Source organism: Lacerta agilis, chromosome 9 (genome assembly GCF_009819535.1).
Source record: "Lacerta agilis isolate rLacAgi1 chromosome 9, rLacAgi1.pri, whole genome shotgun sequence".
In the NCBI taxonomy this organism is placed as follows: Eukaryota; Metazoa; Chordata; class Lepidosauria; order Squamata; family Lacertidae; genus Lacerta; species Lacerta agilis.
This window is the reverse complement of record NC_046320.1, coordinates 51,892,676-51,964,764: the sequence shown is the minus strand read 5'-3', so window position 1 is coordinate 51,964,764 and position 72,089 is coordinate 51,892,676. Positions and strand designations below refer to the sequence as shown.

The following is a 72,089-nucleotide window of genomic DNA, read 5'->3' as shown; positions in this document are numbered from 1 at the left end:
GGGAATGCCCCTGGATGCTCAAATGAATTGCAGCTGATAGGAACATAAGGAACAGGATCATAAGGAACATACTCCATTAGACTTCCCAACCTCCTTCTCCCCTCCTTCTGCATGCATCCCCCCCATATGCTCTGGAGAGTGGGAGAACCCCTCAAAGTAGATTTGTGGAGGGTGCATGCAGGAAAGAGAGGGAGGGACATTCTGTGGCACAAGTAGACATCATGCCATGAGTGCAATGATTTTGTTGGCTTCAACCATTGGACCCCCCCCCCTTTTGCCAAGGAGTTCCCTGACTGTAGCTCTCCATGGTTTCCCCCCATTTTTATAACTTTGAACTTGAGATGCCAAGGACTGAAACTGTGCATGTTCTCTGTCCCTGAGCTGTAGCCTCTCTCCAGGACTGCTCATCTCCGTTTAATACACTTCAGGCATGTTCAATAGAAGACACCAATGGTGTCCTTCCAACTGCTGGGTAACACTAGGATTACTGGTCTGCCTTTGCTGTAGGTACATTCATTCTGTGTGCTCTCTCCCCATAACTGTAGAAGGTGTGCAGGATGCAGATGCTAAACAACTTTTTCATACCTGTGGGAAGATTTGCAATTTTTTTAAGAGAGTGCCATGGGTTCACCCCTTCTAGCCACCTCTAGTAGAATAAGTCCAAACCTGGAAAAGTACATAGAGCTGAAAGAAGAAGTGGGAAAGTGGCACTCTTCTAACTTCTTCCTTCAGCTCTATGTACTGTTCAAGGGAGAAGAAATCAGCAGCACACACCATCTCATGGCCAAGGAGGCATTAGGGGGATCAGAGGTTTTATGGGCACCAAGGGAAGACCTCAAGGGCACCATTTTGACAATCCCTGTGTTAAGCTGTCAGGTACAGCACACCTGCTCTGCAGTCACAGTCCCCAAGGTAATTGCAGGTGAATTCCTGCCCATGGAGAGCAGTGTGGATGATTCAGTTGTTGCTGATAGAACAACCTCTCCATGGAAGGAGCAGAAATATGGAAGGAGCAAGTCTATAGACTAGCTGACTGCAGCTTGTAAGCATTAACAACACATCACACATTGCTACCAGGGGTGGTGCCAGATTCAAAAGGGGAGAGAGGGAGAGAAATATTCAGCACAGAGCAGCAATTTGAACACTGAAATGCTATATAAATGATAAGCATTATTATGATGGATGTGGTCAATTTCTTTCCCTTCCTGCAGTAGTCTCTTGCATGTGTTTTAGGGGGGATCTGTGCACAGAAGCCTATTTCCGGGCACTGATCTCTTCTCTCTGGACCAGGGCCAATGCGTTTAGGCCTGGGAATGTTAGAAGTTTGGGCCAAACTGTCTGTATTCAGTAATCCAAGAATGCATCTAGCAAACACTGCTCTCTTGCCCCCCCTTTTTTTGTTTCAGTGACTTTGATTCAGCTCTTGCAGGTTTCTTGGTCAGACAGATTGGGTTGCAGTCCTGCCGTGGCTAGGAGTGTCTCATGAAACCATAAACCAGAAAGGGGAACCTGAACTGGGACTGAGAAAATGTTGATTAGATTTGAAGCACTGGATGGATGCCTCTTATTTGTGTTGCTTTCCTGACATGTACAATTATGATGGTGGCATTTGAACTGTCCAGTCCAGGAGTTCAGAAAACACAAGGTTAGCTATATATGAACTTAGATTTCAAGCCCCTGCAAAGAAGAATGAAAGGGCTTACTGAATGCAAGATTATTATTATTTTTTCAAATGACTCCAAGTCAGCTTCCATTTTGTACAGGGGAGATACAGAAGATTACATTGCACACGGTTGCCTTTGCTCTGACTGAAGCTCTTGCCCCGAGTTCCCCTTTGCACTCTGGACTTCCCTTAATTTTAGCCCAATGCAAATTTCTAGGTCACAATCTTAGGAAAAATGATAGGAAGTGTTAGATGTAGTGCTGGACTTGAGTAATGATAGGATCAGATAAACTAATGGGGAGAGAGGTTCTGGAGGTTGCCAGAAAACCAATAACACAGGTTTCTGGCTTTCAGTTTTGGCCACAAACTCCACAGTATCATTTCAGATCTTTGTCTAACTGACAGATATCCTGTGATTTTTGCAGCCAGCTGTTCACATAGTACTAGAGGCAATTTGAAGTGTTTTTATTTGACTTCTACTAAGTTATTCTACCCATTGCTTAAAGGTAGCCAACAGATGAACCATAGCACTATCTATTGGTACAGTGGTAAATGAGTTAAAGTAAAGCTGTATGTGATGTGAACTATGTAAATATAATTGTCATGAGTAATGAGAAGTTCCCCTTGGTGCCAAAAGAAGCTTCCCTTGAGATAGAAGTAGCTGGTCCAGAGAGGAGATTGTTGTCAGGACTGTAGCAGAGAGAGAAAGAGTTAAACTCCCCCTCGCTACCTCCCATGATATCGAAGCTGCCTGGGCTTCCTCATGGTTGTTAATAACAAAAAATTGCAATAACATCATGTCTTGCTTGGAGCTAAAACAAAAGCCCCAGGGTTTATCTGCATATCAGTCAATGTGTAGGTCTGTTTGTAGAATCAGTGACTTTCACCAGTGAGCTCCCAGAAGTTGATAAACTCAACTATTTAATCAAAGTGCTTGAGCACAACCTTCTGCACAAGAGATGGGATACTTAGAGCTGATTCCTACTTTTGGGGCTGCCCTGGGTACCTTGGTGTTAGTGAAGGAGAATCATAGCTGTCAACTTTTCCCTTTTCCTGCAAGGAATCCTATTCGGAATAATGGAATTTCCCTTTAAAAAAATGGAAAAGTTGACAGTTATGAGGAGAATGTGTGAAGAATATGTTTAGGTATCCAAACAGGAGTGGGTGTGCAGCAGGAATGTGCAGCCAATCTCAGCTGCCAATACATGAGCAGGGAACAGAGCCATGCTAAGCAGCCACACCTTTGATGTCACTAGCCTCAACCCCTGGCATCTGCACACACAGCTGCACACAGTGCAAACATCTACAGGCAGGGAGACTTCACACAAACAATTGCATGTGTGAAGGCTTGCATGTGATCTGGAACCCCAGTTGCTCGGGGATTCAAATTGTGTGGAAGCCTCTGTAAACATGAAAGCTCTCTCCCTGCTGATGTGTGGACCGAATGAATAAACTTTGGGGGATGTGACTAGTCAGCACAATGACATTACAGGTGCATGTTTCCAAGCACAATTCAAAGTGTTGGTGCTGACCTTTAAAGCTCTAAACGGCCTCGGCCCAGTATACCTGAAGGAGCATCTCCACCCCCATCGTTCTGCCTGGATACTGAGGTCCACCTCTGAGGACCTTCTGGTGGTTCCCTCACTGCGAGAAGTGAGGTTGCAGGGAACCAGAGGGTCTTATCAGCAGTGGTGCCCTTGCTGTGGAACACTCTCCCATCAGATGTCAAGGAAATAAACAACTATCTGACTTTTAGAAGACATCTGAAGGCAGTCCTGTTTTGGGAAGATTTTAATGTTTAACATCTTATTATGTTTTTATATGTTTGGAAGCCACCCAGAGTGGCTGGGGAAACCCAGCCAGATGGGTGGGGTATAAATAATGAAGTTGTTGTTGTTGTTGTTGTTGTTGTTGTTGTTGTTATACTTGGCACAACACAGGAGTAAATCACCTGTGTAGAACCAAATCAGGGAAGAGAAACCTGTAGTCTTCCAGATGTTGCTACTCTCCCAACTCCCAGTAGCCCAAGCCATCATAGTCCATGGTCAGGGATTATGGCAGTTGTTGTCCAGAAACATCTGGAGGGCCACAGATTCTCCGTCCCTGGACTCAGCCATTTCATATGAATCCTTCTAAGATTCATCTTCAGTTTGAAAATTTTTATCTTTGTATCTGACTGGAAATACTATGAAGAGGCAGAGTTCCCTGAGCTGTTTTGGCACACCTACAGCTTTGGCTCAAACTGGAAAGTCCAGAGGTGCAGTGAAATGAAAACAATGTGGTAAAGAATATATCATAACTGTCAGTGCTAGGCATTCAATGGCCCATCAATACTTCATGTTAGCAGCAGGACAGGATGAAGGCTTCCCTGGTCTGTTCTGTAAAATGACAGGTCCATTTCTGAAGAGAAACCACTGATCATTAATGCATGCACGCATACCAACAGAAAAATACATATGTTTCAGCAATTTATAGAAAATGAAGCTTTAGGAGATCGGGAGACAATGTTCATTGGGACCATGAAGCAGGAGGCAGGGCTTCCCTTTGGGTGCTATTTAAGAAATTAAACCCATACATAAACACACGTAGAATATAATCACACAGTTCACATATCATCTGGAACAGTGATAGGGAACCTGTGGCCTTCTGGGTATTAACTCCCACCTTACTAGCTAACATGGCCTGTAGTCAGGGATAATGGAAGTTGCAGTCGAGTGAATTCTCCCTCTGGCCTTTTGTGAAGAGGTCTGGAGCTGCTCTCAGAGCTTCTCTGAGACCCTTTGGTAAGCTGAACTTTGTTTTGGGAGTCTTAGCCCATCAAGGATGGGGCATGAAGCTTACTTGTCAAATCAATGGGGAAATGAGCTTTGAAGCTGACTATACCAGGTATGGGTATTGATTGCTAAAGTCATCTAGGCTAAAAGGAAGATCTCTCCCTATAAGAGATGGTTAATATTCACTTAACCAGTCCAGGCTCAGATGCTTATTGTTTTTGGAAAAATTGTGGATGTGAGAGAGTTATGTTGATATGATTACCATAAGTCCAGCGCTTGAGCTTCTGGCACCGTGGGATCTGTTTTAATCTTCAGATAACTGATGTATAGAAATTAAGGGTGTGCATCTGTATCAGAATCCAAAATCAGAAGCCAAAGTGGGACACTTGGGTACGAATCAGTGCTAGTTCAAGCCAAAGCAGGATCTTTCTGAAGTGCCCTGAACTGAATCATTGAACACTGCATCAATTCAGGGGTGGCAGCAGCAGGTTCCATGAAGACTCCCAAGGAGAGCAGGGTGAGGGAACTCTCCACAAGGGAGACTGTACTCAAAACGTGAGGGGCTACCAGCTCTGTGGGCAAGGTGTTACATAACTGAGCTCCTGAGCAACACAGGGCTTCCACAGAAAGAATGTACTGTACTTGGTCAAGGGAGCTGTAGACCAGGGGTAGGCAACCTAAGGCCCATGGGCTGGATGCGGCCCAATCTCCTTCTCAATCCGGCCCGCGGATAGTCTGGGAATCAGCACGTTTTTACCTGAGTAGAATGTGTCCTCTTATTTAAAATCCATCTCTGGGTTATTTGTGAGGCCTGCCTAGTGTTTTTACATGAGTAGAATGTGTGCTTTTATTTAAAATGCATCTCTGGGTTATTTGTGGGGGGCATAGGAATTTGTTCATTTTTTTCTCAAAATGACTGGAGAAATTAAAATGCTTGCAATCCCCCCCTCCCAAAATTTCATCCAATTTTGTCAAACACAGAAAAAGTAGCCATTAAAAAAATTCCCCATGACAGTGAATGCAGAGTCATGACACTTGGAATTTTCTGAATTGTGATTTGGATTTGGATCTGAACCAAATCACTCATCTTCTGAACTGGCCTGACCCAAATCAAGCTGTTTTCCAAAGCACCAAATTGGGTTCCAAACCAAATCTTGTGGTTTGCGCACAGCCCTGTTATAAATCTTTTAAAAAGGGGAACTATCCATCAGAACAGTTCATGCCCTCCTTGACAATAAAAATTTAAAGCTCAGCTGTGGTATTTTATATTGTGCTGCAAGCCAGTGTAAATTCACATGTTGCTATTATGATGCTGCAAAAATGTAGCAATAAAGTTGCCTTCTCTAGCGGTTCCAGCAAATACCCATTTTCTCTGGCAACATCATTGTTTCGTAACATTTTTAAGATCAATAGGAAATATGAAGAGCTGTCCAGAAAAGAGTAGATGAACTTTTAAAAACTACTGTTTATTTTCCTGTTTCCTACTATTACTTTTCCTGTCAATTTTTTTTAATCCATGTGGGTCCTCCTCTCTTTATTTAAAATGTAGTCTCTCTGATTCAAGATCATATTCTCTTTCAGGAGAAACTGTATGCAACAGTCAATTCTCCACAACTAATAGTGGGCTTATATTTGGTGACACAAACATCTATTTCTAGGAGGGTTTTGCAAGTAATTAATTGACACTCATGCAACAGTGACAAACTCCAAATAACTGAAACTTCCAGAACAGAGGGAATAAACTCTAATTTATCAATAATGAGAATATGCACTCTCCACATGCTCAGAGGAACTTTTTCTCACATACTCCAGGACTCAGTACTGGAAACAGATTCCACATTTTATCCCTGGGTAGCCCTAACACAAAGGAAGCCATGGTGGTGGCATTGCCCAACCCCTCCACAGTTTGGTTTTCTTTCTTTTTGTTCTTAGGAAGTGTGTGTGTGTGTGCATGTGAGTCCCTTGGTTTGTAACTTAAAGGAAATGATGACTGAATGGCACCTTTCTCCTGCGTGAAGGCCCAACCACATGAAACATGGAATATCTCCTGCTTTTTATACCTTAAAAATAGCCGTGCAACAGGGATGGAACGTAAAGGCTGAATTGGTAAAAGTTTGTGTTGCCAGAGGAGATTTGTTTATTTTTTTTCCTGTTCTGATATTTTCCCAATCAGCCCCACTGCCCTGCTAAGATTCTGTATTTCCCCCTCATTTTATTTATAATTTGGTCCCGAGTTTCTATGCCAGCTGGTTTAACCTGAGAAGCAAGGCTGGTGGAACTTTCTTTGTTGATAGCCACGTTCCTTTTGGGGCAATCTGTCAGGGGCATAGCTGGCCACCACTCTTACATTCTTTTTCAGGCAGATATGAGGGCTTGGCCACTGGCCAGGAACACAAAAGATTCCACCTGTACTTCATATACCTGAGATTTCTGCTCCCCCACCCCACAACAATGCCCTGAGCCTCGAATCATATATCACAAAAGAAATTACTCCTGGGTTTCAAAAGTGGTTGGGTGGTTAAGGAGAAGAAGGAACAGCTGCAGAAACTAGGGTTGTCATATTTCAAACAGAAGCAAAATAAACAGACATGGTGTGCAGGCAAACGCAGTAATTTTGCAACCTGTTCCTCAGGCAGTCAGGGCTGCTGCCCCCTCCACCAATGCCCCCATATCTGCCTCTGGGGAACCATGTGGTTTGCTGCATACGTGCGACATGGTCAAACCCAGGGGTGGTTAGCAACAGGAGTGTGACTGTGTGAGGGTGCGATACTGCCAGCAAAGGAGACAGGTTTAAAGCTACATTTCCTGCTCTTATCAAATTTCCTGCTTGGCCATTCCTCTGTACAGTGGTACCTCTGGTTAAGAACTTAATCCGTTCTGGAGGTCCGGTCTTAACCTGAAACTGCTCTTAACCTGAGGTACCACTTTAGCTAATGGGACCTCCCACTGCCGCTGTCCGATTTCTGTTCTCATCCTGAAGCAAAGTTCTTAACCCAAGGTACTAGTTCTGGGTTAGCGGAGTCTGTAACCTGAAGCGTCTGTAACCTGAAGCGTCTGTAACCTGAAGCGTCTGTAACCTGAAGCGTCTGTAACCTGAGGTACCACTGTATTGCTTCTTGTATTCTGTTTCCTGATTGCAGTAGAAAGTGGTAGGATTTTGGGTTCTTTGGACTAAACGTTGAGAAGTAGCTTTTTATAGCAGGAATGGGGAATGTGTGGCCCCTCAGATATCATTGGGCATTAGCCATGCTGACTGGGGCTGATGGGAACAGGCCATAATTTATTCAACCTTTTATAAAGAATCCACTGGCTACTTATGCCTAGGAACAAAGGACAACTGCAAGTTCATGGCTGTTTCAGAAGTCATTTGGTATTAAATGTTAGCAATTTCCTATCATCATATTTAGCTCCGATTGTTTCAAAGATATGTGTCAGCATGGCGTATAAAAATGCATATCAATTTCATGTCAATTTCATGCCATTTTCTTAGCCTTCTCCAGAGATCAAGCCACAGGAAATGGATACGCAACATTCCAAGGTGATAAAAGCAACAGAATGGGGCTGTGTGGTCCAATCCTTTTCATGCTTAGCCAAAGTTATTATTATTTGCATTATTTGGAACTTACACCACAATAAGTAAGCACATAATTGCAGCCTTACAGTGCAGTGCTGCACATGTCTACTCAGAATTAACCCCACTGAATTCATTGAGGCTTGTTGTTGTTGTTGTTCAGTCATGTCCGACTCTTCGTGACCCCATGGACCAGAGCACGCCAGGCACTCCTATCCTTCACTGCCTCCCGCAGTTTGGCCAAACTCATGCCAGTCGCTTCGAGAACACTGTCCAACCATCTCATCCTCTGTCGTCCCCTTCTCCTTGTGCCCTCCATCTTTCCCAACATCAGGGTCTTTTCCAGGGAGTCTTCTCTTCTCATGAGGTGGCCAAAGTACTGGAGCCTCAACTTCAGGATCTGCCCTTCCAGTGAGCACTCAGGGCTGATTTCTTTAAGAATAGATAGGTTTGATCTTCTTGCAGTCCATGGGACTCTCAAGAGTCTCCTCCAGCACCATAATTCAAAAGCATCAATTCTTCGGCGATCAGCCTTCTTTATGGTCCAGCTCTCACTTCCGTACATTACTACTGGGAAAACCATAGCTTTAACTATACGGACCTTTGTCAGCAAGGTGATGTCTTTGCTTTTTAAGATACTGTCTAGGTTAAGATGCTGCTTTTTAAGATGCTGTCTCATTGAGGCTTACTCCCAACCAACTAAGTGTTTATAGATTTGCAGCCTAAGCCACAATTTTAGAACTGTTTTTGTAATGCTGTTCTTAAGTTTAGCCCTGTTGACCATAGTAGGACCCCAGAGTAAATATGCATATAATCTGGTTGTAATGTAGATTATAGAACACAAGATTGGTTGCTTTAAGCATTAAAACAAGGACAGCGGCTTGGGGTTCAGTTCATACAGTGCAAAAATCAGAAATCCCCACATATATATCATCAGGTTTTACACATTTATAAAGCGATGTGTGTCCATGTAGTAATTTACATGACTGTCACATTTGATGATTTACATATGGTAGTTGTGAAATGTCCTACACAAAACTGACTTTTCACATAAGATTTTCATAATGTGTGGGGCAATTATTGTTCACAAAGCACTTAGTGTTCGGACAGAAAAATATATTAACCACTTGAGGGCTAACAGTCTGTTGTAATGATTAAAGGAACCCAAGGCTTCTGTTTTCTCTGCAATAGGGTTGTAAGTTCAAATGTTCAAGTCAAAATATTTTCTTTTTAAATGTGTTCTATAGGTTGCATTTCAGGACCAGAACCACGATATCGGGGATGGGGGGTGCTTGCTGTCTTCTAAATCTTCCATGCAATTGATAATCATTTGAACTGCTTAAAAAAACGGTGACAAAATTGGAATCCCGCCTCCCACCCCCCCACCCCAGCCACTGAGCTGAAAACGAGCAGAGACATATTGCTGGAAACATATTTATTTATGAAAATATTTATATTTTCAGCCCCATTCCAACATGGCTCACAAAAGCCAGTTAAAACAGCATACAATTGGTAAAGCGATTAAAACAAAGAACCCAGATGAAAACCAACAACCAGATGTTAAGATTGCAGAAGGGGGGAAAAAATCTGAATGAGTCAACACAGCAAAATGCCAGTAAATAATGAGTCGGTTGGGCTTCTTGCGGAACATAATTCTGCAATTATGGGTGCCAAAACTGAATAGGTCCTGTCCCATTTTCCAGCCATCTGAGAAATGGCAATAGAACAAAGAGCACTGCCTCTGATAATGATTATACTTTTTGAGCAAACTTACATGGGAGAAGGCAATTCTTCCAAGTTGCCCACTCCCAGAGTTTATGACTTTATATAGCTTAAGGACTCAATTCACTGAATTGTGATTGGAAATGCCAGTGCAGTTTGAACAATGTCAGAGTTACACCCTCTGAAAAACAGGGCCCAGACAAAACATATCTGCATTTAGTATTATAAATTTGATGTATATTGTTTGCACAGTCTATTGCTCTGCTCACCATACAACTGTCTTGTAATATTTCCTTTCTTCTCATCTCCATCACTTAGTTATTGCATAAAGCAAAATCAGTCCTTGTTGGGGATTATCTTTTGGAATTTCTTTAAGGTAAACACAGCTTTTATGAAACTGGGGGGGGGGGTTCAGTTTGAGGGAGGGAGGGTGATGCCTGACGTAGACAGAAGATAAGTCTCAATTATCTGATTGTGAGTTTATTGAAGTGTGCAGCCTGCGGGCTATATCCTGATGGGCCTTGCTCTTGTGGGTTCAAGTCAGAAAGAAACAAGGCCTGTTTGCTTCAGAATCAGATGCATTCCATATGGCAATACTGGGAGGTGCAAAGATAAGCGTGGCTGTTTGTACAAATATTTTGCACAAATATTTCCCTGGTCTTGATGTTAAAACATGCTTAAAATCTGAGCCCAGGGGTACACTTAAAAAGATGGTAAACAATATATGATGTTTGCTTATTTGCAGTGCAACTGGGGTTATCTGAAGGAAGTCCGTGTTTGTTTGAGAATGAACAACAGCAGTAGGAAGAGTATTACTCCTGTCCACAGTACTCTAATGGCAAGAGTAATTTCACAAGCAACGAAAGCTTCAGCCTTCCAGCTCAGACTTCCTATTTAGATGGGGAGGCCACATTTCTAGGTGGGGCATTTGAGGGAGGGAGGTGGAAAGGATTTGAGGGCTAGATCAGGGAAAGGAAAAGGAAGTGACCCCTTGCCCTCACTCCTCCTCCTCCTCCATGCAGAGAGTATGTTAAAAGTCTGCAGACGACTGGCATAATTTGCTCCTCAGTGGGAGAGAAGTTGGATTAAAACAAAATAAAACCAGAAAAGGACAGAGGAGAGGAAGGCTGTTTCTTTCGTTTCATATCCACCCTGCCAAAACCAGCTCAGTAAGTCAATGGATTTGTCCACTTTCGGTTCTTCCTCCCCAACCGGCAACCCCATTTTAGGATGACAGCTCAAGTGATCTTTGTTTTTTAATTATTTCAGCAGTGGAAGAGGACTCTGTGGGTACAGGGAGGGCCTCGGGTGATTCATTGGCAATGCCCCGAATGTGAGGAAATGAGCAAAGAATACAAAGACAAATGTGGGCAAAGGGACATTTTAATATATTTAATCTTTTTATACATTTCTTTCTAAATTACAAAGTCGACAAGTTGCAAGTATAGTTTGCTGCAAAAAAAAGCTTTCTGTACGAAATATCTTCTATAAGAAAATACATCTCATTAAACATTTCCTGTAAATAAATTACTTCAAATGCTAGTTCTTGCAGGAGAATTATGGGAAGGGCATGCAGAAGCCATCAGATAACGCTTAAATGAGTGGGAGCTTTACTTTGGCTGCGCTGAGGGACACAGACTCCTTCCTGTAGTCTCACAGAGGCAAAAGGATTTCAGATACGCACTTCCATCCCTTAAGGGCGGTCAGAAATGAAAATGTCTTATTGAAACTGTACATTTTTCCAGCCTTGGTCTTGTTTTCATTGCAGTAGAGCCATGGCGGAAACCTATAGTTCTCCATGTGATGCAGTGGGGAGGAAACTGGGCCTTCCCCCCCCCCCCAGGCAGCACAGAGACAATGGTAAGAGAGGTGGAAGAGGTTTCCCACCTCTCCACTAAAGTAAGCCAATTACAGTTTCCTGTACTCAGTCCTTAAAATAAGTCCCAGTAAGATACAGAATTAAGCCTTTGCTTTTTGGAGTTTACATAGTCCTTTGTAAATAATAATATTATTTAGAAAAATATAACCATGGACATAATCCCTCTGGCCTAATCTTAATTAGATTGCTTCTGTTCTTAACTACTGATATGTTGCTATCAACAGGCAAACTACATGTTGTACACAAATGCTAGAAATGAAGACCTAGATGTTCTTCAATGAAAAACAGAACCAGAAGGCTGAATTTTCGAATGAAGTTGTGCATGGAAAGAGAGAGGTCAGTCTGCCATCTTCCCACCACTGTTTTCTCGCTCAATATGCTCCCCAAGCCACTGGTCCTCCAAATGTTGCTGGACTTCAACACTCATCAGCCCCAGACAGCATGGACAAGGGACAAGGAGGATGGCTGTTGGTAGTCCAGTAGCATTAGGCAGGCCACAGGTTCCTTGCCTTTACCTGAGACAGTGTACAATATCCTGAATATTGTGCTTAGGTGTTGATACTAAGCCCTGGGGTCAAAGGGCTGGACCCAGGATATATATATGCACTCTGCTCTTAAAACTATTTCATTGTCATGGCTTTCTTTGAAGTCCATCAAAGTGGAATCTTAAAATAATTTTCAGCACTCTCCTTAAAGGACAGTTAGTGAAGAAGCCATGGCAGATGGACTGGTTCAAATCCAGCTTCTATTTGTAGTGTAGACACATGCTCCTAGATAATTTTAGGTACCTTCCAACCCTGTGGTTTGATAATGACGTGATAAATCATTCTCCTTATTCACAAATATATGAGAGTTACTTTTTTTAAAAAAAAATAGAAATAAAGAAAATGTAGCATAAGGCTTGCATTTACTGAGGAATTTCGATACTGGTTACAAATAGACCATACATTAGTTTTCATGGCACATTGTCATAAGGTGGCTATGGGAAGCCAGGAAAATATGGCTTGTGGAAAGTGAGATAGCCAGGGAACCCCTTTTTCGTTAGACTGCTTCAGACGCTTCACTTTCACATAGATACGATCACACTGCTGTTGCAAATGGCACATGGTAGCAGGAAAAACTCAGTCTTACACACACAGACACACACACACATCCCGCCTCTGAGTAGCATTTAAAAAAGGAATACCATTCTCTTCTCCAATCAACAATATTTCCTGGAGAGTGATCCTACCCCTTTTCAAGGCTCCAATGCTTACACAAATAACACATTTGAAAAATAAGTGAGTATAGTAAAAGAAAACGCAAGCGTGTTAGAAGGGTGGAGGTGGAATGATTGAACCATTCATCTTTGTCAGTCCATTAATACTTTGGCGGTGATAGTGAACACTGTTATCCACTGCAATCAATGGGAATCCAGTAGCAAGTGATACTATGCACATTCCAAATATTTGCAAGTCTGAGTTGTTATATTTTATCATGTGATGTCATTTGCTGATCACACTTTGTGCATCCATGTCCATCTTGTTTTCTTTTCGTTTCCCCCCTGTTGCTGCTGGCATAGGATGCTTCCATTTTAATGTCTCCAAACCACAGAAGATCTGTACTGAAAGCTCTGTTGATGCTGTTATTTAGTAGTACACACAGTCAATGGACACTGGATGCCTCCGCCAGAGGCAAAGCTGAAAAACAGTTCACAATACAACCCACAATTCCCCACTATTTACAGCTAGCAGCTCAGCATACAATTCTGCTCAGAATGCATTCATGGACACTTTGCCTTTTTTTCTCTGTTAGCCTCCTGTGTGCTAGCAGTAAACTGAGACAAACAGAAGCCATTGGCTATGAAGATGAAATTATTTTGGTGTTGTGGTCCAAATGCTTAACAGTATGCAAATCTAAAACATCATCCCTGCTTTATTACCTCTGTTCAAGGCAGATTTTGCCAGGCACATGTGTGTGTGTGTGTGTGTGTGTGTGTGTGTGAAATGAGTGAGATTTTTCCATTTGCACTGCAGTCTTCCAGATGTAGCCCTTGTTTGGCAGGAGAATATTTCTCATTCAAGTGACAGCCTTGGGTTGTTCATGGGTAATGTTAACAGATAAAGACATGTATGGTAGTTTTTTCCCTTGGCCTCTGATAGCTTCAGTTTACTAAGATGGTTTTTTGTTCAGTACCCAAGAAGGTGCCGATAGAAAAGTCATTTGGCAAAGCACTGCTTTGTGTTGTAAATATGTCATATAGCAATATTTTACAATCATAATGGGGGGGGGGGAACCTAACCACAACCAATGTGGAGAATTCACAAAGCCATACGTCAAACATGAGTTAAATGTCAAATGTCATTGGCATGGTGCTTTTCCACAAATGTCTGGCAGCATTGGCAGAGAGGCACCACTTCACAAATGAAAGGCCAGCTGCCACCGTATTCACCTCCAGGGCAGAAATATAATTCAGTTTGGGATGTTGTTTCTTCCCACGGCAATGGACACTTTGGCCATTTGGTTCTTATTTACAATCCTTGCATTCTACGGTGCTGCGATGTGTACATTTTGCCAGTTCTTCACGGGCCTGTGAATGACAGTCTCCCAGTCCACCATCAGATCTTCTGGCACACGTGAAGCCTCGCTTTTGAAGAGTAAGTGGCGTCTTTCCAGATTTTGCATGACAGCCCTTTGGCACAGTCACATCGCTGGAAAATCTCCAAGCCGTGGGACCCCTTCTTGCGTTGCTTGGTGCACACTTCCCCCTGGTGCAAGACGGGTTTGCAAATTTTGGTCCAGAAATGGCGAGCACAACAAAAGCCCTCAGTGCAGTCGGAAGACCTTAAGCAGGAGTCTCCTTCGTGGCCTAAAGAAAACAACTGCATAGTTAATATACAGGGAATAAGAGCACAGAAAGGAATCAAACATGGGCTTTCTAAAAAAAAAAAAAACTCACAACACAATACAATTTAGGGAGAAACTATGCCAGAAGTGGGACCTGCAATGAAATTTTGTGCTGTAGGCTTACCCACCAACGGGAAGGCTCCAATTTGGATGACTTTAAAGAGGATTAGACAAATTCATGGCTCCTGGCCATGATGGTTATGGTGAGAGAGTGCTCTTGTGCTCAGGTCCTGCTTGCAGGTTTCCCACAGGCATCTGTTCGACCACTGTAAGAACAGGATACTGGACTAGATAGGCCACTGACCTGATCCAGCAGCCTGTTTTATGTTCTTTAGCACCTTTTCCAGGCAGGTTTACTCAAAGGTGACACAGAATTTAATGCTAGTAAGTCTGTCTAAGACTGCAACCTACTAGTCCAGTCCTATGCATGTAGGTTACTACTACTACTACTACTACTAATAATAATAATGATAATGTTAATGATAATAATAATAATTTATTATGTATACCCTGCCCATCTGGCTGGGTTTCACCAGCCACTCTGGGCGGCTCCCAACAGAATATTAAAAATAGAACCAAACATTAAAAACTTCCCTAAACCTTCAGATGTCTTCTAAAAGTCAGATAGTTGTTTATTCCATTGACATCTGGTGGGAGGGCGTTCCACAGGGCGGGCGCCACTACCAAGAAGGCCCTCAGCCTGGTTCCCTGTAACCTCACTTCTCGCAGTGAGGGAACCGCCAGAAGGCCCTCGGCGCTGGACCTCAGTGTCTGGGCTAAACGATGGAGGTGGAGATGCTCCTTCAGGTATACTGGGCCAAGGCCATTTAGAGCCTTAAAGGTCAGCACCAACACTTTGAATTGTGCCCGGAAACGTACTGGGAGCCAATGTAGGTCTTTTCAAGACTGGTGTTATGTGGTCTCGGCATCCACTCCCAGTCACCAGTCTAGCTGCTGCATTCTGGATTAGTTGCAGTTTCCGGGTCACCTTCAAAGGTAACTCCAAGTGGGAGATAACCAGAGCATGCACCACTCTAGCAAGACCGTCCATGGGCAGGTAGGGTTTCAGACTGCGTACCAGATGGAGCTGGTCGACAGCTGCCCTGGACACAGAATTGACCTGCTCCTCCATGGACAGCTGTGAGTCCAAAATTCCTCCCAGGCTGCACACCTGGTCCTTCAGGGGCACAGTTACCCTATTCAGGACCAGGGAGTCCTCCACACCCACCCGCCTCCTGTCCCCCAAAACAGTACTTCTGTCTTGTCAGGATTCAACTTCAATCTGTTATCCGCCATCCATCCTTCAACCGCCTCCAGACATTCACACAGGACATTCATTGCCTTCACTGGTTCTGATTTGAAAGAGAGGTGGAACTTTCTTCAGTGGGGCCTATCCAGGTAAGTGTGCTTAGGATTGCAGCTTTGATCAATTAAAAAAGACCTCATTCTTTCCAGTCATATTTATGAAAGAAATTCATTGTTGAATGTATGTATGTATGTATGTATTGCTATCGCTGTATATGAGCATCTGATTAATTCAGTATGCTAGAATGGAGTAGTTCTGCATCCTGTGAAACTAAAGATTACGAAATGCACATTGCAAAACACATGGCATTTCGGGGGTTTATAACCCACCCCGAACATTGTTTTTGCCATGGAAGGATGGGATATAAAGAGTTGTAGCCAAAGTTAGTCCTACTGAGAGATGACGCATTGAAACTACTAGACGTGACTGAGGTTCACTAATTTCAATGAATCTTCTTGGAATTGGATTACCGTTGGATGCAACACAAATACTCATAAAGAAACAAACAAGCTTCCATTGCCAAGGCATGGGACTCCATAAATGTGGGGAGAATTCTTCTTTCAAATCAGGTGGCCACACACAGTTAAGATATGTCTCTGCAGCGTCACTCCTTGGGCTGTTCCAAGTCATCGCTCTCTTGCTTGGTGTGGGTGTCTTGTTTATGTACCAAAGAGGTGCATTGCAAATGTGTCATTTGATCCTTTCAAGCAATGTGCTGCACGACTTTTCCACAGTAAATACGTTTACTGAAAAGGGGGGAGTGGGAGCATGCTGTTTTAATTCTTAAAAGTACACAGAGGAACAGAACGAAAACATGGGGAAATGGGAAGGGGGGGGGAGAGAGAGAAATCCTAGCCTAAACAAAAGGCTGCAAATAGATACATAGGTGGCTATAACTGTAATCATATGCTCACTTTTCAGGGTATAAGCCCCGTAGGATGCAGCAGGGCTTTCTTCTGAGTAAATGCACTTGCATTGCTGGACTGCACTTTTAGGTCATTGTGGACACATTTCCAATCGCCCAAATTCTGTGGTGTGCTCACACCCTTCCTTGGATCCTCTTAGACACTAACCAGTTTATTACAGTATGAGCTTTCATACTCAAAAGTTGCATGCTTAAGAGGGTTCGCATCAGTACAACACAAGCTGTTACTAAGGATTTGAGCCCCCGCTGTCTCTTTTTGGCTTGGCTAACCCCTGAAAAGTAGTTCACCATTGTTCCTGTTCTTCCAATGGCATTTTTTTATCCCCTTCTTTAAATTGATTTGATTCTGACCTGTTTTTGGTCTTACCGTGCAAAATAGTTTTTACTAATCTTTGAATTATTGCTTGTCATTGCATTCGTTGTCTTTAATAAATTCGTAAGCAGCTAGATTTTTTTTTGATAAATGATAGAAATGCTTCAAATAATTAAATAGAATATATGAGCAAGTGCCCAAGACCATTCATGGAGTTTGATTTGAACTCAAAGCTACACTGGTTCACCTGCTCAAGGGAACCCATTGCCAACGGATGTCATGCCCTCACCCTGATGCTCCTACTCCATGTTTACTTGTTTGTTTACCTGCTGTCTCTGAGTGAGTAAACAGTGACAGGAGAAAGGTAGAAGAGGGGGAGCCAATGTTTGCCTTCCCTTTCTCCTTTCAGAGGAAGAGGCTGCAGCTCAGTGGTAGAGCTGGAAAAGGCTGAGGTTGGAAATCTTGCAGACCCCCTACTAGACAGGACAACACTGAGCTCAGTGGGCCAATGATCTGACTTGGTATCAGTCCCAGAGGAAGAGGGCAAACAAAATGGGAAGCTAGGTACGGCCACAGGATCAGACTGTGATTCACTAGACACCATATTGCACACACTCTCTCTAATGACAATGTTAAACATTTCACAGCAAAAGTCTTTTCAGAAGACCATCTCCTCAAGGCAGTTTATGGACAACATGGCCTTACCTTTTGTGTGTGTCAGTTTGGTCTGCCCTTTCCCGAGATTCTGCCATCCCAAGTCCTTAGTGGGATAATGATTATTTTTCTTGTTGCGAGGTACTTCCAAGGCTGGGATGTGGGGAGTAAGAATGCTCTCAGTTACTGGTATACAAATACCTAGAAAGATGAATAGAATGAGTTACAATGGAAGGGCTATTGGGGGAAGAAGATGTCAGAGGGCAATTTTCACAGAATGACACAGAGAAGAGCCTCTTTGCTGAAAGAAAGTACATTTATTATTTATTTATTTATTTATGTGCTTGCTTGCTTATTTGTTTGTTTGTTTGTTTGTAGTATAGGAATCATAAAATATCACCATTAAAACCCTACAGATAACCATTAAAACCCACCATTAAAACCCTACAGCATTAAAACCCTACAGATAACCATTAAAACCCTACAGATAAACATTAAAGTGGCTGGCTGGCTGGCTGGCTAAATAAATAAATAGCTGCAAAGGCATAAAAAAGTCCTCAAGAGACACCTGAAAGTCAAAAGTGAGGATGCCCGTTGAATCTCTGCTGGAAAAGTATTCCACAGCATGAGACGGGTGGCACTAAATCCCCAACTTAAGTCCAGTTTAAGTTAAGTCCAGTCAGGTCTCTTTAACATGGCAGACAGCTTAGCATTATGTCGTATTAATGTTGTCTGAAACACCTGGAGGGCACCACGTTGACTACCCTTGGTATGGTAGATCATTTTGTATTCGGTATCTCTGCAGTGCTTCACCCAGTCTTGTAAATGCTGGCCAGTATTAAATTTTCCCATCTGGCAGTTGGGGAATTGAGAGGCTTGCCTAAGACAACCTCATGAGTTTGTGACTGAGCTGAGATTTTAATTGTTAATAATAATAATAATTCATTTAAATGCTGCTCATCTGACTGGGTTTCCCCAGCCACTCTGGGAGGCTTCTAACAATTATAGAACTACAGCAAAGCATCAAACATTAGGTCTACAGCAGGCACGTCCAACAGGTAGATCATTATCTACTGGTAGAACACTGGACGTCTGTGGTAGATCACTGGTACATCATTGGCTCCCCCCAAAGAAGTTGAACAATTGTGGCTCCCCTTAAAAAAAAGCTCAACAACTTTGACCTGAAACCCCCCCCCCCAAAAAAGGGAGTAGATCACTGCCAGTTTTTAACTCTGTGAGTAGATCGCAGTCTCTTGGGAGTTGGCCACCCCTGGTCTACAGGATCTGTCTATTGATTCATCTAACAATCAATACATAGGTGCTTATATTTGGTATTTCAAATTTGACAAGCTAACCTTTTTTAATTTTTTAAAAAATGGTTAATTTTACTTTGTTTTACCATTGGCAAATCAACAGGGTTCGTCCCTTCACTAAGTCTGACTCCAGTTTGAGAGAACATGCTTTCATGCCTCCTTGACGCTGAGAACCCAGTCTTAACAGGGTTTCTAATACGGAGGAGATTAGCCAAATACACTTACAAGTCCTTTTCAGACCTTCATGTTAAATAAGCGAAGGTCAGGGATGAAGGAGACTCACCTGTCAGTATTGGGGGCAGGGCTGATGCATTCACCCTATCCCCTATCCACTTTAGCCCTCACATGTGCAGGTTGAGCCCCTGAAGAGGGCTTATATCTACAATTGTTAGATGAATCCACAGACAGATCCTGTAGACATGTGTATTTCAAGTACACTTAATTAGTATATTGATTGTAAAACCCCATATTGATCATTTTTATTGTTTATGTAGAGAGTTTTTTAATATAACTTTTATTAAATTTGCTTTGTAACTTAACATTATTTTATATATTCAATGGAACAAAGAATACAAAACAAATTCATTCATACTACAATGCATAACTACATAACACTAATATATATGGTTTCGGGGGGGGGAGCTTCCATTAAAAAATCAGCTCAAAGTACCATCCGGTTTACCATCTCCCCCCCCCTCTCCCCTCCAACCTCCCCCCTTGTCAGGCCTTCCTTCTTCAAAACTTTATCCATGTACACAGTCTATTCATTCTAGCTTATATGTTTGGGTTGGCTTCCCCGCCCCTTTCTATCCAATACCTGTAAAATGCCTATTTATTTGTGATTCTTTGACATTTATTTTCCCATCTACCCCCTGCCCCGTGTTTATGTAGAGAGTTATGCAGAAATTCTGGTTTAATATGCTGGCTGTTTGCCATAATAAACACTGACTGCCCGATCGATCCTGTAGACATCAGTTTTTGTGGTTCTAGCCTTCCCTACTTATTGACTGCAGTTCTAGAGTATGTGGGCTGAGTGTTGACGGAGAGTTAATACATCGAGCCATTCATGTTGTTAAAAGGGCACAAAAGTGGTACATATAGTAGATACCATTGTTGCAGCGGTTCCCAGGGCAGCACATGCCATCTCTGTGACAGCGCTTCTTTTTCCTCCTACAAATCATGCAGGCAGACGTCGCTTGATGGGGACTGTGGCAGTATTTCCCAACTTCACACTCCTTGTCATTGGTGCAAGGGTAAGCCTGGGTGGTAGGAAGAAGAGAATGCAATGCTTCATTAATAATACCTTGCCAAATATAAAATGGAACAAATGAAGAAACAAGTTAGAGCACAGCCCAGGGTAATTCCAGATGTTAAACTTGAATGGCATTCAAACTGTAAAAGTTTAATGACACTCCAAGTCCTCGATTTATGACCCTGTAATCTTTGTTGGTCATAACTGATGGCACAAAAACTTGCAGTCCAAAAGTGTTCCATGTATCAGAAGAATATCAGAGATACGGGAGTTGCATTGGATCAGAAAGCCATTCAGGGCCAGATGGGTTGCTGTTTTACTGAAAATATGTACCCACAAAGATTTTTGGTGTCCCTTTGTGTTTCTCCAACAAATGGAAGGGAAGGCAGACATCTTGGGCTGAAAGCATCTTGTCAGGGGCGTCGCTGGGGAGGGGCGGTGGGGGCGGTACGCCCCCAGTGACAGGGTGTCAAGCGGCGGGTGGGGGTAACAAGCGGCAGCCCCTCCCGCCACTCCCGTCACCCTGGGAGAAAGGAAGCAGAGCAGGCGCACTCAAGTGCCTGTTCTGCTTCTCTTTTTCCCCTTTCCGCCGCTTTTTTTCGGCGGGGGGGGTCGACCAGCGAGGGGGTGTGTCACGCTTGCCACTCCCTCCTCGCTGGCCACCCCCCCGCCGAAAAAAACCGCGGGGGGGGCGGGGAAAGGAAGCAGAGCAGGCGCATTCAAGCGTCTGTTCTGCTTCTCTTTTTCCCCTTTCCGCCGCTTTTTTTTGGGGGGGGGGTCGACCAGCGAGGGGGTGTGTCACGCTTGTCACTCCCTCCTCGCTGGCCACCCCCCCCCGCCGAAAAAAAGCCTCGGAAAGGGGGGAATTCCCCCTTTCTGCATACACGTGCGTCGTGACGTCACGATGACGTCACGACGCACGCGTCGTGCCCCTCCCCCAGGGGGGTGCCTCTGCGCTGCCGCCGCCCCCAGCAGCACAGAGGCTAGCTACGCCACTGCATCTTGTAAAGTGGCAAGACTCATTTGCTCTCAAAATTATTCATCAGTTAATAAATCCATATAAACTAGAACATGGCAGCAGGGAATTCAGAGTCCTGTCCTTAAAAACACCCCCCCCCACACACACACACCCCATGCTCTTAAAATGGAATAAATAGTGCAAATTTCACACGTTTCTAACTATTTGATTCAAACTCAAATCTCATGGCTTGCTTTGATAATTTGTACATGGAGGGTAAACAGAAAGTGTCAAGTGGATTTCAGAGGAAAAGATATATAAGGGGGGGAAATCATTCCTGGTTACATACGTGGACAGGTGTTGCAAATGTAAGTTGTATTGGTCATTTCATATTCCTTATACTTTAAAGATAAAACACCACCAGTATGTACAGTACATTTGGACAGATTTCTTTGTATGCGTGAAGGCATGGGATGCACGTGTAATACACAGCAGGAATAAAGTGATTCCCACTATTTTGGCCCGAAAGGCAGGAACAGAGAAAGTTAATTGTACAGGTCCCACTGAAACTTAGTTGTGGTGACAAGGGACTTTAGAATGATATGCCACACTTTCCTAGCAAATATGAAGCCTTATACTGTAGGCTATGTAGTCCTCAGAAGCAAGTCCTAATGCATTCAACCAGGATTACGCCAAGGAAAGTGTCTGTGAATTTTAATAATAGTACCTTTATTGTCATTGTACAACCAGTGTACAATGAAATTAAACAAGCCTCCCTCCCTCCCCCCAAAACACTCAATATCTTATCAAACACCACACAAGTCAATTTCACTATGTTATTTTTCGTTCAACAGCCTAACAGCCCACTGATAGAAGCTATTTTTTAGCCTGTTGGTACGGCTGATTATACTTCTATATCTCCTGCCTGAGGGTAGAAGATTAAAGAGGTGATGGCCGGGGTGTGAGTCATCCCTGAGAATTTTTCTTGCTCTCCTAAGGCAAGGATCCCTTGCGATGTCATCTAGCGGACTCAAGGGACAGCCCATGGTATCATGATACCACCACCCTCTGTAGAGACTTTCTGTCCATGGCTGTCAGGCCAGCATACCACACTGTGATACAATATGAAAGGACACTTAGTTACATCTAAAGTATAAACTCTTTCAGTATAGCCGGCTGATCTTCATCCTATCCTAGCCTAACCACCACTATCCTGGCCCCACACCCCTTTTCTTCCCTGTCTCCACACACACCCTCCCTCTTCTCAACGGCCAAAATGGCCGTTCCCTCCTTTTAAACTGGGGATCGCCCCACCCCCAAAGGATGAACTGTCTGTCAAGACGAAGGTGGCTCAACTCTTTCTGCACTGGGATGTCATACCTCCTCCACCCTAGGGCGAATCCGTCACAACCGGTAAAAGGAGTTCATCAGTTATTGTTTAACATTATTCTTTCACAACACCCTGAGGAAATGTTGGGCCTTTCTGACCACCTGAGTTATGATGATTTTCCAAGTGAGGTCCTCACTAAGGTAAACTCCCAGGAATTTAAAGGAGGAGACTCTCTCCACACAGCCCCCCCCCCCCGGTATACAACAGGGCAGGTTCCTCTCTTCCTCTGAAAGTCCAACACCATCTCCTTTGTCTTACTAATATTTAGGTGTAAGTTATTCTCTAAGCACCATGTAGATACTTTTTGAACCTCCCCCCCCCCCCCCGTACGCTGTTTCATCTCCGCTTGCAATTAGGCCCATTATGGTAGTATCATCTGCGAACTTAATAATTTTCAGCCTTTGTTCAGCTTGTAGAGCATTTGCCTTCCAGCAATAATTTTATCCTAAAGACTCCTGGCCCCTTATGCTGCCTAGCTTTCCAGGAGCAAAGTAGGACCCAGGAGAACCTCAGGATTTGAACCTGCTGTGACAGAGGGAGCACCTCCAGTTGGGCGCCTGGGGTGGCATGCGTCCAGGGGTGGGGCCAGCCACCCACAGGGTGGGGCGAGCTGGGGCAGGACACTCCATGGGGCCTCCGAGGAGTCTGCCTGCCTCCTCCCACTCAACTACCCTACAGCTGGGAGGGAGGCAGCGGGCAGACCATTTGGGGCAGAGCGGAGTCTGCGGGCACCGAAGCCATGCTCCGAGGAGAGACATGTGGCTCGGGCGTGCTGCAGGCCCCACTATGAGTGACGCCGGACATTTTGTCACACACACCCCCAGTGGTGACACCCGGGGCAACCCGCTCCCACCACACCCCCTTCCTCCGCCCCTGAGCACCCCACACTGTGCAAGCATAACAATACATTCACAGGCTTTAGAATTTCCCATCCGCTTCATTTGTGTCTTCATTCAGCTTCAGATCATTTAGCCTCATCTATTCACAATCATTTTCAGACAGAAGACTAAGATAACAATACCTGGGTATTTAGACAAAGCAATACAGAGCAGAGTGTTAACTGGTGACTAAACTATTTTATGGCAATGTCCGCACGCATGGAATGTGACATTTACTATTTATTTGCCAGCAGGAAGTTAGCAAGAAGCCAACTTACAGTTTTTCCACAAATCTTTAATATCTGGATAAATTAACAGAGCTCCCATTATACAGCATGCCTATCATTTAAAAGACCATAATTAAGCACATTTCCCTTTTTTGTATTTGACATGGTTGATCCTAGCTGGCCCTGATCCACATTTAGAAACAAATGACAAACCACAAAAGCTTTGTATTCATAGATAAGTACTCAAAAGCTATTAAGGTTGCATAGAAAATGTTATTAATAAGTTAAGTTCCCGCGTTTTACCCTCTTCGGTTTCTGTACATGGAAATTCCTCCTAATATTCTCACATAAATCTTCTCCTCTACCAACGAGCCCCATTTTGGCAAAACATTATAAAGCTGAAACACTTATCTGAATTTATTACAGTGTCTTTGATCTAGAAAATTTGGCAACGAGAACCAGTGGGCTTGTGAGAATCCCAGCAGGGTGCTTCTTAATTTGAAGAGAACAGGAAACACTATGAGGAGAGTGTAAGAGACACTCAGAAGATTCATTTTTTAAAAAAATATTAAAAATAGAGTGTTTTTAAAAGATAGTCTAATCACCATAGCTTCTTGAGTTGTTGGCAAGGCCTTGTCATTAACTCAAGAAGCTGAAACAACTAGATGGATAGATTTTTTAAAAAGTGTGTGTGAATGAAAGAAAACTATCAGGGAGGGAGCCTTAACTTTCCATTACAGATTTCATTGGTTTGTGTCACTTTATGACCCCTCTCTTAACAGGGTGGAGTTTGATCTATATTCCAACAATCTGCCTGTAGATGCTGGATTTAAGAGAACCAGCTGTTCTTTGGTGGTGTCTCAAACTACTGGGAATATATTAATTTCTCATGAAGCATCTTGATATTCTCATGCAGCAAAAGAAACCAGTCCATATACAAGAGCTCAGCCATCAAAAGCTATAAATCATGAAAAAGCCTGTCCGTCTGTCCACCCCCCAATAACCATAAATTAGCAAGTGCTGCCCTGTTATTGTCTGCTGGGTTCACACAACTAACTTTATGGCTGGAAATGTACCAAGGAGAAAGCCCCACTGAAATCAAGAGGATTTTCTTCTTACTAGGATTGCACTGCAAGTTGTGTGGCCATATTGGGAAAGGGCTCTCTGTGATTATATAAACTTAATCCTATCGAATATTTAGCACCATCCTGTTGCTTTTGTTTTTGTGTTTGTTGTGCTCTTTATTCCTGTATTACTCACATGTCTTGCTGGAGCAAGACAGAACTTTCAGCCCTGTCCCCAATATAGAAACTTCTTTCTGCCAGTGGAGTGTGCTTGTCTGCTGAGAAATGCCAACACATGAGCACCCACCTGCTCCTAGGTAGGCGCTCCACACAAACAAGACACCCATGCCATACCTTTCAACACAGGTGTCAGTGAGGTGACAAACCAGGGCACTGTCTTCCGGGACTGTGCTCCCATGTGAGCCACATGACCTGGGTGAGATTGGGGGGGGGGGCCTGAGCAGCCATGGAGGAAGATGCTCGGGTGCCTGGGTGCCATAGATGCTCGGGTGCCATAGGGGCAGGGCGCACCATGGGGCCTCCGAGAAGTCTGCCTGCTTCCTCCCACTCAGCCACCTTACAGCTGGGGGGGCAGCGGGCAGACCGTTTGGGCAGCGGGGAACCTGCGCACGCCCAAGGCACCGTGTCTGTTCCAGGAGAGACGTGTGGCTCGGGTACACTGCAGGCTCCGCGGTGAGTGCCGCCCAGCATTTTGTCTCCCCCCTCTGTGTTGACACCTGGGGCGACCCACACCCACCACACCCCCTTCCTCCGCCCCTGCCCCTGAGATGGAAGGAAGATAAAGTCCCTCCCAGAGAAGAATGGCAAATTAAATTGTTGGACTATGCTGAAATGGCAAAACTGACCGGAAAGCCCAGGAACAAGGAAGACCAAAACTTTAATAAGAAATGGGGGGGGGGAATATAATTTATCTTGGAGACCACTGTGAGCAGTTGAAAGCACTAGCAGTATTGCAATAACACTTGTACTGTAATGAGAGATATGAATATGCAGGTAAAGGAGTATGGATTATTGAAAAAAGATGCAGTAGAAAAGGTTTAGCAACAGAAACCATGGAGGGGAAGGTGGGAAGTCCAGAGATTCGGACGGATCTTTTAATTGTGGATGTGTTGTGGTATTATTACAGTGCTACCTCAGGTTACATACGCTTCGGGTTACATACTCTGCTAACCCAGAAATAACGCTTCAGGTTAAGAACTTTGCTTCAGGATAAGAACAGAAATTGTCCTCTGGTGCCATGCTCTCATGTGAAAAAGAGAGAGGATGTCCTGGTTTTCCTAGGAAAGTTGAGCAGTATGCCATGCAACCAGATAAGACCATAAGAAGGGCCATGCTACACTGTCTTGCACCTTCCTTGAATGTTTCTGCCTAGCTGGATGAAATCTGATCACATCACTTGATTGCCTGAATGGAGCACAGAGACAGGATGTTAAGTGTGGATAAAAACCAGCCTTCTGTACAAGGGTAAAATTCACATTTATTTCTCCACCCATTTTTTGCCCTTGCCCACCACTGTCATGTGGACCCCAGAAGGTTACCCAGAAGGGTACATGGCCCTCAGGTGGAAAGAGGTTTCCTTCCACTGCTGTGTAGTCAGAATTTGAAAGATCAGAAAGATGGCAGGCCTGTTCTTGACATGGCAAGAATATTCCCTGTGGCAGACTTTCCCCACTAAGGTCACTTGACATAAACCTTCTGAAAATATCTATGGAAAGATAAAGGCACCAGGTGGAAAGAGAAATATTTGTGAGGGTGATGTGTTAGGAAACCAGCTCTCTAAGAGTGGTGGGTTACAAGTTCTTCTAGTGGGAACACATAAGCTTTTGAGCTTCACGGAGATCTTTTCCAACAAATCCAACTGTTGTTCTTGCTAGTATTTGGAAATGGAAAATAGATTGGTTCATTTTACCACCGACTGGCTGCTGCTTGCATCCAGGACTTCTGGCTTTGCCTTATGACTTTATAATTTCCCCTGGGTATCCTTATGGCTCATTCAAAACCCTTGATATTACAAGCACAACTTAAGATGCTACTGCTAGAGGCCCCTTCTTCATTTCATGTCTAGGTCTCTTCATGACTTGGCTGGCACACAATATTCCTCGAGGAATGATCCAAAAAGTACATGCCATGGCACAGAATGAGAGAAAAACTCCCCATAGACTCCCTGGAAAGCTTTTACTTCATATCTGTATTTTAAAACAATCAGATGTTGGAGTCTTGTCTCCCTTGCTTGTACATGAGGAGTGTTTGCGACATACTTCAACTATAAAGAGCTTGCAGTGAAAGAAAGCATATTTGCAAGAACAGTGAATTCAGGGTCACAGAGCTCCCCACCCACCCATTCGCCATAATCCAGCCAGAAAGTCAGAATCATGTGAGTTGTGTAAAGGCTTCCTCATGGATTAGATTACAAGTTGTCCCCACAGGGGCAGACTTTGGTGTTTCAAAATTTCAGCGGCGCCCTGTGTGAGGCCAAAATTTGATGCCCCCTGCCTCTTGCCTTCTCTTCTGCTCAATCCACCACATCATAGTTGCAATGGCCAGTGGTCAGTGCATCTCAACATAGTGGAGAAGGTAGTGTCAACATGACCAAGTTCCCCTCTCAGTCTGGACAGCTTCAGTCACAGAGGGCTCACCCAGTGGGGTGGAGCTGTAACAATAGCCTCACTGTTGTTTACTGGAGGGAGGAGCAGGCTGAGAACCAGGTCAGGGTATATGGGTGTACCAATGGAAGTGATATATTGGCTCTGCTGGTGTGCCTGTACAGCCATAACTTCATTGCTGCCTCACCTCTCCCCCTCCTGGTAAGTGGAAACAATGCCCCCGATATTGCTGCAGATCCACACCACCACTCCTGATCTTGAGGCCTTATGGTTCTTTGTCTTCCAGCTGGACCAGAATTGGGCAGGCCTTCAAGCAGAAAACTTCTTCAAAGAGAGGACTGTTCCTAAAATCAAGGATTGCTCCTGTAAAGTAGGACACATCACCTCTCCTGTGTATAAGATTGTACTGTTGATCAGGAGAATATGTAGAAGCCAGAAGAAGCAGGATGGACAGTGGTGGTTGCAAGGTCTTTCTCCATGAAGCAGAATTATATAAGTGTGTGTGTGTGTGTGTGTGAATGTGCTTTAATTGCATAATTCAACTGGCGGAATTCAAGCTCAAAAAGCCTCCAAGGATGACTACTGTACTGCTATGTTCCCATGGACTACAAGAAGATCAAACCTCTCCATTCTGAAAGAAATCAGCCCTGAGTGCTCACTAGAATTACAGATCCTGAAGTTGAGGCTCCAGTACTTTGGCCACCTCATGAGAAGAGAAGACTCCCTAGAAAAGACCCTGATGTTGGGGAAGATGGAGGGCACAAGGAGAAGGGGACGACAGAGGATGAGATGGTTGGACAGTGTTCTCGAAGCTACTAACATGAGTTTGGCCAAACTGCGAGAGGCAGTGAAGGATAGGCGTGCCTGGCGTGCTCTGGTCCATGGGGTCACGAAGAGTCGGACACGACTGAACGACTGAACAAATGTTCACGTGGTTCAAACGGAAAACCTTTGGCAGGCTCCAGGAGTCACAGTTAGTTTGTATTCCAAAGCCTATCCTTTTTTATTTTTGCCTCTCTTTAGTAGAGTGTAAATAGCATTGTGTTAGTCGCAGCTCATACCCTCCAACATTTCTCAGATAAAAATAGGGACGTCCCATTCCATAATAATAATTTTGCTATTTATACCCCCACACATCTTACTGGGTTGCCCCAGCCACTTTGAAAAGCTTCCAACATATATGAAAACATAATAAAACAATATACAGGATTGCCTTCAGACACCTCGGGGGTCAGATAACTCCATACCCTCCAACATTTCTCCATTGAAAATAGGGATATCCTAAGGGAAAGTGGGACATTCAGGGATCAAATCAGAAACCGGGATGGTTTCTCTAAATCAGGGACGTCTCTGGAAAATAGGGACACTTGGAGGGCCTGGCAGCTTATTAATCAGTTTTCTTAAAGGAATACAGTCATACCTCTGGTTGCGTTCGCTTCATGTTGTGGATTTTCGGGTTGTGAATGCCGCAAACCTGGAAGTGTATACTTCCGGGTTTCGCCATGCGCTTCGCACATGTGCAGAAGCACTCTATCGCGCTTTGTGCACATGCAGTAGCGGCACTCTACTTACGGACTTTTCGGGGTGCAAACGGATCGTGTTCGTAAGTAGAGGTACCACTGTATAAATTAATAATGAATTTGCCTCTTATTATAGGAAAAAGTAGGTAGTGTGCTTAATGGTTTCTGGAGACTGGAGGTGACATGTTGACAAAGTACCAAGTGAAAATGAGTCTGATGATCTCAGTTTTGCCTGTGGTGGACATTTATTTCTCTCACAAGACCACATTGCTTCTGATAAAGTGCAGCTATTTCCTGGTTTTTGTACAGGGAAATAACATGGTTACTGAGCCACAAAAGAACTGACTGGAAACCACTGTGGTTTGTCTAACTCTTATTAGCGGTATGTGATAATTACTTGAATGTCCATGTCTATTACTATAACTTATTTCCAAAGGATAATCAGGACAACAATCAAGAGAGGGATCCTCTTGCAGTGGGTTGCCTAAATAAATCCTCCCAGGAGGTAATTCCTGACCAGGAGAAAAAACAAGAAAAAGCAAACAGGAGCGAAATTATGTGTCCCTTAGATTCTGCAGAGCTGATCACAATTTTGGGGGTGCGTTTTCAGAGTATGTCTGTACAACGCATGTTGTTAGAAGCATCAGTTACTACCACCGACAGTAACATAATGCTCTAGAAGTCATGGGGGGGGGGGGGGGTTTAATACCCACTGTGACAAGAAGACTTTATCACTTAATTTTATGTCATGTCTGAGTGCTTCACCAAAGAGTCACTGAAAGATGAAGCTTGTCTGTGCACTTTGTTCCCCATCCAGGTTTTGTTTGTTTTAATAATCTTGCTGGTCTTTCATCTCTGCTTTTTTCCTCTCCCACCCACCCACCCCCATCTGCTAGTTAGCTTTTTAGTTTAATCTCTGAGTGGTTATTTATCATCTGGCCTAGAGTTAGATCTGGCATTTTGAACAGTCAGCATGCTGCTTTGGGAGGATATAAGAAGGAAAGGACAGCTCTGCTGGATCAAACCAAAGGCCTACCTAGTTCAGCATTCTGTTCCCCACAGTGTCAGCCAGATGCCTCTGGGGAACCCATAAGCAGGGCTCAAAGTCAGTAGCCCTGGTGTTGTTCCCCAGCAACTAGCATTGGGCAACTAGCATAGTCACGGAGCAGTAGAACTCAGCCCCCAAATATCAGGTCAAACCATCAAGTCAGCGTCAGTTCCAGGTTTTGCAGAATACTTAGGCAGGATGCTCTCAATGGGGCTCAAGCCCTGAGTACCCCCATCCATTTGTCCTTATAATGAAAGCTGGGACAGCTCAGTTGGTAGAGCATGAGATTCCTGCTTTGCAGAGCATTGGCCCTTGCTGTCCGTTCCAACTCTACAATTCTACGATTCTATGTTTGACATAATTTGTTATTTGGTTACTTTGTCCAGTTCTGAGTGCCTCACTTTAAAAAGGATATAGCAATGTGGAATGGATCCTGAAAATGGCGATGAGGAGGATAGCAGAATTGAAAACAAATCCTATAAGTTTTTTGTTGTTTTTTGTTTTAAAAGGAACAGGGTGTTCTTAGCCTGGAAAGGAGAAGCTAGAGAAAGGATATGATAGCACAAAGACCTGTCCTCATTTACCCCCAGAGGGTAATACTCAATGTTTGCTGTTGAGCTCAGGTCCTGCTTGCAGGCTTCTCATTAGTAAAAAAAAACCCAGCATTTTAAATGCTTTATAAACATGAAACAGCAGATGGTGATGTAGAGCAGAAAACTTTTCGATGCAGTTTTACATAGGTTTTTTTTTTCTTTTGTTATAATGATTTAATTTATGGCATATCTATAAGTCCATCCCCCATGTGTACATCTGCCCTGGGTAGCCACTATGAGTACAGAATGCTGGACAAGATGGGCCACTGGCCTCATCAAGCAGGCTCTTCCTTTGCTCTTAACGTTACACAAAGGTAGATTTCAGCTGAATGTTAGGAGAAATGGCTTGACAATAAGAGAGGATGGAACCTATTACCTAAAGGGGCGATGGGCTCGCCATTGCACAAGGCTCTCAAGCAGAGGCAAGACCACAGTCTGCTGGGGATGCTTTAGTTCAGCATTTCCTGCAATGAGCAGACTGCTGCAGTGGTGGCTGGCACCCATTGAGACTGGTGGGGTGGAGGGCAAGGAGAGCAACACAAATTCAGTTTTTTCCACCATCCACCCTGCTGAATTCTACAAGGAGCAACACTGAGACTTAGGGAAGGAAGCTGGTAGGCATGGCCACACACCCCCACACACACCTTGACTGATTGTAGGAAGGCAGGAAAGTAAGGACTGGCCGAGGGCAAGCTGAAGTTGGGAGGGCAGTGCCCCATTTCCCCACATGGGCTAGCCTCTACTGGACACTTGGACAAGATTGCCTAAAAGACCTTGGACAGCTCAAAGGTTCTATAATGTGAAATCTTTTTCAGCCTGGGGCCCAGATTTCTCTCTAGACAACATCACAGGGTTGCATGGTAGTGGTGGGTGGGACCAGAGGCAAGAGCAGGTGGAACAGCAAATGTGGATTTTTCTTTTGTGCAGTAGGTAGTATCATACATGCATGCACACGCCCATCTCCATCCTCCATCCAGACAAGCAAAGGGCATATTCCAGTCAGGCAAACACCCTTTGGGTGCAAACCAGCACCAATGAGAGGTGTGGCCTGGGGAGATTCCATGCCCTCCAACATCCCACTGATCAAAATTGGGATGCTCGTTTTTTTGTGTTCCTTAGCTCTTGTAGGAGCACACAAGACCAAAAAACAACCATCTTTTGGTCCAATGCTCTGGTGTGAGCCAGCTGATTCACACAAAAGTGTGAGACAAAGAAATGAGCATTGTTTGGTCCGGCGCTCTGGTGCGAGCCAGCTGACTTGTGACAGAACAGCGGACCAAAAATAGGACAATCTGGGATCCAATCAGAAGCCAGGTGGCTTCTGTAATTCTGGGATGTCCCACTCAAATCAGGGAGGTTGAGGGGTATGAGATTTCCGAAGGGCAGCTAGAAAGACTTAGTGGGCCACACTCAACCCCTGGCCTGAGGTTCCCTAGCCCCCCTAAACCCTTTTAATGAAGAGGTGAAGCTCAACAATCTTCTACAGCAAAACGAAGAATAGCAAGATCACAATGTTGATGTTACACCATACTGGCACTGCTTATGCTCTTCCACTCTGTAGTTTGCAGCGCTGCATTTCACTTTTCAACACTACAAAATCTTTCCTCAGACACCTTTATTTAGCTAGGCATAGATAGATGGAAGAAACAGAAATCTAAATGAAACCACAACGGCCTTTGTCCCTGCTTCTCAACAAGAGGAACTCACAAAATGCATTCCAGGCTAGTTGTACACATGGGAGATTGTTGTCACATAATCAAGTCTGGTGGTGAAGCTTTTTGGCAAGGTAATGAAGGTGGAACGGGAACATGAGAATGTAGTTTGGAGAAATCACAGCTAGATAAGTGGAACTCTAAAATTAAAGAGCAGAAAAACCGACACACATATGTTTATCGGTGCTCAGTGCAGCATACCACACAATTCTACCCATTGATTCCTATTGCAGCCCTGCTAGGCTGGGAGATGGTGACTGGCACATGGTTGTCCACTGTGCTTCATGTCTGAGAGTTGGACACTAGACCAGGGATAGGAAACCTTTTTCACCCCAAGGGCCACATTCCCTTCTGAGCAACATACCAGGGGGCAGTGCTGGATGGGGCCTGTTAAGTCGTGGGTGCAGTGTCTATATGATTTCAGCTCTTCGTGTAATCAGCTCTGGGTAGTTACAGAACTAGCAGTGAAACTCATGTATGCATACTAAACCAATACATAACAGGGCCAGAGACAGAAGTGAATGGAGCAATAAATATATATTTTACCTCTGTACAAGTTAGAATACTGGTCTATCTACCTCAGTTTCTTTATTAGAAGTGGCTTATCTAGGGTTTCAGAAATGAGTTTTTCAAAGCTGCAATTGCAGAGGCTGGGGACATTCTGCCTGCAGAACATGTGCTCTGCTGCTGAGCTACAGCCATTCTTTGCCCAAGGTAGTCCACACTGGGATATAAATGCAATAATTAAAAGCAGGTCGTTTTAATTTTATGTAAATAATGCAAATTATAATAATTATTTTTGCATTTCAATTGCCATGGTTTTATTAGATATTGTCTTGGTTTTTTTAATTAGTGTTTTTATGTGCAAAATTTTACTGGGTTGCTTTAAGTATTACTGCCTGTCCTTAGGCGCCAGGGTGTTTCAAATACATTCAATGAATTGAAATGTGGAAATACTGTCTGATGTCGCATTCTCATCTTGACTGCAGTGGCTCTTTCTTCAGTACACTTCAGCTTCTGCTCTTTTACAATAGCCTTTTGATCTGCTTCAGCATTCTGGCTTTCTCAAAACAATATTCCTTGAAAGTTCTGTTTGGGAACCTCATCTTCCCTCTTGGATGTCTTTGAAACCAGTCAACGTTCAGTCATTTCTTCTTTAAAAAGCACAAAATCCTCTGGGTTTGGCACAACATCAGACCAAGGGTTGTTCCTTTGTAGAATAAATATCCGTTGTTGTTTTTTGTTTTCACACTGGTCACTCTTATTGTCCGCTGGGTGGCCCAATTGTCCATTCATCCTTTTGTGCTTATTTACCACCCCTCAGACAACGCTGCCTGAAAGAACTCAACTTGCTGCATTTTTCAAAACCAAGGAAGGGTTATTGTGATGCAATTTCATTCAAATGTGCTGCTTTATGAATCCCCAAGGAAACAACAGATCAGAGAAGGCGAGATGAGCCTCTTTCCATTCTGTGCCTGTTTTATGTAGCTCCATAAGTCCATTCCATCTACTTCTTTTTCAGATTGTAAAAAAAAAAAAAAACCCACGGCACCACCTTAAATTTTACTTGCCTTTCCCTAATTTTTGCATTCTTTCCTTAAATATGTATTTTTGTATGCTTTTCAGTGTGTTTGCCCATAAAATATATTTCACTGTATGATTTTTTTCTGTAAAATGTATGCATTGTATCCAATACTGGTAATACTCAGAACAGACCCAGTGAAATTAATGACTTACTTAGGTTTATTCGTTTCGGTTGGCTTACTTGGACTGGACTTAGTTGGGTAAAAACCCTAGCATTTTATGTGCATTTCCTTGAACTAAAAATGCCCTGTAAAATTCAGAAAGTAATACACAGCTGGCTTCTGATCCACGTACAAGTCCAGGACCTGTGAATTTGGTCACGCGCTTTTAAATGCAGAGTGAACCATATTTCTCCCTCCATTTCTTACAACAATCTCTTGTGAGGAGAAAGTGTATATAGGTCACCTGTGTAAGGTAATTAATAAAAGATTTGGCTGGATCCCTAGATCCAAAGTGCAGGGCTAAACACACTTTGCAGCAAGAGAGAGACCCCAGCTGAGTTTTAACATCACAAAAGCAAGCAGTAGTATACCATGAGGAAAGAAGGTTGTTAGGCCTTTTAAATATCCTGTTTAGTCCGCAACCAGGGCTTCCCCATTTCTACTCCTTTTATCATTGAATAGGACAATTTTAAAATGCTTACTGTGAATCCTGCCACCTGCAGAGGCTCCTATGAGTGGACGTGTATGGAGAGGCAGGAATTTTTACCAATTTCCCCTTGCCCTGAAGCCCCTCATAACTACCGGTATCTGTTTTGGATGATTTCTCAACACTCTAGAGGAGCTTTTCAGAAGATCCAACCTAATATCCTTTCCTCTGAAGCACCAGCTCAGTCAAATTGTGCTTTTTCGTGCTATATGCAGCATTGCACATTCTATAAATGACCACACTGTACTGCAGTATCTACACCAACTGTAGATGCTCAATAAAATTATCTGTTAATAGAAAGGGACTAGGCTGTACATCTGTGATATTGTACACTATAACATACATCTAATACACCTATCCATTCTTAAGGAAATCAGCCCTGAGTGTTCACTGGAAGGACAGATCCTGAAGCTGAGGCTCCAATACTTTGGCCACCTCATGAGAAGAGAAGACTCCCTGGAAAAGACCCTGATGTTGGGAAAGATTGAGGGCACAAGAAGAAGGGGATGACAGAGGATGAGATGGTTAGACTGTGTTCTCGAAGCTACCAACATGAGTCTGACCAAACTGCGGGAAGCAGTGGAAGACAGGAGTGCCTGGCGTGCTCTGGTCCATGGGGTCACGAAGAGTCGGACATGACTAAACAACAAGACAACAACAATACACCTCTTTGTCCTGGCTTTTGACACTTGAGGTGTATATTTTTTTAGAACCCATCTTATTTCTGTAAGTTGTTTTAAACCTGTTTTTAATATTGTGTTGTAAAGTTGTGTTTTAATGTCATAACCTGCCTGGGACCTTAGGGTGAAAGGCAGGTAATAAATTAAATCATCATCATCTATATTATTCATGGGTTTTTGTGGAAATGTCTTTATTCCCATGGTCTGAAAATCTACTGAATATAAAAATGATAATTATCATGGACTAAATGGCTGGGATCAGCAGAAGTGTTGAGCTGGAACCCACGTGGTTTTTCAACAATTTCAGTAAGAAGCGAATTGAAGATATTCAGTGTATTATTTTTTTTATGTAATCCTGACCATATGGGGGGAGAAGCCAGTGACCAAATTCCAGTCTCCTTCCAACCCTTCCTCTGCTGACTATTAATTCTGCATTACAAAAGGGGCAAAAGGTCATAAAAGTTGATGCAACTGATTATGAACTCTCTTGCCAGTTCTGAAAATTGTCAGGGAACGCAAACCCCAGAGACACATTGACTTCTCACTTTCAGTGCCCAAGGCACAAGTGCAGCCGATAGCTTCCTTCCAAACTCTGCTAATTCCAAATTTCACACTCTTGGGATAGTTGAATGAACGGGAATGCCTGCTACAAAGTCAGACTTCCTAATACAGGAAATGGCTGCTGCTGAGAGGCACGTCTGTAAATCCTTCTTCAGCACTGAGTGTCAGATATCACGATTCATTAGTAATGATTTGTTATATTGTAAGACATCCGTCTCACTTTGTATGTGTAACAAAGCGAGTGAAACACTGATTGCTCTGGGGGCAGGGGGGCAGAACTCACATTCACTTCATTGATAAAGTACCTGAAGGTCTCTGCTCTTTGATATTCAGGGAAGGTCCTCAAAACTCAATGCCCTTAACACAACCACAGGCTAAGGCTACAAATGATACAAAGGCGTAGAAGCATAGAAGCATTATAACTGTATAGTTAGAAAGGACCCCTCTTCCAACCCCCTGCAAAGCAAGAATCTCAAGTAAAGTATCCATGAATGATGTCCATCCAACTTTTAACCTTTAAATTGTGGTCACAGTATTCCAAGTGTGGGCTGACCAAGGCAGAATAGAGTGAGACTATCACTTCTCTAGATCTGGACACTACACTGGACACTTACTGTTGATGCAGCCTAGAATAGCTGTTGACTTGTGTTAAGCTTGTGGTCCACAAAGACCCCTAGATACTTTTAGCATGTACAGTACTACTAGCAAGAAATGGAGGCAGTGAGAGATTTTACTTTCTTGGGTTCCATGATCACTGCAGATTGTGACAGCAGTCACGAAATTAAACGACATGTGCTTCTTGGGAGAAAAGCAATGACAAACTTAGACAGCATCTTAAAAAGCAGAGACAGCACCTTGCCAACAAAGCTCCGTATAGTTAAAGCTATGGTCTTCCCAGTAGTGATTTATGGAAGTGAGAGCTGGACCATAAAGAAGGCCAATCGCTGAAGAATTGATGCTTTTGAACTATGGTGCTGGAGGAGACTCTTGAGAGTCCCATGGACTGCAAGAAGATCAAACCTATCCATTCTTAAAGAAATCAGCCCTGAGTGCTCACTGAAAGGACAGATCCTGAAGCTGAGGCTCCAGTATGAGGCCACCTCATGAGAAGAGAAGACTCCCTAGAAAAGACCCTGGTGTTGGGAAAGATTGAGGGCACAAGGAGAAGGGGACGACAGAGGATGAGATGGTTGGACAGTGTTGTTGAAGCTACTAACATGAGTTTGGTCAAACTGAGGGAGGCAGTGAAAGATAGGCGTGCCTGGCGTGCTCTGGTCCATGGGGTCACGAAGAGTCGGACACGACTGAATGAACAACAACAACAACTAGCAAGCCAGGTGTCCATCATTTGTCTAAGTGTCTTTCACTGCTTCCCTACATCAACTAGCTTGCAAGCTAGATGCTGCAAAGGGATGGGACAGGAAGAGAGCTGTAGCTCAGTAGTAGAACATCTGCTTTGCATGCAGAAGGTCTTAGGTCCAGTTCCTGGCAGTGAGAGAGAATTATCTTACCCCACATCCATGATACAGTGGGGGAACCCAAAACAAACCAATAAGAACTGAGTATGATCAGTGGTCATAGAGTGGTGGCTGATAAATTGAAGAAAAATTGTACATGCTAATGTATATGTATAGGGACAAACTTAAAGTTTTACATCCTCTTCCCTCTAGTGGTTCCTTATATTTAAATCAGATTTGGAACAGGCAGTCTTTCAAAAAGAAGGCACCTTTGAATAGAGGACAGTCCTCTGCAGAATAGGACATATCATCACTCTTTTCACTGTACTGTGAAGACATGTCCCATATCTCATTCCCTGATGCAGAATCTCTTTGTTTAGATCTAGCTGGTGTAAAGAACATTCCTCTCAGATATATTCACTTTGGCCTCATATTTGATGCACACAGAGACACTGAAAATGCTCGTTGGTTACACATTCATTGAGGAATGCACAGTAGTATCCTTATCTGTTATATCGCATACAGTTTAAGAAGAGCTTTGGGAAAGCTCAAAAGAAAAGCAACAAACAATGGCTTTCATGAGAATCCATTAGACTCAAATCTTGCTTCCAAACAATGATGAGGCTATCCACAGCTGCTGGATATTTGCAGAAACTCTGGGAAATAATTTGTTCTATAGAGTGAGGCCAGCACTTATATTGCCTATCCTGGTGGGAGGGAAATGATACAAATGAATGGAAAAGTTGTAGTGGACCAACAAAAGGACCTCACCTTGCCAAAATCAAAACTAAGTTATTAACTGACTTAACACTGGCCTGGAAAAAGCTAAAGAGTCATGGTTTGGCCCAGCATAGCCAGTTGCATTGGCTTCCATAGGGTAAGTTAATGAGTTCTAGCAATACAAGTAAAGCCCATTCGTATGCATAACAGCTTACAGCCCTAAAAATGTAAAGAACACCAACCATATTTCAAACCTGGAAGCATTAATTTGCTAGAAAGGGGTAGATTTGGAAATGTTCAGTTCAAAAGCAAGCATTGTCATTTGGGGGCTTAGAATCTTTGGGAGTCTTTTAATTAACAAAAATGGGCAGTGACTTACATCTATGGGGTGTAGGGGGGGACAATTGTCAATGATTAAATCTTCCAAAACAAAGTATCTCTTGCTCTGTCCTGTTACATAGAGTAGTTCTGATAGAGCATAAAGCAGTAACAATTATATATTTTTATGATACTTCATGATCTCACACTCCTTTATATGCTTATTCTAGATATATATGAAAGAAAAAGAAGTGGTGTTTAAGGTTCAGCTATGCTCAGATCCTGAACCCGAAGTCTCCTGAGATGAGAAGCAAGCGTAGATGCACCCTGCCACAGAGCTCCACATTGCTAGTTACTCTGATAATCCAATGCTCCCAGGTCTGGAGGTCTTGGGTTCCTTGCCTGCTCTTAAACCAACCCCAGGCTGCAGGAGCAAGAGGAGATGACAAGCTAGGAAGGAATGCCAGAGCTGCCAGCGAAGTGCCTTAGCTGCTCCTCAGGCTACTCAGGAGGAAATGGAATCACATGGAAACACCTGCATAGATCAGGGCCTGAGAGAGAGCAGGGAAGGGGGTGGAGCCTCCACCTATATAAGGGTGAGCTGCATCCTTATTGAAGCAACAGCTCTCATCATAGATCTAAGCTGCTGCTTGACCTGTGGAAATGGATAGGTGGCAATTGTATTCCAGCCTAGATGACAGCTGGCATGGGTCCAACTTTACAGAGGACACCTCTTTCTCTCACTGAAGGGATTTCCAGTCCAAGCCTGGTTTCCAAACAAAGAACCCTAAGAATGGAGAGCAGGGGCACTGAAGTTGCCTATCAACTTGGCAGCAGACTAAGCAGATGGACAGGATTGCCAGAACACCATTGTATTTCTGTTTAAAGTATAGTAATCATTTCTACATTTGCATCTATATATACAAATTAACATATGCAAATTATTATGCAAATCTTTGTCCTTTGGTCCCCCTCATTTTGGATGATGCATTTCTTCTTTGGTGACTAAGTGGTCACCTAATCTGGATATAAATACCTGCCTTATACCGCTTCAAATCCAGGCCAGTCTCCAATGTCTCAGCTTGATCAGATCTACTTTGATATCTCTCTAGTTTTGCCCAAAATTGTTAAGCTATTTTTAATGAAATTCGCCAAACTCTACACTTCCAACATGGGCAGCCATATGTCCAGATTTCCCTGGACATTTAAGCAATTTTTTGCCTGGACACTGTTTCAAAGGTCAAATACCGGCTATGTCCGGGTAGGTGAGGACATCACAGACTAAAACTGTGACTTGATCCACAGGAAAAATAGAACCCATGAGCTATTGAAAACTATTCTCTTGCATGTTCTCCACAGTTGGCTTGAATGGATTAACATAATACGTTGTTGTTGTTGTTGTTGTTGTTGTTGTTGTTGTTGTTGTTGCCAGATATGTTGTAATGGCAGCTCTAAATTTTGGTGTGGGACAACTTGTATGTCCTTGTTATCCAGGAGGTGTAAAAACTTAGGGGGGGGGGTTGTCCAGGAAATATGTAAAGTACATATTGCATGTGAAGTGAGGGAAAATACCCTTCTTCCATTAGCCATAACAGCTTCCTTTCTGGGTTGGTTCACTAGGGGTTCACATCAGATTTGGACAAATCTTGACTCTTCAGACAGATTCAGGGCTAGTCCAAACCAAAGCAGGCTTTTTTCCAAGCACCCTGCAGGGGTCTGTGAAGCAATTTGGGATGCTTCAAAGGATTAGGCATTGAAAAGACTGCTGCCAGAATGGAAGTCTTTCTCCCCAAGGCTGCCATATAAGAAAAATGGCAGGGTTGGGGGAGGAAGAACAGGGAGCTCTTTTGTGACTGGTGCCAAATCAGGATCTGAACTGAATTTTGTGGTCTGTGCACACCCCTGCTGCTTAGCACATATCCCAAAAGAGCTTGTGCTGAATGGAGGTGGGGAAGCTAAGTTGGGCAGAGTCTCAACCTTATGTGCACCATGTCAAATTGGCAATACATTCTTCCATCCATGCCCTGCATATTAAATGCAGATTTTATTTCATCATCGCCCCAAACACATGTGCTTAGAAATATCCCCATTGACTTCAATAGGATTTACTTCCAAGTAAGTGGGATGAGGATCACAGCCGTAGGAACTTTTCCCCCCATTTCATTTCCTTCTCTCTGTTCGAAGCCATTTTCTATGTATTTTTCCCTTTTATGAGCTACCAAATTACATAAGACCAAATGTACCTATTTAGTGAAAATGGTTTCCATTAGTTTGTAACTTTAGCCAAACATTGTTTTCTTTTGAAGGAAGATAATGGAGAACAGGTGGGGATGTTTAGCATCAGGCTGCTGTTTCTAGTATTACATATCATCTGGGAGTCACCGGCAATCTCTGAAAGCTGTCAGGGCTGCTCGGGAACAAGTATGATCCAGAGCACATTCCGTACATAAAAAGCCTTTTTGAAAATTTAAGTAGGTGAGACAGGAGAAAACTAGCTGGTTGGCAAAAGGATTTTAAAGTGTCCTTGGTCAAGGTCAGGCCTTCCTTCTGTACTTAAACTGGTCTCCAGTTCTGCAGAAGCATCTCGACGTCCTTTCAGAGATGTAACTAAAATAGATCACTTCATCTTTTGCAGCCATGAATTTAGAATTTAGAAACGTGAGCAATATCCATGCTACCAATGTGAATGTAGATTGATGGTCTCCGAGAGGAAGATCATTTGAAAAAGGTGACTGCAAATAAAATCATCTCCTTGAATGCTTTAAGAAGACTAATCCATCAAGCCCAGGGAGAAGTGGCATCAATGGCATCTTTGTTTTCACTATGGTGCTAGTATCCCTTGCTGTCAGCTTTTGGCAGCTTCGAGTAATTGTCCACCATAACCCATTTTTCATTTCACTTTTAACTTATATACTTACTGTCTTTCTGTATTGCTATACACAAGGCAGTTTCCAAGCGGGAGGTATGCAACAAAGATTGCACAGCTTATAACAATCTGATCAATACAAATAAGTCATAATAAAATAATATGACTTGAAAATAAGCAACTTCTATTGAACAGAGTGATATTCAACAATCCAATGGACTATAATAGTACACAATAAAAAATAACCCTCAGCAAATTCTAATTAAACAGAATTTCATTCTCAACCACTTCTATAAATCATTACTAAACTATAACCAATTAAAACAAGTCACAATATATGAAATGTGTAAAAATAAACCCACCCACCAGGGCTAACACCTGCCCTAGATCCTACCCACTCCCCATAAGATAAGCCATGTTTTGAATTTTTCCACAATTCCCCCAGTGTAGCATAACTCCAAGGCACTGTGAGGAATAAGATGGTGGCTTATAGCCATTTGATGCTGACTCCTTGCTGCTAAGATCTGAGTGGCACAGCTGATAAGACCTGGGATACTAGTCAGCCTGCAGAGCCCAAGCAATTCCATATATTGAAGTGTTGTGCTGGTGCTGAAATTGTTACACCCCATCAGAAATGCTTCTATGCTGGGTCAACGTACAAGTTAAGCTGCTTGTCTAAAAATGCATTGTGCTAAGAAGATTGGAAACTGCCTTATTCCAGAGCAGTCCATTTCTTAATGGAGCCCAGTGTTGCCACCTTGACAGGTGGTGGATCTGCAGAGACTTGGGCTGAAACCTTTCTCATCAGCTGCTACTTCACTGGAGATGCCAGGCATTGAACTTAGGGTTTTCTCCATACAAAACGTGTTTTTTATGACTGATCTCCAGAAAAAACTTGAAAGTCCCTCTGACTTTCCTGGTGTTTCTGGGAATTGTTTCTGAAAAGCAACAACTTTGGGACCATTACTATTCAAGCTATAGCACAATTACTTTTTAAAAGGATTTTTTTTTTCCTGCGTCAGTGTTGTAAACTGCAAAGCCGCAGTTGCGACAAATATTTTGAGTGTTGGTAGACCATGAGGCCATGGTAAATTACAACCCTGATGTTTAATCTACAGAGCATCCATCATGAAAAGTGGGCCATCAATATATACAATGCATAGGCATGATTATAGCTCTTTAGCCTCAATACTGTATAAAGATTTAGTGCAGCTGCTTTTGTTCAAAGTGTCATATGATTAATCATAAAAAAGCAAAACATGCACATGCAACTTCCTTTCCTCCATGTTGCCAGCAGGCTAGCATGTAAGGGTCCTACACAGAGCTAAAGAAAAAATAAAAAAAAATCTTTGTTGCTACCATTATTTGATGAAAAGTCAGCATGAAAATGTAGGTGGGAGTTTAATATTAGGCAAAACATCTTGTGAAATCTGTAAACCAGTGATTCCCTATGTGCTGGGGCACTCTAGCCATAAGGGGGACTGAAAAGAGCTTTAGGCACTTTTAATCACCATGTTAAATATGCCCGCCACTTTCTGCTCCTTGGAGTCGGGAGATCTCCTGCACAACTGATGCCCCACATGCCATTTCTCATGGCCAAGACTGGAAATTCCAAGGAGGTACTGGTGATGCAGCCCCAGTGCCCTGATACTATAACAGTCAAGTTCTGGTTGCTGAAAAGCTTCAGAACAGGTCAACCAAAATGATCAAGGGGTTGCACCAAATGCCCAGCTCCTGCCAACCTAGCAGTTTGAAAGCATGCCACTGCAAGTAGATAAATAGGTACCGCTGCGGCAGAAAGGTAAATGGCATTTCCATGTGCTCTTGCTTCCATCAAGGTGTCCCATTGCGCCAGAAGCGGTTTAGTCATGCTGGCCACATGACCTGGAAAGCTGGACAAACACCAGCTCCCTCAGCCTGAAAGTGAGATGAGCGCCGCAACCCCATAGTCGCCTTTGATTGGACTTAACCGTCCAGGGGTCTTTTACCTTTACCTTTAGGAAAAGGTTTAGAATGCTTAGGGCTCTTCAGTTCAGAAAAAAAGGTTAAGTGGAGGGACAGAGATAATAGAGGTATATAAAAGAATGTATGGCAGTGAGGAATTAGACTAGGAGACATTTAGTTCCCTCCCTCGCAATACTAGAATCTCAGGCCATCCAAGAAAGACTGAATGGTGGGAGATTCAGGACAATGAATGGGAAGTACAGTTTTTCATATAATGCATAGTGAACCTGTGGAGTTGGCTACCATGACATGTGGTGATAGCCACCAAATTAGTTGGCATTTGAAGAGAATGAGGCATGCTTGAGGAAGGGCATAATGCTATATACTACCTCAAGGATTGGAAATAGCATGTCTCTGAATACCAGTTGTGGAGAATAAGTTCAGGAAAGATCTTTTGCCCTTGTGTTCTGCTTGTAAGACTTCCCAGAGGCATCTTGTCAGCTTATACTGCCCCATCCTCAATACTGTACTTGCAGGCCGTAATTCAAAGATCCCTATGCAAACAAGCCTGCTGTGTGCATTAGTGCATGTGAGAACCTCAGAAATGGTTGGTGCTACCAGATGGGTTGGAGCCCATCACCTCTTAAAGAGGAGTGAGAAGGAAGAGGGCTGAATTCAGTCTTTCCACCCTCTGAACATGGCATTGATGTTACAGAAGCTGACAGCACTGACCACCAGGTTTGTGTATTTATGTGCATCCATTTATGAGGCACTGGCCTGCCATTAAGCAAAGTGAGGTGATGACTTCGGGAGACAGATTTCAAGGGCAGTGGAAACTGCAACCATGCTGTTTCCCTAATCCTCTCTGTTGGAGGACAGAAGTGTCCTGTCTCTGTTGGAGGACAGAAGTGTCCTGTCTCTGTTGGAGGACAGAAGTGTCCTGTCTCTGAAAGCTAGCCTGCTACCACAGGTGTTGTGAAGGATGCTGCCAGTGTCATATGATTAGACTCCCCATCTGGTCAGCTTCTGTATGTGGACTGGGAAGGGAACACCATTTTATCCTTTGTGTCAGGGAGTAAAAAGTCTCAGGCTAGCCCTGATGATCGAGGGACTGCATGAACAATATCCAGATGTTGGGTGCAAGCAACTGAATCATCTGAAACATATGCACAGCACTGTTCTGTGTGATCAGTTACCAACCCAGCATGGAAGTTGCATGCAAAAGCTTGCTTCACTTACTCAGGGAGAACAACTGCAGCAATTGCTTCCACCGGTGCACTGATTATTATTCCACAACTTCTCGTGAGTCCTTTCACAAAGGCAATCTTAGAACAATGCTAGTCTTGCCACATTTCCTTTTAATCAAGCAGAATTACTAATGGCAGGAATGCCAATATTAAACGCTAAGGCCACAGTCCAGCCAACGTTAACCTTTTACATGGCAGTTCTAGGAGTAGATAAGTCCTGCTGTGTTCAATGGGACTTACTCTCAAGTTATTGGGTATAGGGTGGTGCTGTGGATTACCTTTACCTGTTTCTGTTTTAGTTATAAGCAGCATGGTCAACGGTGGTTTCTGCATGTGCTGTAGAAGATTATGAGAGGCATATGGGAGTCATCAACCTGGGAAGGTAGCCCATCTAAGAGCAGGAAAACTCTGGTCCTAAACCTCAGCTGCCTGGCAGAATACCCCCAGGAGAAGAAAAGGCTATGGAGTAAACCCTACACAAAGCTGGTGTCCCTAAGACAGTTGAATGTGCCTTGTATGCCTCCTTCCAGCAACTCATGCAGCCAAGCTGGTGCCAAACGTATTGCTCTGCTTTCCTTTGGACCACATCAGTGAAGCCAAGAGTGTGGTCTTGTTGTCTAGGCAGCCCAGGACCTCAATACACATTGCCCAGGCTTGCACCCCAAGGAGATCACTTTACTGCTGCTAACACAGCAGTTTAACTTCATCCCTGGAGGCACACTCCATTGCCTCTTGACAACAATGATATTACTAGTTACAGGTGGGCAGCCGTGTTGGTCTGCCATAGTCGAAACAAAATAGAAAATTCTTTCCAGTAGCACCAACTGAGTTTGTTCTTGGTATGAGCTTTCATGTGCATGCACACTTCTTCAGATACACTGAAACAGAAGTCACTTTATATTTAAGGATCTGGTGACTTCTGTTTCAGTGTATCTGAAGAAGTGTGCATGCACACGAAAGCTCATACCAAGAACAAACTCAGTTGGTCTCTAAGGTGCTACTGGAAAGAATTTTCTATTTTGTAATGATATTACTGTTAACTGTCTTCAGCAGCACGATTTGGTGGAAAGGCAGGAAAGAAATTTAACCGATAAATAGATAAACCAAGTGGAAGAAATTAGCCTCTCCACAAAATCCACAATTTTGTTGAGGTTCCAGTGGACATACACAAATAGTTTTATTGCTATTTTTGGGTTCAAATGCATTGCACCAATTGCTATTAATTTATTAGACTTAATAATGATTTTATCTGGCTTTTGGATCTCAAGGAGGAGTTTGGATTTGATATCCTGCTTTATCACTACCCTAAGGAGTGGCTGGGGAAATCCAGCCAGATGGGCAGGGTACAAATAATAATAATAATAATAATAATAATAAGCCTCAAAGTGGCTAACAATCTCCTTTCCCTTCCTCCCCCACAACAAACACTCTGTGAGGTGAGTGAGGCTGAGAGATTTCAGAGAAGTGTGACTAGCCCAAGGTCACCCAGCAGCTGCATGTGGAGGAGTGGGGAATCGAACCTGGTTCACCAGATTATGAGTCCTCTGTTCTTAACCACTACACCATGCTGGCAAAAAATAACACTATTCAAATACAAGACAAATAAGATCTAAAATTTAAAACACAGTAAGTAAGTAGTACCACCTTGAGGTTATTGCTTTTTGCAAAGGTTGTCCCTGAATCTGACATGGAACTTTTAGTCCAGTGTTTTTCAACCACTGTGCCGCGAGATGTTGCCTGGTGTGCCGTGGGGAAAATTGTGTTTATTTGATTCCTATTCAAGAGAATTACTTTATATATAGTCAATATAGGCACAGAGTTAATTTTTTTAACATTTTCTAATGGTGGTGTGCCTCGTGATTTTTTTCATAAAACAAGTGTGCCCTTGCCCAAAAAAGGTTGAAAAACACTGTTTTAGTCCACTCGGCAGACAAAAATCTGGATTCAATTTTCAAATGCAAGACCACTTAATTAGGCACTGCAGACAACAAAACAACAAACAAACAAACAACTTTAGAATGTCTTTGCTGACGTTGGGGGTAGAAGCTTTTTTCAGCTTTGGCTATTATTATTTATTATGATGTTGGTTTTAGTTCTAAGCTGGTGATGGAAAATGTTTGGGGACGGTTCTGATATATAAGCTGTCTTATTTCTAAGACAAAGAAAGCAATCAATTCAGGAAAAAAATTAATCTTCTGTTCACAGAGATACTGTCTGGAATGCAAGTTCCTTGTTCTGACCCAAGCAGATGGATAACATTTTAAGGAGAACACATCAGTTCAGATGTTCCAGGCAAGTCCCCCCCCCCCAAAAAAAATTCCAATATGCAATTTGTGCTGGTCACAGATAAATGTCCATGTATCAGGAGTTTCCTGATACAGGTTTCCATAATAATAAAATGAAACAAAATTGTGTTGGCTGAACGCTACCTTTCTACAGAAGGTAGGGACAGAAGCCTTATTCTCTTTAGAAAAATGAACAGCCTTTTTGCTTACTGTGTGTGTTCTAGCTGCTGTTTGTTTCCCTGTTATTTTCAGCATGTGCACCCCCTAGCTGTCATAGTTAAAATGTGCAAGTACTAGACAAGAATTTTAAATCCCACAAGGATTTGAACCACGCTGGTCACTGTCATTAAAACAAAAACAAGACTAGCTTCTTCTGTACATTCAGTCAAGGGGATATTAGAAAACACACCTCTTCCATACAGTGATTTGTTAGTGGACATGACTGAAATTTAGAAAGATGAGACTGCCTGCTCATTTTTATAGGACACTATTAAAATCCACAAAGAGCACTGCTAACATTTTCATTGATGGAGCAATTTGTTGTGATTAGTTTCCTTTGACTCTTTAACAGACCAAGTGACGCCAGTACATGCCTCTTCCTCAACCCTGAGACATAGCTGTCAACCTTCCTTTTTTATTTTTTTGCATTGGGAAATGGCGCTGGAATAAGGGAATTTCCCGCAAAAAAAGGGAAAGTTGACAACTATGCCCTGAGATGTTCTTACCTTCTTCCCAGTTCTCTGCTAATATTTTCCTATCTCTGCAGCCAGAAGCAGTCCAGCAACACTCCAGTATCATCTACATCAGGAGTGGACAAGCTGTGGCCCTAGGATTGCTGGCAACTATTGGCTTAACTTCATGCAGCCGCTGACGTCGTTTCAAAAGCCCACTGCAAAAATTCAGACCTATGGCATGAATTCCCTGACCCACTCACAGCAGCTTGCTGGTCAGAGAGGAGAGGGCGGTGTCAGAGAGGAAGCAAAACAAGTGGATCTGTCTGGCCCCTCCCATTGATGAATTCAGCCCCCGACAGATGATCCCCTAAGAAATGTGACCATCAACAGAAAGCAGGAACACATGATGCACATCAAGAGAAGAGCAGATTGTTCATTTTTGTACATCTTTGCATATGAACTGGGTTGGAGGAGGCGGATCCAGAAGGCACTTGATAACCTGGACCCAATCCTTCCCCACTATGATGTGATGCATTTGCTTTGCATTTCTATTTAAACTATTACTGTATTTCTAAATTTGCACCTATGGGTATAAATTAGCAGATGAAAATTTTATGCAAATTGGAATCCTCTTTTTTATGGTGCATTTTCTTTCTTGTGATAAGCAGTTATCCAGCCTGAATATAGTTCTGATTTATACCGCATTGGACCCAGTATTGTCCACTCAGATGGTGTATTTGTTGCCACCCTAATGGAACTGCGCCTCTGTGGGAAAAGCCTACTGTGTACAAGAACTTCTGCAACACATTTTCCTTTGGGTATCTATGAGCAAAACCAGCACAGGTCATTAATAAAACTAGCAATCCCAACGGTGCCCAACCAGGTGAGTAAAAACAAAACAATAATATAAATAACTACTGAAGGTGTTCCCACTGAATGGTGTCTAGGCCTGTCTTTGGGATGCTGGTCTTAAGCCAGCAGAACATTTGTTATGGTTTAAAGCATTTAATTGAATAATAACTGCATTTTAATGGGTATTTTCTGTTTGTTCCTTAATCCGTTGTTACCATAAGGCTCTTGGGTTATGAATTCAAATGTATTTCCCATACTTCCACATGAATATTTATTTCTGGCTCGGAAAATGAAGCAACCCTCAGAGATCAGCCATTGAACACATTTTAACAGGCAGAAGGAGGCTAGTGATCAAATCCTTTGGCTGTACCCCAGGCAGCGTTGCAGAACTCCCTGCTTGTACAGACACAGAGAGAGGTCAGCTGATGCCCTAAGATGAGAAGTTCTTTTTGTACTCTGGGACAGAGGAACCCAAAGCCCAGCAGGAACCTTCAAAGCAACGTAGGAGGCATGGTGTATTGTATGTGTGTGTGATAGAAACCATGAGTTACAATCATCAAACGCAGTCAAAGGCTGTGGGTCTTGCCACATTTGTTACAATTTGCAACACTATTATTGTCTATCTCACCAGGGGACTGTTTCTACCATCCAAGAAGGTCCCCTTAGGGGATTTTTTTTTTTTTACTCCCCCAACTGTTCTGCCCTGTTTTGGAAGCAGTTAGAAGCAGTGTAAGAAAGCAACAGGACGCCTTGGGAGAGATGCTTGGAGAGTTTGGTGTTTTTTTCTTCTTCTTTTTCAATGAAGTATTTCTGTAAATAAAAGCTGGAAGGAAAAATGCCATGGGGCTGGAAATCTGCAGCTGGGATGTTGGCGGGGGGAGGGGGAGAGGGATTCTAGGGTGGAATGGCGATTATTAGTTTCTTTTGGGAGGGGGAGAAGAAGAAATTAACATATGTATTTATCGTGATTCCAGCTGGAAGGGAAGGGCATTGTAGAAAATGATTTTTTTTTTAAGAAAAAAATGATTATTAAATATATTTATTAAATCACAACTTGTAACAGGAAACTGCAGCTGTGGGAGGGAATGAAAAGAATGATTTTTTCCCCCTTCTTCAGACCATATGCAAGCATTTGCTTTCACCCGGCATAGGAAGCCAGACCTTTCTGATTCAACATCAAAGTGGACAAAAGGTCTACTTCAAATCTATAGTAACCTTTTATTAGCATTCTTAAACTTCCTGCATGCTTGCTGTAGCAGCTTTAAGTAAAAAAACATGGAATAATAGGCCTGAAAGGGAACTCGGACCATTTAGTCCTGGCTCAAGGCAGCAACGCCTCCTCCCCCAGAATCCCCTTGTCTTCTACAAGCAACCCATGAAATCCAGGCCATAATGAACCTTAAGCAGAGAACAGGTATGAACTTGGTGCACACAACATAGAGGATCCCTGCTGAATTGGACCAAAGGTCCATTGACCCCAGCATCCTTCTTTCCACAGAAGTCTATGTGAAGCTCACAAGCAGGACTTTCATAGGTACCTTATATCAAAGTAATACCAATAGTCGCCACAGCTTATTTCTGTCTATGGTGACTGGGAAAGGGTCTCCAGGGTTTCGGACAGAGCAGATTCCCAGTTTGACCTGGAGATGTAGGGAATTGAACATGGGACCTTTCATCATGCATCGCGTGTGGCTTCCCCACTGAGCTACAGCTTGCAAGGTATCTGAGAAGTGGCCTCTCTCCCTACATCCCTTCTTGGTTCTTCAGATATATGGCTATAGATCTGTTGATGATGCCACATGCCTTTGTGGTAAAGCATGTGGTGACTCAAGCTCATGCTTTTATTGCTGTGCCACCAATTCACATCCCTTACTACTGAAGCAAGCCCCAACATTGTCACATTTGCTGAAAACCTTCACAAACATAGAATCACAGAGCTGTAGAGTTATCTGATTTCTCATTTTCATTCACACACACACACACACACACACACACATGGTTTCTATTGTATGGTTTTATGCACCACTTTGATATTTTTAATGAATTTTTGATATGTAAATATTGCTATAAATAAATAAATTAGCCATTGATCCTCTGAATTTGTCTGATCCTTCTTCTAAAGCCAGTCAAGATGGTGGGCACCGCCACATCTCGTGGCAGCAGATCCAATAGTTTAACTGTCTGAAAAAGTACTTCTTCTCGGCTGCCCTGAATTTCTCATTGCTAGATATCCCTGGGTTATATAATACTGGAGTATTATATGAGAGAGGGAGAATATGCAGGGTCATTCAATGAAGCTGAATCCCGAGTCTGCTCCCAAGGCGGTCGTGATGATGTCAACTATGCCTTTCTGATTTGGAGCGTGTTTCATTGGTGTGGTTGAAATTGCTGTATCCCCATCAAGAGTCTCTTTAAACAAAGAACTCTGTCCCCACAGATGTGTTGTTAAGAGACTACCCAGCCCAAAATAAACATATTACTCAGGCTCTAATCTCTTCAAGGCTCCCTAAGAATGTATTAAAAATAGAGCAGAGGCCTATTCCACCTAACTTTCTGGCTCTGGGGATCAGTTTGGGCAACATTCCCCATGAAGCAGCCATATTTCCACATAAGTTGAGATTGGGAACAGTGCTGAGGCCTGCATGCTTCCTTCACACCCCATTCCTCCCACATAGTGTTCCTCATGTGTGGAAGATAATTCCCAAATGCCTCAATAATGTGAGAGCTGTCCTCAAGCACTGAAACCTCAATAGTCCCATTCATACGCAAGGCCAGTGCTACTGTGAGGCAAACTGAGGCAATTTCCTCAAACAGTGGAGACAGAAGGCAGCCAGTTAGCACCCTACACACCCCAACTCACTTGTCTCACCAGCCAATGACCTTGTCAGCCATTTGCCTTGCTGCCACTCCCACCCTATGAGGCTCTAGTGGGTCAGAGCTGCAGCAACAGCCTTTCATGATAGCAACACGACTGCAGCTTACCAGGAAGACAAGTTGCGGCCTGGTGGTGCATTTACAGCTGTGCAGAAATGTTGTTGGAGTGCCAAATTGGTTCCACTGGTGCAAGCCCTCACTTTGCCGCCTCGCCTTTCTTGGGAAGTGACCGTGACACTGCTGCCAGGAGCTCTTGCTGTGGCTCAATCCCACCAGATGAGCCACTCCTTTTGTATATGGAAGCATAGATTGGCAGGAGCAGGATTGTACTTGCTGGAAGCACCCACCTACCTTCATATCTTCATCTAGAGTTTTGAATAGAGCCTAGATTAGCCAAGGGCAACCTACAACTTCACATGGATGGGGGAGACCAGAAGGAGAGAAGGACCAGAAGGGAAATAGGGAAAAGCCCATGTGGATGAGGTGATGGAAGCTGGGAAGGGGGAAAGTTCTCTGTTAGTGGCCAGTCCAGGTCTATAACACGAGAGACCTGTTCCTTCCCAACAAGCTTACTTGGTTGGGGAAGAGGAGAGAGAGAGAAAAGAGAATGGCACTGGCTTTGGTTCTACCCACTACTGGCCCTCAGAATTTATCCCTGGGCTGAGGAATGCAGCCCTTGAGAGAGAATTGGTTCCACACCCCTAGCCTGATGCATACACACTATAGATTTTGCACAAAATATTTGCCCAACCAAGGTCCATGTAAAATGCTTCTGTAACTTGTATACATATAGGCTCTGTTCAGAGCTTCCAAGCCACCTGTGAAGGTTGGGGATAGAGATTGCTTTCATTCATATCCATATAGATGTTGAGTGATCATGGGTGTCCTGCATTAATTGTTGCCCATGTTGTGATGCCCATGACACTTACTGGGTATTCCAGATGTGCTTATGGGCACAAGAAGGTTGGAAACCCCTGATGTATTGTATTGTTTGAGGAAACCCAGCCAGATGGGTGGGGTAAAAATAATAATAATAATAATAATAATAATAATAATAATAATAATAATAATTTGCTTTTCATTTTATTTCCCCATGTTTAGTTTGACTTGTAGATTCAGTCCACTGCTTGGTGAATTGCTAAGTTCTGCTTTTTATCTCATTTTTTTTATCCTATTTGTTTTGTTTCTGCGTTCCATTCAGCAGAAAGGCCAGGTGTACATGCAAAAATGAATGAATGAATATTAATGCATGTACTGAGATCAATGACTCCCAGTGGCCTAAAGCAAGAATTTGGTGTGTGTCCCCCCAGAAAAAAAAAATGTAGGGCAGGAACAAGTATGCTCTCAATTGTGGACCCAGCATCTCTGGCACCTCATACTAACCCCACTGGATTTGTTCTACTCTGGAACTTCTGAATGGAACCCCTGAGTAGAGTTGATCTCTGCCAAAGTAGATTTGCACATTAAATTCAATGTGGACTGCAAGCCCCATTTGGGGCAAGAATCTGCATCTTGAATTCAATCCATGGCTGTAATGAACCTTCCTCGGCTGCCCCAGCTAAAGTCAGGGCTGTAAAGAAAGAAGGAGAGAATTGGGAATACACTTAGAATTCTGCCCGTTATTATGGAGAAAGCCTCACATTGCAGGTTTTCAACAGAGGATGTAAAAATGTTCCATTTTTAGACTTTTGCATCAAAGCAGCAGTGTTTTGGAGTGCATGTGTGCCAAATTACAGCTTTCTGTCTGATGGGGAAATGCTACAGCAATTTACCGATACCCTCTGGGTCAGTAAGTGAGTGAGGCTCAAATGTCTTAATAATATATGATATACCAGGTTCATCTGACAGCCGTTGTTTTCTATAGAGATGATCCCTCTGTATTTTACTGCTGACCTTCTGCCCTTCCTTTCAGGCAGCCAAAATGCTGATTGCTGAAAGGTGAGTGGCAGAAATGCTGTGCAACAAAAGAGGGAAAATCAAAACCAGAATTTTGGCCCTAGTTAAGTCTGCATCTCTCTCTATCTCTCTCATACACACACACACACACACACACACACACACCCCTTTCCTCATTCTGAATTTAGGGCGTCTCACCTCACACACTGCTTCTACCACTAGCACCATATTCCTGGTCAATGAGAAATCACTTAGATGCTTTTCTGGGGAACAACGCGGTGCCTGAGCTTCTGGAAGGGCAAAATCAAAACAGACATGCAGAGCTGCCGGTCTGAATTGGCACGGCTCTCCCAGCTGCAGAACACATGGGGCACCAGTTTGTCTTCTAAACGTCGGCAAGGCCAGGAAGGGATTCATTAAAGAAAAGAAAAAGGCACAATTCTGCTTGTAACATCCTTGCATCCCTGTCCAGTTTTATATATAAAGCATTAGATCAGTGTAGGAATAAAGGATTATGGGTTGCTGGTGAAAGGGTTGTTTCATGCAGATGAAATGCATCCTGCCTAGCAGTTGTCTCTCAGATCGTCGGTGCAGTGTTGATCTCATTGCTACTGAATGATGGCTACAGACTGGCAATCGTCTGGAATACACATATAAAGCATCACAGTAATCTATATAAAAATTCCTGGGGATGTATGAATGACTCTGCATAAAGTTACACAGAATGGAGAGCTTAAGGAAAGCATGACATAGAGACAGACAAACAGACAGACAGACAGAGAGGTAGCAATCCCTTCTCATAGGGAGCCAGTGTGGTGTAGTGGTTAAGAGTGGTAGACTCGTAATCTGGGGAACCAGGTTCGTGTCTCCGCTCCTCCACATGCAGCTGCTGGGTGACCTTGGGCTAGTCACACTTCTCTGAAGTCTCTCAGCCCCACTCACCTCACAGAGTGTTTGTTGTGGGGGAGGAAGGGAAAGGAGAATGTTAGCCGCTTTGAGACTCCTTCGGGTAGTGAAAAGCAAGATATCAAATCCAAACTCTTCTTCTTATTATTCATAGTGCTGCACTGGAACAGTAACAGCACATTGCAATGGGGGAAATGCCATAGCTCAGTGGTATAGCCTCTACGTTTTAGGCAGAAGGCTCCAGGTTCAAGCCCTGGCATCTCCAGGTAGGGCTGAGAATGGCCCTCACCTGAAACCCTAGAGAGCCTCTGCCAGTATTGTGTAGACAGTACTGAGCTAGATGGATCAATGGGTCTAGCTGAACGTAAGGCAGCTTTCTATGTTCCTAATGGAGTCAAAGGAACAAAGTGAAAGCGCCCCAAGTGGCAAGGTCGTGTCTCAGAAGAAAACAAGCATCACAATACATTTGTGATTTCATTCCCTTGCATTAAATCACAATGAGCTTTATTATGAGACAGGCAAGGGTGAGGAAAGAAAGAAAGAGAAAGAGAGAGAGAGAAAGAAAAGAAAAGAGACAGACAGAGATAAACATTGTACTACTCTTGGAAACTACACAGCAAACCAAGAAGTAAGGGTGGGCAAGAATTATTTTATTTTATTTTATATTTTATGTGTCTCCATTATTAAAGATCATGTTTCAGAAGGGAGATCTACAGCTATAGGGGCAAACACAGAAAATTCATCCTGCACTCCTAGCTTAAACCATGGTGAGCATCTTCCCTTGCACATGCACACACACTGTTGTTGAAATCTCGCTTGCTCTTCCCTTTTTGTTCTAGAATCAAAAGGGAGAATCTGTGGCCCTCCAGACTCTTATTCCCATCAGCCTCAGCTGCCATGGCCAATAGTCAGGGGTTATGGAGGCAGTAATATGGGGGGGGGGGCACAGGCCTCCATCCCTGTTCTAGAAGGAATGGGAGCAACTGGGAAGGAAGGAAGGAAGGAAGGAAGGAAGGAAGGAAGGAAGGAAGGAAAAAATGAAGGAAGGAAGGAAGGAAGGAAGGAAGGAAGGAAGGAAGGAAGGAAGGAAAACATTTTGGGAAATATAAATGTATGAACATCTCACAGAAGAAGAGGTTCAAAACAGGGGCGAATAACGCTGAATTCAACTGAGAGATGCATCTCCCTCAATCTACATATTTCTTTCTAGACATCAGATATCAGGGATAGTTTTGTGAATAATGCTTGTTGTTCGGTTTCGCTGGTAAATTCTGTATCCAAAGATCCAATTCCTAAGAGTTCAGATAATCCTGAAAAATGTTGTGCTATTTGGTGGGGTTTTATCTTGCATACTTCAAACATAGCTACTACACAAGACTCCCTCTCTGCGATACAACGTGAAATCTGGCTAACTTGATAGACTCAAGTACAATACTCTTCTATTGATAAACTTTTCTCAGAACCCCTACACTGCTTTTTATGTTTGTTTTGTTTGTATTACCTGCTGTATTTTAATAGAATCTGGGTTGGCTTTTTTAAAAAGAAAGAAAGATCCAGTTCCCAATAAGTTGTCTTGCAGGTTATAATAATCATAATTACTTGGTCACTCATACTTTTAAATCTGAAACACCAATTGAGAGTAAAGTTCACTTTCAATTTGTTGCAGCTGCTGTGGCGAGGACCCCTTTGGAAGAGAAAAAATATTATAATTTCTAGAGGATTCTTCTGGTTAAAAAGCCATTTCCTTACAAGGGAAGTTCTGGAAGATAGCAAAGGTTGGGGGGGGGGGGAAACAAGCCCAGAATTTTACAAGCACTCCTAAAAAGCATTTTGGAAGCATTATATTAATTCAAACAATTGCAAAAAAAAACACACCACATTTTTACTGAGTTAAGGAGCATAGCCCTTCCAATGAAACTTTTAATATCAAGTGAATTTTTAACTTAGCTTTTGACAGACAGCTGTTCTGCTTCAGTGAACACATTACCCTTAACAAAACGCACATGAGGTAAAATGTATCACTCGGATTTGCTCTGGGAACTGTAGAAAGGAAGGCTGGTGGCCAGTTTTGCTTTGTAGCTGTCTGGAAGCCACTTCGAGGGGGTGGGGGGAGGATGGACGACAACCCATGGTTTCCCTACTAATGCACACCCTATATATAGCCCAGCGCAAGCTCTCTCAGAACAGTGCTATGCTAATTGAACTGTTTCTCAGTAAATAATGTTTGTTACAAATGGAGTCCCCAGATCCTTCGTGACCAGATCCTGATCTCTACTGTTTCATTTGTTATTGGCATGCATCCCCCAAAAACCTTGGATGAAAAAGCATTCAGCCCATGAGTGAATAGTAAACTGTTGTATGTCATCTACTTGAGGCTCAGCATCTGGGGGCTTCCCATTGGTTACTGCAGTCATGTGGTGTAACATCTGCTCCCAGACTGGCTGAAGACCTTCCAGCACACTAAATAAATACTCGTGCCAAAATGTGTGCGTGTGGTGGGAGAGAGCTTCTTCTTCTTCTTTTGCAAGACATCTGGGATTTCTGTACACCTGAAGGCCTCCTTCCATATGTTCACACATAACTAATAATATGATCCTACAACAATGGTGCAGTGCATATATTTATGAATTGATTTCTCAGTGCTTGCAGAGTTGCTCTGTTTCCTAGGAGAGTCATCCGCCTGCCATGCCTGCTTAATGTCCCATACAAAACCCTCATCTCATTTATACACTTTCTCCACCACCACCACAAAATATACATTTTTCCTCTTTTTGCAAGATCTCTTTATTCAGTACTCCACAAACCCTCATTTCCTCAGTTGCATACTTGGGTAGATCTCCTAATTCTCTAAAAGAAATAGCGGGAGCTGAGTAGTTTCTTTAACATACAGTGGTACCTCTGGTTAAGAACTTAATTCGTTCCGGAGGTCTGTTCTTAACCTGAAACTGTTCTTAACCTGAGGTACCACTTTAGCTAATGGGGCCTCCCCCTGCCACTGCGCAATTTCTGTTCTCATCCTGAAGCAAAGTTCTTAACCCGAGGTACTATTTCTGGGTTAGTGGAGTCTGTAACCTGAAGCGTCTGTAACCTGAAGCGTCTGTAACCTGAGGTAGGTACCACTGTATTGTCTTCTTCTTAGGTGTGAATTCTCAAATCAGTTTTGTCATAATAATTTTCTGGAGAATCTTTAGCAAGAACAAAGTATTTTCTGGATGGATAACTGTTTGCAAAGGAGCTAGAGATGGGACAACAGATTTGTCATTGCCTATGGTTGTCTATACTGTGGTCATCATGCATCTACTCAGTGTTGAAATTTCTAGATGTTGCAAGTTCTGGAACACTATGGACAGTGCAAATAAGTGCTTACATCACAACTGGGGAATGTTGTTTGTGCTGAGGGCCATATTCCCTTCTGGGTAACCTTCCAGGGGCCATATGCTGGTGGTGGGTGAAGTCAGAATCAAAAGTTGGTTGAGCAACTAATGTTTATTTGCTTGTACATCTCTCTCCTTCTCAGGCAAGAGGCATTATTGGAGTTCAAAGACTCAATTTAGCTAAAATACTGGATGCAAAGCAAGGCAGGTGAGGGGCATGGCTGAAGATAGGCTGTGAGCTAAGGAGAATCCTAAAGGTCAGATAGAGAGGCCTAGAGGGCCACATTTGACTCCCAGACCTGAGATGCCCCATCCCTGGTTTATACAATCCATACTGGTGGTGCTGCCAAAGCATTTTCAGCTCCTGGCAGGGGGGGGGGATCTCCAACCAAATACATGTTGACCCATCAACCTCCAGCATTAGGAGGCATCTGCATGTGCAAGTCAAGAGGTGCACCTTACGAGGTCCTGCAACAATGCTTACCAGCAAGACCAGCGTCCATATCTGACATCATAGGGCAGCTGTCATTGCTGCACTTTGATTTCTTTTTCCTGCCTAGAAGTCAAAACAGCACAGGCAGCTGGACCTAGACACCCTTTTAATGTATGCAATGTTCCTAGCCTAGCAATATTCTGGGGCATTGTGGGAAATCAGAAAGAGTAGCCAGAGACCTAGCTAAGAGCTTACTCCATCATCCTGTTTTGCTGAATGGCCAACCACATGGCTCTGGCCTGTTCTCTCTAAACTAGTATTCAGAGGCATGCTGCCTGGAATGCTCCCACCACAGCCACATGAGAACATCAGAGGAGGAGGCTCACCATATGACACCTTGCCCAGTGCCCTCTTCAAAGTGAACAGAGGAAGCAGCCTTATATTGGGTCGGACCATTGGCCCATCTAGCTCAGTATTGCCTACCTAGACTAAGTGTTGTAGACTTTGCACTGCATCTTTCAAAGAAGGATCTCTCCCAGTCATACTTGGAGATGCCAAGGAATGAACCTTTTGCTTGCAAAGCAGATGCTCTATCATGGAACTGTAGTTCCTCAATCAGGTGTCAACATTCTACTAGAGAGAGATGTACAGGGAACTTTCCCCCTACAAAACGCTATTGACCCCATGGGAAAAGTCAATCAGTGCCACAGCCAATGGGCGGGCAAAGTGGGTGGGGTTTGCAGTATGGCAGGATTCTATAGGGCTCTCTCCCCCCTCCCTCTACTATCCATCTCTCCCTCTTTCCCTGTCTGTAGCTCCCCCTCTCTCAATCAGCATTATAAGATAAGGGGAACTGTCGCAAAACTAACCTATGCAATCAAAGCTTGAAGGCTGTTGTTGTCTATGTCTGTCCCATCACCCACCCGCCCATCCCATCGTGGAACTGCATTCTAAATAAAGAGGGCCGTTATACAAGGGAAATCATTATCATACCAATGCTTTCCTAGCTTTGCTGTATTACTGGTTTGAATTACAAGATCATCCAATCAAGGATGCTCTTACCCTGGTGGGTTTTTGTACATGGCTCAGCCAAGTAGGACTCTGATCTCGACTACAGGCTGGGGCTTATTATAGTAGAGATAATAAAATACATTATGGTATTTTCCCCTCTTTCAAGTTGCCATATTAAAAATGCAGTAAATCAAAGGAGCCTCCACATGACAAGATGAAATCCCTGGAAGGAAAAGCGAATAGGAACACCAACAGTAAGCAAGGAAGCTTCATCATAATAAACACTTAAGACTTTATAAAGCAAAGCACAATGGCAAACAGCTCTCACTGCTCGCCTAGAACGGCAATTGCTTCTGGTTTGCATAGTGAAATTTTGCTGAGGTCCCATGGTTAAGGATTTGGAATTCCCTGGGTTACTAATTATTTAAGATACTGTGGTTACATGTTTGGTGTTCAAGAGGGCCTATTATGGCTGTGCCTTCAGGATACTGTGGTCAATTATTCAGTGTTGTACAGTTTTATTTGCCCACTGGTATGAAACCCCAACTAGGGATTCTTCTCGGGATGTGACAAGCTCAGTTTTAATGGTATGCTCCAGCCCAGGGGGGAAATTGTACACAAATGACCCAAACAGAAATGTTCTGGTTTGAATTTAAATTCTCCACCCACGGAGCTTCCTTAGAAATCCGAGTGAATGAATAATAATTGCAAAGATAATCAAGTGATTGATAAATATAAAAGAAGATCTCAGATTATACCCCATCAAAAAACTGCATCACATATTTTCTTGGTTTTTACCTAACACTGTCAATGTCTACAGAGAACTAGCTATAAGAAGCCAAGATGGGCAAGAGGCAGGTGAGTGGTTTCATTTATTCAAGGAGCTTGTCCACCTCCTCATGCCACAATGATTGAAACTGATCCAGTACAGATGGAACAGACAATACTTTGGATGGTTCTGCTGGTTGCCTCCAAATCTCTGCAAATCTGACCTCCAAGGGTGTCAGAGCAATGTTCTCTTCACCAGATGACAAAAGCCCATTCACCACTCAGAAATGCTCTTCTGGACAACTACTTGCAGATATAATGGCAGTGAAGAAGTTAGCTTTCTCTGCCACCAACACATGGTAGGCATACTGGTGCAATCTCATCCATGTTTGGTCAGTTTTTGGACCAAGATTTACACCACCTGTGCTCCAACTGCTGACCCTCCTGTTTTATCTCACATAGGACACTAGAGTACTAAGGTGACTTACATGCTCCAAGGGCACTCAGGACCAATTATGTCAATGGCTCTTCCCATCTCACCCTTCCAGAGTGAGAGAAGAGGCTCATTGGGAACACCAGGCAGGTCAGCTGGCCTGGAAATACCTCCAGAGCATTCAGGAATCCATCAGATTCCATCAGTCTCCCAGGGTAGAGCATCTTAATAAGTGTCCCACCATTGAAGAGTGGAGTAGCTGCATTCAGCCCAGACCTCAAATTTAGAATTGATTGCTATAATTTAAATAGAAATACAACGTGTATCACCCTAGTGGGGAATACTGTGACCAGGTGATCTGTGAGCCTGTTCAGTCTGCTGTCCAGGTGCTGATCTTAAGACCACTGCTCTCTTCTGGTTCTGTATTATTAAACCAGGCTTAAATCAGACTGTTGTCTGTAAAGAAAGACACACAGGTGCCCTACTTCAAATGCAGTCCTCCATAATATCAGAAGACGGAGATGTGATGTAAAGCACAAAAGGAATGTACAAGCAGAAGTTCTGGTCCCTTCCCACCAGGACTGCCTGAGGTGAAGTCCTCACCCTTCCACCTATAGATTCTGACCAGATTGGAAGCTCAATTATGCTTCAGTTGCAATGAGACAGTGTCCTCAACTGTATCCAAGGGCAGCAGGCTAGCTTAGAGGGTGAAGGGCAGGGCACGTGGCATGCACACACTCTCAGCGACCTGAAGCAAATGCCTTATTTGCTCAATGGTGGTGCTAGCATTTCTCTCCCAGCTTGGGTAGCACCCACTATCAAACTTGGTGGCGTGAAAAGGGACTTTGGAGGATGGGTGGCAGAGGTAACAGAAGCAAACCAGGGGGTGCAACACCCCACCCAAGCACCCTTTTGGCACATTAATTGTATCCTGCACACTCTGCTTATGGAAGAACACAGGAAGTTGCCGTAAGCCACATCAGACCAATGGTCTAGCTTACTCTAACCAGCTTTGGCTCTGCAGGATTTCAGAAAGGAGTCTCTCTCCTGGCACCTCGTACCACTGAGCAATGGCCATTCCCCAGAGTGTTTGGGGCAGAGTTACACTGGAACACATTATGTTATCCTGCTGACACACAAATTTCAGGCATTGCAGGGGGTTGGAATAGATGGCCCTAGGAGTCCCTTCCAACTCTATGATTCTAAGTTTTGTGACTAAGGAATCAGTGCCCAGGCTGGCACTTCCTTCAGAACAACCTGTTGTTCTCTGTTGTCAAGAATCAGGAGGGGTACGCTTGAAAACCTTAACCGGATTCTGGCAAAAAATTCAAAGCACTGTGTAATGGAGCACACCACTTGCCAGGAAAAAGAAGAACCACAAGTCCAGTCTCTAGACCAGCTGTGCAAAAACTCAGGCCTTTCCCCCCAGAATATGCATGGCTGAAGCACATGTTATTTTTCAAGGTCTGTCCGGATTGCAAAGTTTACACCTAAAAATGTAACGTATGGATATGACAAGAGTTTGAAAACTCTTGCATCATACAGATACACCTTCTAGAAAGCCACAATTGAGTGCAGCTCCCTGTTGTGTATACACTTGGTGGGAAACCCATGTGTGTCATTGCACATGGCATGAAATGGCCCCCACGTGTGCGTGTGTGTGTGTGCACGCACGCACGCGCACACAGCAGCAGAAATGCAAACTGTAATGGAATGCACTACAGCCTTTGGCCTGCTCTGATGTGGATTAGCAGTAGCAAATCAAATGGAAAAAACTGCTGTTCTGGACACATCCTCACAGTGTGGAATAATAAAAAGGAAGCCCCATTGAATTCAATGGGGCTTACTTCCAAGAAGTGTGCACATAGGATTGAAGCCTTTATTTATTTATGAGGTATTTTGAAGGCAAATTGATTAATCGGCTTAACCCAACACACATTGAACACTGTTCTTTTGTGAAGCCTGGAATCGTTTTTAATGTGCAGGGTAGAATCATTCCAACTGCACTTTACAATGGGATCACTTTTTGTAGCTTTCTAATAGTAGCAAACAAAGCCACTTTATCCCATTCGTTTTGTGCATTTGCCTCTTTTTCCAAAGTGTCTCTCTCTCTCTTCTCTCTTCTCTCTTCTCTCTTCTCTCTCTCTCTCTCTCTCTCTCTCTCTCTTTCTCTCTCTTTATGAAAGGAGGCAACCATCTTAGAAACTAATCATATCAAAGAAATAAAATGTCATAAAGGAAAAGGAAAAGAAAGCGGGCAGAGAGAGAGAATGAAAAAAAAGGAAGCCTTGTTCTTTTAACAAACAGAGTTTTGTGTTCCTCCAAACAATATTTTGTAGTCTAAACAAGTCAGGGAGAAGTACTAATCTAATAAAGATTCATTTAAAACAAAAAATATTTGACTGTTATGTGCTAATTATTTAGGATATATGAAACCTCTCTTCTTAAAGGCAAGACTTCTAGCTTTGAAACTGTTAATGCCATCAAAATAAATGACCAGCTGAAGAAGAAAAGTCAAAATCATTATCAGTTCATAAAAAGATAATGACTGCAGATACTTGCAGGGCTAAACATACTGGCCACAATTTGAAGAAGTGTCAAGCCATACAAGGATGGCACCCAGGAATACTTAAGGGTGCACCCCCAATACACAGATCTCAGGCACAGTATATTGAGTTCTGGTCTTTATAGCATGCTCATATAATAAACCCTTTTGCTACTCCTTGGCTCCTCCAAACTAGTCTTTCAACTGACACTCTTCTGTCTATAAAACTTACTTCCCAGAATTCTGTAGGTGACAATGAATTTCCTGTGCCCCATCACAGGCTCTCCTTCTTGCCATGGGCAACTCTGGAAACGTCCTTTGCTTAAGAACAGCCTGCTGGATGGCTCATCTAGTCCAGCATCCTGTTCTCACAGTGGATGACCAGATGCTTGTGGGAAACCCACAAGCAAGATTTAAGCAGGAGAAAACTTCATGCTCCCGTGGTTTCCAGCAACTGGTATTCAGAAGTATTGCTGCCCCAACTGTGGAAGCAGAACATAACCATCATGGCTAATAGCCTTCGATAGACCTTTCCTCCACGAATTTCTCTAATCCTCGTTTAAATCCCTCTAGGTTTGTGGCCATCAATGCCTTCTGTGGGAGCAAGTTCATAGTTTTAACTATGCGCTGTGTGAAGACGTATTTTCTTTTCACTGTCCTGAACAGGCCCAAGCAGAGTTTGTCTGAGGCCCAGGGCAGGAGTCTTGTTAGAATAAGGTTATAAACTCTTGGCATGATGGCATAAGTCCAAAAGGCGCCTGGCAGGGACCCCCACCCAGTTTTACTCTCCAAGGCACACACTCTGCATGGTCCTGAATCTTCTAACATTCAACTTCTTTGGATGCCCACAATTTCTAGTGTTGTGAGAGAGGAAGAAAAACTCTTCTCTACCCACTTTCTTCATGCCATGCAGAATTTTTAAAACTCCCATCACGTCACCTCTAAACTAAAAGAAATGCCAAATAGTGCAACCTTTCTTCATAGAGTTGCTCCATCCCGTTGACTGTTTTCTTCGCCTTTTTCTGAACTATGACTTCGAGGAAATAAACCCAACTGATTTCAGCAGAACAAGTAAGTGATCTATATGTAGTAAGCAAGTCATGTTAACAAGGCATAATAAAATTGATGCATTGTATAATCATCCTAGCCCCCAACTGCTTTCCGCTCTGTTGCTTCATAGCAGAGATAAAGGGATAGCTTACATATTTAGCAGAAACAAATGGTTATGTTCTTTCCGGACTGTGTGGTTTCAGGCTTCAGGATAATGTCTAAATGCTCTCTCTGCACACTGAAAAGCAGCATGTCAAGGAGAAAATTCCCTGCACATAGAAAGACAGGAAAGCAAGGAGAAAGTGGAATGAGCTTTTCTACTGGTATGCTAGGTTTGTAGGTACGGGGGTGGGCGGTATTCATTGGAGGAGAAGCTTTCAATCTTTTCCATTGTGTCTTCCATCTATGGAAGTGGTTCTCAAACATTTTTCTCTGGGCCATGCTTTCAGGATAAAATTTTGCTCGTGCCACACCAACGTTTTCATTGGCAAGAAATACGTTTGAAAACAAAAAGAAACAACTCCTAGCCATGCTTAATTTACAACACAGAACACAACTACTTTATAATATGATCATGGGACATCCAGGAAGGATAAAACAATGCAGCTATATAAGAACATGAATCATTCCCAAAATATAAACGAGCCGCTTGGATATGTACCGTAAGTATATAAGAACTCAATGAGTTTGACTGTCCTTGAATCTTCCCGCCATGCTTGCTATCCTCTCCTGCCATACCAGAGTCATGCGCCACACCCAGCGGCAGATGTTGGGCTTTCCAAATTTCAGCAGCGCCCTGTGAGGTGTCAAAATTTGGTGCCCTCTTGCCTTCCATTCTAAGCCATTGTTGCAGTGCCCCCGGAAGCACCCTCTTGCCTTGGCGCCCAATGCATGCGTTCCAGTCATGCTCCCCTAAATCTGCATCTGCCACACCCTCTGAGAACCACTTGCCAAATGGGGCTAATCAGTCTCCATCACCCTGCCACTTCAGGCACAGCATAACTGCCTAATTGTGCTGGCTCAGTTCTGTTGCATTTGTGCTGTGCTGCGATTGGATACTATTCTTTTTCTTCTTTTTTTGAAGGTATACATTTCAGTGATTATATCTGTTTCTATTACTCTTTCCTAACCTCACTGAGTCTCCCTTGAGAAATAGGCAATACAGTTTTAAAAGAAAGAAAGAAATGAAATAAATCATACCCCACCTGAAGCCTTTTGTGGAAGAGTCCAGACTTGCCGCTTGCTTTTGTTGGGTGAACTGACCCCAGTTTACACAAATGACTGTGAGATCCAATACCATTTGCTAGAATCTTTGTTCACTGTGTGAAACCCCAGTTCCAAAACAGCCCTGACTTGAACAGTTGTTTCCTTAGGAGTGGAACGCCTTTGAAATTATCATATAAATCATAACGTTTGGAAATTGTTATGTACTAAAGTTTACTTGCATGGCATTATTTTAAACCTAACGGCTGTGGATGCTGTACATTAAAGGCGAATTTCGCATCATCTTTTTAAACCGAGCAACCCTCGTTGCTGCATAAAGACATTCTTAGGCAATTGTACACAGCGGTGAAGTTGCGAGATGATTAAAAATATCAGTAACTGAAACAAGCAAGGAATCTCAACTTGAAAGGAAAAGATGCTACAGTACTATATGGTACTTATCATCTAAATGGAAGCCCTTCGGGGATCTCTCAAGCAGATCAAGGACGTTTGCATATTCCCCCCCCACCCCATGATTCAGCTACTTAACTTGCACATTAAAACTCTCTTGATAGTTAATCAGCTTCTCCTCAGGCTGTTTTACTCTCACTGTCCCATGATGAAGTAAGGAGTGCAACCAGTCGATTTCCCTTCATTTAGTGGACCTCTTGTATTGTTAGATGCGTTCTTCCTTTCCGTTGCCTGCATTTATAACTATTTCAAAATAAAATTCCAGGCAAAATCAAAAGGAAAAGTGTTTACAGGAGTCCATTGAAGGCAAGGCTTTAGCCACCCTCCTCATTTTAGTAGCAAATGAGTTTTCCACTACTGTTGTGGAACTTCATCAAACTGCATGTCATGGAGTTCTAGGTCTTATTATTTGACTCTTTAAAATCATGTTCAATGGCATCCCAGACACTGACTTACAAAGAATGAAAAGTCAGTGAATAAACAGAATGAAAAGCAACCTTGGCTGTAGCTCTTACTTCTGTGCTGTACTGGATATTTATTTGTTATTATGCACAGTGTAAATAATGCACAGGGTGCATAACATTCCTTCATTGCAAGGGGTTGGACTAGAGGACCCTCAAGGTACCTTCCAACCTTACAGTTCTATGATTCTAAGTGAGGGTAAAGCTAAGATAGAACTTTAGAGAGGGCTTGGCTCAAAATTAATTATCAGTGAAGAGCTTAAAGGGAACGAGCGATATTTTAGGTAGACCTTGAACGGCAGGATTTTCAGGTAGCAAAGCTAGAATTTTCTTTTGTCTGGCCCTGAAGATTCTGGGCAGGTGGACTGAGTCATGCTGGATCAATGGACTGACTCTGTATAATACAGCTTACAATATTCATAAGTCATTTGCTGAATGTTAAGGAGATCGATCCAACCACATGGGGCAGCATGGTATAAGGCATGGAGATAGAAATGGAAGAAGAAAAGGGAGGGGATGGTTCAATGACTTTGTGATGGAATAAGCAAGACCCTCTTTCTTTTATTGGGTTTTTTATTTTTTTTAAAAGCACACTTTATTGGAAACCCCACTGGGAGAAAATCCTATCAATATAGTGCATACTATTAGGGCGGTACAAGATCAAACTATTTTTGCACTACCGGTACCTGTGTTCGCTACCTTATCCACCAATGAAGCAGAACCCTTGCATAGCAAATGATCACAAATACATGGTGACAACTTCATTCATTGATCTAGTGTAACTGTCTATAGTCTGGGCTAAATTCCAGCATTGTTTTCCGACATTCCCAATGGGTAAAAACAAACAAACAAGCCAGAATGCTTGTTAATTCTCCCATTAGCTAGCATTACAATCCCTCATGGCAGAATTGCCTGTCTCCACTTACTATCCATCTTAAATCCAAGGCTGGCGGAAGATTCCTTCCTTGAGGATGCCACTTTGTCAGTTACACTCAATGGGACTGAGTTGTGAATGGCAGCACATGTTTCATACCATCCCAGTAAAATGTAATCTGCTGTAACATATTTTGTTAACATCTTTAACCGACGGGTTTGCAGTTAACAGAATGGGGGAAAGGATTCAAAATTCACAGACAATGAATCTGTAACTCACCCCCTCCCCAAATATTATATATTTTCCTACCTGGTAACCACGTATTCCATCATAAACTGTTACCGTACATCCTATTATTCAGAAGGTACTGTTAAAATGTTAGGAGAGCTGGTCACTTCGTCAGCAAATGAAGTGAATTAGGAAACTTTTCTTTTTTAAAAAAACTTGTTAAGGATGAAGAGGAACTGTACCCAGTGCCCCTTTCATTGTTGACTGAATCTTAGCAGTTCAGTTGCAGCACTGTCTGTCTCCTTGTGGCTCATATCAAACAGTCTTACCTTAGCAGCCAAACACTGTCTGGGCAGATCACCAACAATACACAAATATCCATGCCCTTTGCTTTTTTGTGGAATGCAGAACACCAAAGCTATTCAAGTCAGGAGGCAAGGGGACAAATCCCACGACTCAATAGGAGTACAATGTCCCTAATAATCTCCTGAGTATCGGGAAGATGGGACAGGAGGGAAAGAAACCTTATTGTCAGGAAAACTGGATGGGTTAACACCCAGTTAGCTGCTCCTCTGTGCTTACCACATCAGGTATGACCAAAAACAATGCCAACTTCCATTATGAACATCTAAGGGCCAAAACAGACATGGTGCAAGAGATCCATTATCAGATCTCCACACTTAAAAAAACAAATAAATTAAAAACAGCTATTGGGGTGTGTGCAAATTGCACCAGGGCTTAGAGAGGTCGAACTAGTACCAGCTATTATGGAGGGGAGCAGATAAAATGCTCACTCATCCAGTTCCACTGTCCCACTCAGTTCCCTTCCCTCAGTTTGGGTAGATCTGATCACAGATCTCCAGAGTTACCTTAGTTTTGACTCCCAAACCCTGGCTAGCAACTGATTTGGTGGTGTGGGGACACTTCAATAGTGGAATGGAGGGTAGAGTTGCAGCTCCTGTCTCACCCACCCACCCCTTTGCAGGTAAACTAGAAACAAGTCTTCTTTCCACAGCCACTAATGTCTTTCTTACTGTGAGTGTATGTGGTGGAGATTTGTTCTGTCAGGGAGCTGAATTTGATTCCTGGGCTCTCCAGCTATTGACCTCTATTATGAGAGTGAGCATCGATGCCCTTATCCTCACTTAGGAGAGCAACAACTATTCTCCTATAATTGGAGACACATTTATATCCTGATCCTTAAGTGCTTAGCAATCAGTCCCACTGATTTCAATCAAGCCGGCTTAGGATCACCGTCTTACAATGTTCTGATTTCATGCTGAACTTTGCAATTTTGCACCTCTGCCAACTGGATGCACTAATGTCACACAACAAACAGCAAAACAATGAATAATTATCATTCTTTCTAGTAGCGCCCACTGTTTCTACTACTGTGTAAAATGTAATACATCTCACATTTCCTTCATGGAGCATAAGGCAACATTCATGAGTCCCACTCTCCTCCATTTTATCTTCGCAACACCCCTGTGAAGTGTACTATTTGTGCACACACACAACAGAGAGAAAACACTGTGCTAGGGGCTGTACGGACTCGGCAGTCATGACTCTGTTGCCATGTTTTTCTTTCTTTATCTTTGGGCTGCATGCAGTGCAAGTCCTACGCAGAGTAGGCCCATTCAAATCAGCCAAGTACCTTAAGTGCATTAATTTCAGTGGGTCTACTCTGAGTAAGACCAGCATTTGGCTACAAACCACTGTTAGCTAAAGATCCCAAGACAAGAGACCCTCCATGTTCAGGAGCAGTATATCTCTGAAAGCTGTGGACGGACCTGAGAGGGGAAGGAGCTCCCCCTAATCTTGAAACTGGTATTTTATTTTATTTTAAGAAAATAGGTTTAGAGCTAAGTTCCTGAAGCATCATGTGGGCTGATACAGAGCAGTTTGGTTGCAAGCAGAGGAGCGGGCTGCATGAGCCAGATGGGAGAGGAAGGCAGGGATGGTATCCTACGAAGGAAGGAAGGAAGGAAGGAAGGAAGGAAGGAAGGAAGGAAGGAAGGAAGGAGCAGGGATGACTTCCTACCTCGCCTTGCCGGTGATAATGCTTCAGCCCCTTGCCCCCCTGGCCCAAGATTTTGCCCTTCTTGCTGCTCCCGAGAGCCAATCCTTGGTGGAAGGTGGTCGACCTGTTGGTGGTCGCCTGCGTCGGCGTCTCGCCCATTAGGGTGGACTTGATAGAGTTCACCTTGGTGCCGTCTAGCTGGGAGCTCTCCACCACCAGGAGCGCGGCCAGGAAGAGTAGAGGGCGCGACGTGGAGAACTGATTCCAGCTCAGCATGATCATCTCCCCTCGCCCCAGAAAGGAAGGCTGACGCTTCTTTTCCGGGGTTTGGGGTTGGGAGTCTTGTTCTTGGCTTGACTGGTGCGTTTTATAAAGATATTTCAAAGCACCTTCTGCTTCTTCTATTGCATCGCGATGTTCTTCTCATTCACGGAAGCGCAGGCGATGCACATCAAAGACCCCCAGATGGCATTTTGGAAAAGACTCCGAGGAGCTTGGCGCGAGAAGCTCTCCCTGGAGGGGGCGGGCTGGCGGGCGGCTCGGTCCTTGCGGCAGCGGCTGCGTTTCTGGGGAAGGAGTGAGCGAAAGGAAGGCAGTCCCTGCTCGCCGCCCGCCTGCTCCGCCTCTCGCTGCTGCTGCCGGAGCAGCCCGTCGGGCGAACTCCAAGGCGACCCGCTCCCGGTCGAGGCAACGCTGGCTGGCTGTCCGGCGGCCGGGCTTAGCGCCCTCTCGCTCGCGCTTCCGTCGGGGAAAAAGGGACACGCTCGCCTCCTTCCCGCTTGCAGTTAGCTGGTCCCGGACATCCCGAGGGAAGGCCAGGCGAAAGTCCTGGGTGGGTGCTGGGGGAGAAGGACCCAGCGCGCCTGGCCGGGCAGAGGTGGATTCAAGCGCCTCGTCCGACCCGTCGGTCCGCGCTCCAGCCCTGTCCCCGGCAACTCGCCTCGCTCTCCTCCTGCCCCCTTCGCTTTTATAGCTTCCCCCGGCGCAGTTTTCCCTCCGCCCCCCAAAAGCCGAGCCGAGTTGACAGGGAGGGAAGCTGACTCATACGCTCTCCTCTCTCCCACTCCCCACATCTCCTCCCAAGTCCCACCCGGCGCCTTCCTCCTGCTCCTGCTCCTCCTCCTCCTCTCGAGCCCTCGGAGTACAGAAGGAGGGGAATAAATAAAACGGTTTGTCCTGTCTCTGTCCGTGTGTAGAGTGCCTTCCCGCCTTCGTACTCATCACTGATGCGGTCTTTCTTCCCCCTAACCCGGAAAAAAGCCTCCCTTTTCATAGCAAGAGGGCTTTTAGGGAGGTTAGAGCCCTCGTTTTCTTTTGGACATGGACCCCCCCCCCCCTCTAAGAAATGTTGGAGACCGGTCAGGATTGCCAGGCGTCGGGAGGCACAGAACGCTTCCCCGCTTTGCACTCAGAGCTCTGTGCGAGACCAGAAGCCTGCGAACCTTTGACACAACGTTTTGTTCAATAGGGTTTTCTCGCCGGCGAACACACTGCGCAGTTTGCTCCGGAATCCGAAACGCATGGGGTGGGGGTGAGGATTTTACTAGTTGCTCCAAAACTGTTAGCACCTGAGAAACTCATAGGTTTGCCTGCGCATTTCATACCTTCTTCTTTGGCGATCACTCGCCATATGGAAGAAAGAGAGAAAGAGAGAGGGAGGGAAAGAGGGAACTCTAAGTCATACCTGACCAGACCTCCATGAAATACAAATGATATACTGTATAAGTGTATGCCATTATTCTGCAACCTTTAAAATGTATCTAAGTTTAAGCAACGGGGCAGTTCACATCAGCAGGACTTCAGGACTTGGCAGTATTACTCGCATTACACCTGATATTGCAAAGGGCATATTTCGATATCAACCACCAACCCGAGGCTCGCCAGTCATACATGCCGGGCAAAGTGCGCTCTGGCCCTGCGAAGCTTTTGCTGCGATCAAATCTGCTGGCCACCAAACTCCTTGTAGCTGTTTCCTGCTGCAACAGAACCGACGGGACTGGATCTTGTCCCTGACGCCAGAGGAGACCCTTGGCTTTTATTGCTGGGTGCAGCCAAGCTGAGCCTCTCTTCCCGCCCCCACCCGGTTCCTGAACAGAACCCACCACCACCCATGATTTCAAATCCATCAAAATATTTCCCCAGTTCTCGGCTGAGCTGAAATTCAAAACGTTTTCATTCTTTGCTTCAGCGGGCTTGTATGGATCAGGTTGAGGAGTCCTTGTTAGAAAGTTATCTCAGTGCCCCATGGGCATATATTTAATATATCCCCGACCTGCATTGAAGGGGGTTGGACTAGATTACCCTCGGATCCCTTTCACCTCTACAATTCTATGATTCTTTGAGCTCTTATTCAAGGGGAGCTCTCCAGTCCGGGCGGGGAGGGCTCTCTGCATGTGTTCAGAGAAACATACTTCTCTCTCAGAGCCTGGACGGTCTCATGCTACAGCACCCTTCTAATTTTGGTAGGCTACTTAAAAAAATAAAATAAACCCTGGTCCCCTCCATCTCTTGCTTCGCGAAACTTCTTGTCTGATAAAGAGTTCTGGAAAGCTTTCTCGCTTTCTGCGGCATGTTTGGCTGGTGAACTTCGGGTTTTGGAGTTTCCGCTTGTTTCACGTGCACCACGGTTGGGTCCAAGGTAGCAAAAGATACTGGATCTCTGAAAGTCGAGGACACCTTTGCCCAGAGCTATAACGCTGCGCTCCTCTTCCATCCGGTAAGCAACTGTAGTGTAGAATAGTAGTCGCAACAAATATAACGGATTCCGCAGTCAAGGGGGTTGAGGTCAGAAAGACCATTGGACTGACCAGTCTGCGTGCTGTTAGTTACCGTAAGTTCTTTCCTCTTCCTCTCTCTCAAAATATATTTATAGGCAGCGATGGTGGAGTGGTTAAGACTGTCGGACGAGGATCTGGGAGACAAGGGTTCAAATCCCGCTGGGCCATAGCGTTCCCAGTGTGTCCCTGTGTGTCACTGCCTGTCAGCTCGACCTACCTCAAAGGGTTGTTGTGGGGATAAAATGCGCAGGAGGAGAACCACGTACACCACCTTGAGCTCCTTAGAGAAAAAAGATGAGATATGAACGCAATAAATCAATAAGAATATATGTTCTGAGAGATTACTTACTGTCCTTGCGATAAGGAGTGGGATGGGATCCGGAGGAGGGCAGGGGAGGGCAGACTTCAGCCTCCACCTGCTTTCTTTTTTACTAGACCCCCCCCCCCCCAAATGGAGCCAGGTGCAAGACACATCCATTGGGACAAACGTATTCCGAGCCGAGGAATATGAGCTGCAGAACTGAGCTGAGTTCAAGTCCTTCTTCCACGCCAAGATCCGCTCCAGCTTTCTTCATTTCAGTCCTTTCTTTTAACGGTGTGTGTGTGTGTGTGTGTGTGTGTGTGTGTGTGATATTTTGTCGTGGCCCTTTGTTAAAC

The 72,089-nt window shown here is 43.7% G+C and overlaps 1 protein-coding gene across 1 annotated transcript; it reads right to left on the bottom strand.

Annotated features, from left to right (window-relative positions):
- Window positions 1-12,182: 12,182 nt before the first annotated feature.
- DKK2 (dickkopf WNT signaling pathway inhibitor 2) lies at window positions 12,183-69,308 on the bottom strand. Its single transcript, XM_033160621.1, has 4 exons — window positions 68,677-69,308; window positions 20,115-20,265; window positions 17,745-17,894; window positions 12,183-14,457 (listed from the first exon to the last, which is right to left on the bottom strand). The coding sequence occupies exons 1-4, from the start codon at window positions 68,935-68,937 to the stop codon at window positions 14,207-14,209; spliced, it is 813 nt and encodes a 270-aa protein (XP_033016512.1). The 5' UTR covers window positions 68,938-69,308; the 3' UTR covers window positions 12,183-14,206.
- Window positions 69,309-72,089: the final 2,781 nt, after the last annotated feature.

Bases quoted from the DNA above. Each gene is read 5' to 3' on its own strand.
- DKK2 (XM_033160621.1), bottom strand. From the start codon at position 68,937: ATGATCATGCTGAGCTGGAATCAGTTCTCCACGTCGCGCCCTCTACTC. The intron at 17,895-20,114 runs GTATCTACTATA...TCATCTTTCTAG, and splicing joins TGGGAACCGCTGCAACAATG to GTATTTGTATACCAGTAACT. The intron at 14,458-17,744 runs GTAAGGCCATGT...TGTTTTCTTTAG, and splicing joins CAAACTGACACACACAAAAG to GCCACGAAGGAGACTCCTGC.